General features: G+C 47.1%; 6 protein-coding genes across 7 annotated transcripts in view; 2 read left to right on the top strand and 4 right to left on the bottom strand.

Moving 5' to 3' along the window:
• LOC115309130 (zinc finger protein 383) overlaps positions 1–6322 on the bottom strand; it is a 9245-nt gene extending 2923 nt beyond the window's left edge. The window contains exons 1-2 of the mRNA XM_029967306.4: positions 6218–6322; positions 1823–1926 (exon numbers count right to left, since the gene is read on the bottom strand). Coding sequence (XP_029823166.2) covers positions 1823–1856 — 34 coding nt within the window. The 5' untranslated portion in view covers positions 1857–1926; positions 6218–6322. The remainder of the gene's footprint in view (positions 1–1822; positions 1927–6217) is intronic.
• Positions 6323–10059: 3737 nt separating this feature from the next.
• Positions 10060–19279, bottom strand: LOC8052153 (NHP2-like protein 1). The gene is made up of 5 exons (XM_029967296.3): positions 19135–19279; positions 16220–16337; positions 13106–13209; positions 11112–11145; positions 10060–10284 (listed from the first exon to the last, which is right to left on the bottom strand). The coding sequence occupies exons 1-5, from the start codon at positions 19135–19137 to the stop codon at positions 10160–10162; spliced, it is 384 nt and encodes a 127-aa protein (XP_029823156.1). The 5' UTR covers positions 19138–19279; the 3' UTR covers positions 10060–10159.
• A 2590-nt stretch (positions 19280–21869) lies between these two features.
• LOC8052154 (ATP synthase mitochondrial F1 complex assembly factor 2) lies at positions 21870–35684 on the bottom strand. Of its 2 annotated transcripts, none has more exons than XM_029967347.4 (8): positions 35241–35684; positions 35117–35164; positions 32395–32540; positions 31100–31197; positions 30601–30681; positions 29302–29414; positions 25890–26005; positions 21870–23965 (listed from the first exon to the last, which is right to left on the bottom strand). In XM_029967347.4, exons 1-8 carry the CDS (start codon positions 35329–35331, stop codon positions 23822–23824), a joined length of 837 nt encoding a protein of 278 aa, XP_029823207.2. In that variant the 5' UTR covers positions 35332–35684; the 3' UTR covers positions 21870–23821. The 2 variants fall into 2 exon arrangements, with proteins under 2 accessions (XP_029823207.2, XP_029823208.2); XM_029967348.4 differs by having other exon boundaries at positions 22233–23982; positions 35241–35648.
• A 48-nt stretch (positions 35685–35732) lies between these two features.
• On the top strand, positions 35733–52836 carry LOC8052155 (glucose-induced degradation protein 4 homolog). The gene is made up of 5 exons (XM_002435752.5): positions 35733–36152; positions 39219–39386; positions 41889–41990; positions 42992–43122; positions 52245–52836. Exons 1-5 carry the CDS (start codon positions 35733–35735, stop codon positions 52306–52308), a joined length of 885 nt encoding a protein of 294 aa, XP_002435797.2. The 3' UTR covers positions 52309–52836.
• Positions 52837–56387: 3551 nt separating this feature from the next.
• Positions 56388–63723, bottom strand: LOC8052156 (activating transcription factor of chaperone). The gene is made up of 3 exons (XM_029967345.4): positions 63571–63723; positions 59240–59476; positions 56388–57520 (listed from the first exon to the last, which is right to left on the bottom strand). Exons 2-3 carry the CDS (start codon positions 59328–59330, stop codon positions 56577–56579), a joined length of 1035 nt encoding a protein of 344 aa, XP_029823205.2. The 5' UTR covers positions 59331–59476; positions 63571–63723; the 3' UTR covers positions 56388–56576.
• Positions 63724–67036: 3313 nt separating this feature from the next.
• Positions 67037–67949, top strand: LOC8052399 (protein Mpv17-like). Its single transcript, XM_029967278.2, has one exon. The coding sequence runs from the start codon at positions 67341–67343 to the stop codon at positions 67863–67865; it is 525 nt and encodes a 174-aa protein (XP_029823138.1). The 5' UTR covers positions 67037–67340; the 3' UTR covers positions 67866–67949.
• Positions 67950–69650: the final 1701 nt, after the last annotated feature.

Here is a 69650-nt window from a genome sequence, read left to right as displayed (position 1 = left end):
ACAAATTGTGCAGAAATACAGCCTTTGGAGCAACACGTAGCAGGCTGTTTGTACTGGCACAGTTTGGTGCAAATGGCGCAGCAGTTCCACTAGTGCATGCATTAACCGGCTCAACAAGCGCGATCTTGAACCAGCCATAGCCCTCGTCCAGCGCCAATGAAAGGACCTGCTACGCCAGTCTCACCAGCCGCGCCGTCCATTCCAACACCCAAAATGACGACACAGTCATCGACATGGCAGATGAAGTAGGGGGGGGGGGGGGGGGGGAATTGTGGGCATTTTGGCGTCTTCTCAGCCGAGTTTCCCGACTATGGGACACAAGTGGAGGGCTTTCCCGCGTAGCGGTGAAGTCGAGCTTGTAATGCGCACAACGCGCGCACCACCTCGATAAGGTTGATCAGTGGCGCCGCCCATCGGTGTCTGGAGGTCGCATTCGTAGTCTCCACATATAGAGCGAAACCAATCGCTTCCCGATTCCCTTTGACGTCACGTCTTGATGAACTATCTTTTTTTCAAGATAACAATGAGAACGGCTGGCGACGCAATGCAGGCGCCGAATGCTGGCATTGCGCAGTGAGCTGTCAAAATGTTCAGCGTGGCCACATCATCGAGCCATTGGGTCTAGCAACACCAAGAGTATGGTCGACATGCTTCGTCAGCGCCAATGGCTTCTCTTTGTGGGTTTGTTGCTCATCGTGGACCCACGCTATCGGCAAAATAGTGCAACATGAGCATTTCATTTTATTTTTTTTGCGGTGGTTATTTTGGGGGAAATTTTAAAGTGCTTTGGAAGCCGTGGTGAAATGAGATGACAGAGTGATGCCACTGCCATGCTGACTCACTGAACTCCATCTGCTTCTCTGCAGTCTTCGATAAAGAATACTCTGAAATGACGTCTGTAAGGGGGGACACTACCCAGAAAAAACAATTTCTGCAAAAAAGTTGATTTTGAAATATGTCACATTCACCAACATCTGAGAGTATTCCCAGAAAGTTTCATTAGTTTATACTACATAATAGTTAATCTTTTAAAAATTATATTCGGTCCACCGATGCTTAAGAAAGGGTAAAGGTTGGAGCACTTTGAAAACATTTTCCTCCATTCCACTTTTTGGCATAAATTTCACATTTCGAAAACTATTGTTTTGTTATTACGTAACTTGGATTAATTTTATGAGTTTTTCTGAGGAGAAATTTAAAGGAAAAGATAGCATAGAGCTTGTATTTTTTTATTTTTGTAATTTTTCATGCTCAATGCTTTGAACATTTGCTACTTTTTTTTTTTTTGTACTTCACCCAAGTTAACAAAGCTTGGCAGAAATGTTGTCAACATCAACAGAAACAAGCCCTGTAAATGTCGTTTAAATCAGACAAGTGGTTAAAACATTCACGTTTTTGGGTGGTGTCCCCCCTTAAAGCAGTATTTCTTCGTCCGTTGAACGTGCCCCCCTTTCAAACGCGATCAATTGCACGGTAATTTGGATCAACAATGATTGCGTCATCTTACCGTCACACACAAAAGTAAAGTGGAGTGGATTACAAATAAAAGTGTCATCTGTCAAAGTTACGCGTGTCCTGTTGTCGTTATCGACGAGACGAGATAGAAAATTTTCCAGTCATTTTCTTGAGTCATGCGTCGTTCTGCTCAATTGGCAGCGAGCTTCATGCCTTCTGCTCGTGCCTGAAACCGATGTCGCCATATCCACTATTTTGTTAGAAAGCGCGCACTAACTTTTAGAAAGCCTGGCAGGTGTATTGCACACATGGGCAAAGCACGCCCTTGGTTCTATGTTTATCAAAAGAGGTTGAAATGAGAACTCACCGACACTTGAAGACTGAATCGGTTCCATTCGCATTGATGTCTGCGGTCAGATTCATAAAGAGGCCCATACGATCACGAAGGACGCATGAAACCACTTGAGATGCCTACGATTAAATGCAAAGAGCAATGAGAGTAATTCAGAACAAGGCAGACACAGCCTGCAAGTGCATCAAGCTAATCAGAGAGCTACGAGGATAATACATTCGAGACACAACCAAAATATTTCCGAGATTATGATGACGAACGGATGAGGAAACAACTCCTGTGTGCCTTGTTGTAAAGTAGTAGCTTGCGCCACCTGACCTAAAGTTCGAAGGCCTGTTAAAAACAACCCACTTGTTTTCTCTGTCGCATTGCCAGTACGGTACATATCCGTCACTAATAAGAAAATTACGTGGTGGTTTTAGAGGATCGTTGTAAAACAAGTTGTTACGTCAATGTGCAATGTTTTAAGATAGTGTCTACACATACAAAACGACAACCTTTCTCAAGCTACTAAATGTGCGGATATTCGTCAAATCGACATGAAATACCCCGACTGAAGTGCTTCTCCCTGGCCAAGATAAACCAGCAGAACCCGTGATCCATCTGTCCTTGATAGGTCGCAAGTGATGCTGCTTCAACATTAACTTTGTTCGATTTGCCTACACATCCTGCACCGGAGCAGAAAGGTGTAGGGCAGTGTACTTCCGATACGCGTATTCGAATACGACTGGAAGTAAACCGCCCTACACTTTTCTTTACTGGTGCAGGAGATGCAGGTAAATCGAATGAAGCTATAGCTGAAGGGCACTTCAGCAAGAGCAAGACACCTGCTACATGGGATTTTTCACATGCATCACGCAGAAGTGATAATTACACTACCAACGTAACTAACAGCGCGGGGCCCGACATTTCATTGAGCGCCATTTCATTGATTCGGCAGCCAAGTAGGATAGCGCATAGCAGCTCAGTGCACGTAAACTGATATCTCGCACCACAGAACTCGGGCATTCTGAGCTTTCCACCCTGTCACTGCCCAAGTCAACACGAATGGGCACTGTACCGGCGTGCCGTTGTGTAATCACCTTGTTAAATAAAGCAAGAACACAGGAGGGCAGTGGACCACCCCTGTAGAACTACGGACAAAGGAAAGAAAATTAAGTTATATCGCCTTGTGCGTGGTGGAGTTGACAACATGTGCGGCTGCCATGCGGATGAACAAGGCTCGAACCCCGCTCGACGTGTTTCTTTCTTTGATGATTTGTACTCTACTGGAAAGTTCCAGTCCGATGTCGGCTATCATTGTGTTTTTGTTTGGTTTGGAACATTTGTGAACGTACCATACGTATTAAAGCCGTGGTGACGTGCTGCTTCGGGACAGTGGCTCTTCTGTTTCCAACGCTAGATGCAGGTACTTTTCCCTTTAAGTTTGTAGGCACTAGTTTGCCTCATTAAATGCTTATTTTAAGTTTCACATTCATGTCCCACTTTGATTCGTGACAATACTTAGTTAACAGTCATCTCTGAATAAGGCTAACAAACATGGCCATTGTTCCATGTTTTCCCAACAACCATCGGCCATCGGAAAAATCGGCTTTTTTATGCAGAGTGCAAGGGGTTGCCATGATGTCAGGATGCTGAGCTCTTATTGGATGATTGAAAAAAATAGTGGATACACCTCAAGGCATTTCGCATTCCAGTCTACCCACTATCCTTTCAATCACAGCCAATCAGAGGTCGGAGTCGTTTTGACATCGCCGCAATAATGAATGTGTGAGATACTGTGGCGAATGCTTTTTGAAAATTAAGGAAAATGCAATCTACTTGTAGCCCGTTAGCAAATGAAGTTGCAAGGTCATGGTGGAACTCAACCAACTGCGTGAGTGTCGCAAGAAAATCCCTTTCTAAATCCGTCTTGTGCAGTAGTAAGATAGGAGTTTTTTTCGAGGTGATTAAAAATGTTGCTGTAGATTCTGTTCCATTACTTTGGAGCACGTACAAAGCAGGGAAATGGGTCTGTAGTTTTGGACATGGTCTTTTGGGCCACTTTTATGTATGGGCACTATGTTCACTGTTTTCCACTTGCTAGGAAGCCGTCCACTCGAGAGAGACTTTTTAAAAAGGATTTCTAAGCGGGATGAGGTGATTATAGAGCCTGATGCGAGAACACGATCGGGTATACCGTCCGGACCACTTGCTTTGTTGACCTTTAATACGTTCACCAAATTTAGTATTCTGTCGTAAGAAATTTCAATCTCATCCATTTTTTCAGGAATTTTTCTTGAGATATCAGATGCTCCGTGGAAACTACTGGTGAAAATACTACTTTATTTGAAGTACAGAACCTCTCATTTACTTTGTACTCTACTTCAAGTTATAAATTTTTTTGGTGATCATCGGGGCAATGAAAAACCGCCCCAGGAGGGTGCGCTCCGTTGATCAAGGACGTCTGGGTGCGCACCGGTGCACTTGATCGAAGACGACGGGGCACACCGGTGCAGGTGACACACCCAACGAAGGTGAAGAGGGGGTTTCCGAGCCAAATTAAAAAATATCCAAGCTAACAATTTTTTATTTTTTTCAGTAATTGGTATGTTTTGGTTTTAGAGGGGTACAGAATCGAAACCTGAAATATCTCCGGAACACTTCACAATGGGTGAAATATGACCGACGATATCCGTGAATGATAATCACATGCTCACATTTTCAGCGGATGGCTATATTTTTCTTTCCAACCAACGGATTCTGGTGAGTGCTTAAAATCAGCAATCGAGGCGGCACAATGCATCTTGGGATATTTGCCTGTTACGTCATACTCACAACTCACGGGCCCATAAACAGCCAAGGGTGCCATAATTACAACTGTTGTCACTAGGAGGCACCAGCTTTATCGTCAACATGTTACAATCGTGCCAAGTGGGAGTACCTGAGGTATGGTGTACCAGAACTGAGAGGTGCGGCAAGCGCCGCTCGCTCCCGCACGCCTCATAGCCATATCTGGGAGAGCTTGGCCAATGGACGGAGCAAAGGCCGCCGCCAGCGCCAAATATCCCGCCCCCCTTTCCCGCGGTTAGAGCATACACTAAAAGTGTGACACAGCATAGACCAATCAGCAGACCTCGGCGTCACAACATCGGAGACAACATTTAAAGTGTGAAATAGAAGCGTTCAATCTTAGAGCAGCAATGATCAGTTTGGAGCGCTTGTTAGTTTATTCTACCGTTGAATATGGACGTGACAAAAACCTCACATGCGCCAAGTTTTCAGTCACCAAGGGTTACACCTTTTTACTCCAGCAATGCTAAAACGGCTTAAATTAGTCAAGTCGCATTCTTAAAGCTCGCAACTGTTTCGCAACCTGTGGTTCGCAACAAGATGCTCGCCTATTCAAATGAATGAATGGCCTAACTCTCCCAATACACGGTCCTGGCACGCCTGCATCAGACATGCTGCGCCGTGGCGCTGCTCCTAATGGATGTGTGACGCAAGACATTCCAACAAAGCTCGGCCCCCCAAGGGGGATCGGTGGCCGAGTGGGCTAACGCGTGTCAGCTCGAAGCGTGAAGTGAAAGCCTGCGCTGCAAAACCTCCTGGGTTCGATCTGGAGGAGTTTCATACCGGCACGCGTTTGGTGTAATCGCTACAGCGTGATGCACGTTAAAAACCCCAGGTTAGCAGTTGTACTGCACTGGCTAAATTTCTCATCTACAGCTAAGAGACAGGTCACCCGTCGAGGCTATACAGGTAACCCGTCGAGGCTTGTATAAACCTACAAGCAACTTTTTTTTTTTTTTTTTGTGGTTTTTCAATTATTTGGTTGTATTCGGAAATTATTTAAAAACTTTTTCTTGGGTTTACGGACGAAAGACTTGTGTTTGTGAGCTGCTGCCATAAAGGAGACCACGTCTACACACATAAATAGGCCCTGAAATTTGCCTTCCGTACCTTTTAACACAATATGTATTTTTGACTCTTGCGGACGTTTATCGGTGTTTTTCATTTAAAATCTTAAAGTCTACGCACGCCCTAGCCCGTCGTCAAATTAGGTTTGCTAGATGTTGGTTCATCGTTCTGCTAACATTTTGGGCGCTGCTAAGCTCCTATCACATTTCCGGCATTCGTGTATCGTCTGCAATGGAGCGCGAAATTTCGGAGGATGTTGCATCCGCATCACTGCGTCAGCTCTCACTCGAGTAGAAGAGATGACAGACGTTGCAATTCACTTGTAGGTACCGAACGTAACATGGTTCAAGCTTCAAAGGTGAGCGTTCAACGTTCCCAAACGGGACACGACTTCCTCCGATCTTTGCGGCTCACTTTTGCCTCCTAGGGAGCGTATGCAAGGCTCCCTGAACACGCATTCCCGCTAATCTTTGCGCGCGCCTTTGAGAACAAGATGTGCTGCAGCAGTACCTCTTTGCTGAATGTCGGGAAGCCTTTGAAGGTGATACCGACCTCAACTTCACTCGCTTCGGCCTCCAACAGCAGCCCGAATGCACCTGAAACTGCCTGAACCACCTGAACGTTCCCCCCGTTCCCCCTCGTTGGTATGAGTGATGGAGGAATAAACACTGCTCAGACACTGCTAAAACTGAAACCCCTGAATTGGGCGAGCGCTTGCGCCATCTAGCCAATCGGACGTCTCGTTGATCCCAACATTGATCCGCATTTTTGCAAGAGAGTGCTGCGGACGCCCTCGGCCCGCCACCCCGGTCACAGAATCGGCGTGTAAAAAATAAATATTTAGGTCTGCTCATTTACCGTCACCTGCCTAGTCTACTTTTTACAGCAAAGCTCCCGTGGATTTTTCGTGTGCGTGACCAAAAAACAGTACGCTCGCACGGCTCGCACCGCCCGCTCGTGCACGTCTTCCCCGTATAAAAGATTCGAAGTAAATACCCAAAATAAAGCGTTGACGAACACGCGTGCAAGATGCCATCTGTTTTCGGCATTTGCTTTATAACTGTTACTGCTGCAGACACCGGCACGTGCGGCGCAACACCATTCCCTGCATTCTCCTTGATGCTTGGGTAATTTAGCAATAGGTAATAATAATAATAATATAATAATATTATTATATCTAGCTATATATAATATCTAGCTATTCAGTAGATTAGTTACCGAAACACACCATTTTCAAGATCAGTGGACTCTCAAGTAGGTAATAAAGGTTTCTCAGTGCGACCCAAAGTTACTAGAACCATTCAGTTGAGAAAATGCCATAGAGCCTGCTCGGAAAAAGTGGCGCCGATCCTTATCCCAGTACCGAGCTAATGGCGGTCACAACACTCCCATTTCCCCCATAGGAGCCACTCCGTGAACTGCACGGCTGCACTTACGGTTCTGTCGAGTTACGGAAAGGCCTGTGGCGCCATCTGGCAGGGCCATCTTGCAGTAGCCATATCAAGCAACTTTTGTTTCAACTCGTCGCTAAAGGGTTGCACTGTTATCGTATTTAGCTTGGTCTCGGTGGACTCCAGTGGCCCAGGTTTCAAGGGCGAGTTTCCCAACCGAGTGTTTTAGTAACGTTAGTGCAACCTGCGTCGGCGGCCATGTCTACGCTCGCACCGCCCTCTCTCTGTCGTCGTTCCAAGCGCCTGCAAGCCTTGTCTCCTTTCCTTCCACTCTCCCGAGGTGGCGGTCCCGTCGCGCGTCAAGTTTCCTCCGGCTCCTCGGGGCAGGTCTGTGTCGTGTGCTAAACAGCTTCACTGGTCATCCACCTTTAAAGGGATGCTGAACCGATATTTGAAATCTCATAAATATTGCCCGAGCGGGCTTCACGGGATGGTACTGTACCTAAAAACGATATTCAATCAGACGGATGCGGCCCGAATTATTGTATTTCTTTGGATGAAAAGCGAATCCTCGGCCGGAAGCCGCCGGCGCGAGCGAGTCCTTCTGAGAGCAGGCGTAGCGGAACTGACGTGCGCATTCTCGGCGCCCCCAGCGCCCCTGGTGCCTCCGCGCATTCTCCTCGTTCGTTGGTGCTCGCCTTGATTGTTCGCTCGGCGGCTGTTCTCAAAGCGGCTGGTACTAACAATAACGAACGCCATCCGGCTTAGCGCCTGGCTTGGCTCGGTCCGTCTTTTGAGGCGAATGAGAATGCTCACGTCACGAAGCAAGCTTTCCACAACGCTCACCAGGGGTCGCGTAAAATTGTATTTTTCGTGTTTATTTAATTTTATACGCCTTCTCGCTCAAAACAACGTCATTTATAAGTAAAGGACGTGCTATGTATGCCATTGCGACCAAGAATTTCCACCCAGTCCCGTGATAGCTCTCATTGCAAAAGCGGCCATCGCGGAAAAAAACCAATGAGATTTGAGCAGTCGCTACTCGACCAGACTTTTTTGCGATGCGATCTAGTCGCGGAGCGGCTGATCTAATCAACGGTGTTCGGAGCAAAAGCTTTCGAGAAACGACTAGCCAACGAAGGCGTTGGGTGGACTCGCTCATCGCGCACGCCAGTGTGCCATCCAATTATTTGCAATGTGATCTAGTTGCATCGCGCGACTGCTTACATCGCCGGTGGAAATGCACCTTTATAGAGTAGAATGGCTTTTTTTTATCTCATGGAACGAGGCGACGTCATCAGTTTGAAGCGCGAAAACGGCTCCTGGTTTCCACGATCCCAATAGGAGCGATTCGCCTTCGGTTCCATAGGCTAGCGTGCGTCGACAGGGCTCCCATCGGCCACTACACCATGGCTCAGAGATCCCAAAGCGCGCATGCGCTAGTACGCAGCAGACGACAAAGGGAGTGGAAGAGCAGACAACAAAGGGAGGGGACGAGCAGCTTGCATGCTTTCACATTCACAACTCATAAGAAATGCTTAGGTGTACCTCGAGCTTTCTTTCCCCAAAGCATTATTTCCACTTTCTCCCCCTCCCTGGGCGAGAGGCGGGGAGTGATGTTTTTAGCTTTCTTGCTCGATCCTTCAAAAGTCATCCTGGTGTTATCCCACACTGCCCCTGGTGATAGTTGTGAAATTGCAGAGGGGAAGCAAATTGGCAAAAAAAACATACTTGTGGTTCCCAACTTCTGGGCTAGGTGGCGCAAGCTATCGCCCTCTACGAGTGTAGCTGTTAGCATCCATTCATCCAAATTTTGCACGAGCACAAAGGAAGCTCAGGCTTTCACCTTGTGCAATCTCAAGCCATGGTTCTTCTGTAAAAAAACGAAACCAGCAAACTTGCCAAACTCAACGGTGGACGTGTTCGCAGAAGCTTTGGCTACGTAGCGCAAGCCGTTGCCCGATTTAAAGGGTTCCAGTCGCATCTATCTTCACTATTTCGGGCGTCTGCGAACACGTCCGCCAGTCGGTTGGTCTAATTTTTTACAGAAACAAAACTACGCTTTGAAATTTTCTAATAAATGGACCACTTCAATGCACAGTTGGTGAAAGTTTGATAGGAGTGTCTAGCAACAGACCCTTTCAAAAATCTTACATGCAACATTGGCAGTCGCCATTGTTTGTCTCTCAGTGGGTCTGGGGTTGGAAAGAACCCCCAAGGTTGACCAGAGGATAATTGGCGACTCTCAGTTGCTGGGGGGAAAAAGCGGGGGTGCGATTTCCTTTTTATTTTGTATTTGCCCGATCCCCCATGGACACAAAGCGCGTGATTGGATCGCCAAACACCGACTCGATTCTCGTCTGGAATACAAGCCGAGCAGAGTCAACGCCAACGCGTTCAATACATGCTTGGTGCATGTGAGCAAGCTATGGCAGACGGACACTGGTGCAAATTTTTTAAAAGGTCTATTGCACAGACCTTGGCAGGGCATTATACAATGCACTATTCCACTTTCAATGGGCACTTTTTTGGGGGGAGGTCACCAAACACGCCACTTTTCGTCAGTGACTCCCCAGGTAGCACTCGACTCAACGCTCGAGGTACTACAGTCCATATCATCATTATGAACACCTCCGATCCCTAGAAAAATTGTCCACAATATTAAGCCAAAATCAATAAAAAAAAAAAAAAAAAGCGCGGCCACAAGACTTTTAGAAAGAAAAGCCGAGACCTTTGTCTGCACAGGCCAGACACTTTGGTGCCTGCTTTCTCGTCCAAAAAGATTTTGGCGATGCAGTGTTCCTTTATTAAGGAGCGGGTGTAGGACATTATTACATCACATTGCAGTGAGCAGCATCAGGTTTCTCGCAAAATGAGAAACCTTAAAATTGCGAGGCAACACCCAAACGCTCGTCGGCCGACACTAAAAAAAGAAAAGCGTGGATTCTGTGGGGCGAGACATGTGGCAACACCAGAGAGAGTCCTTTAATAACGAGATGGCAAATAAGAAGGGATGCGATGGGCAAAGACGCGTATGGTACAGGGTGCCCCGGGCGTGCGTTCAGACGAGGAGCTTCTCGATCTCCTGCTGCAGCCCCTGGATCTGGGGTTTGAGTTGGGAGCCCTCGTTGACTGTCACCGAGCAGGCAATGACTGGCCTCGACACACCGCACGCACGGCCCAGGGCTGCAATCAGAGGTTGGGACTGGCTCACTCACGAGAGAATGCGCTGGAACAATCTGTCGAGCAGTCCTCGAACACTCCCGACTTGCATGTGGATGGTCACTAATGTGCTTGCATGCACATTAGGGACCATCCACAATTGGAGACGCTTAAAATCTGTTTTAAGCCTTTCGCGATTGTTTACAACCGACTGTGCTGCTACGTAGCCCATTGTAACCGATCGCAAGAGGCTTGAAGGGCAACTCCAATCCATACTTTCGATTTTGGGATCAGGACTGTTTTTAGCGCACTCAGCGTCCCTGAAATGCATGGTGTAATTTTTTTTCTCGCTATTGTGCGTAGTTTTAAAGATATCAACGCCTCAAAGTTTTGTTTGGTGTGCGGTCAACAAAACCAAAACTAGCCGCTTCAGGCCCCAGCAACACTGGAAATCAGCCGCTACGTGAACGTGACGTCAGGATCGTTCTCGTTCACCGAGTACGCAGGCCGAGCGGCACCTACCTCTGTTGCGCTAGCCGTCTAAAGATAGGAGATAGGGGGTTGGGCACTTCTCCGTGCGGTGCAGGAGTTTCGGTTTCGAGCAGTTGCGTTTTTTGGCTTCATTAAAAATATACGTGACTCTAGCAAAATATTAATTGGGTAGTGTTCCGACACATTAATAAATCGCCTGACAAAAAAGGAAAAAAAAATTTTGGGGGGTGTCAGTGTCCCTTTAAAGAGAGGCATAAACCTTGGAAATACCAATGGATACTTTAAAACGTACGGCACCCTTTAGGAATACAGTCCTTCCTCCTATAATCTTCCGCTATAATGATCAGTAAGGTGCTTACCATGTTTTGATCTCACAAAGACGTATGGCACATTCTGAAAGAAAGCACAAAGGGGACAATAACTTTGCTGTTCGAGGATGTGCGACAAGAATTGCTCAACACAAAGTGACGGCCAATCGTCATCCACTCAGTTGATGACGTACATCCTGCGGGAAATTCCAACCTCGAACTACAAGTACGGCAAACCAAGTTTGTCAAAGCTCAAGGTTGAACAGGCACGAGGCACTGAGCCTAAGCCCAAGGTCCGTCTATATAAACTGCAAATTCTGGAAATCGTTTAACGGCTTGCAACTGTGGTCAACGTATAGCCGAAAATGCAAGTAGAGTCCAGGGTTTCGTTATTCCGAGTTACCTGGAAAACTCCTACATTTATTTATTTACTTATTTCAATCCCCTCAAGGCCCATAGCACTCATTACAGAGGGGTCACGACGACCCCCAAAGAGGGCTTGGATACTTCGCGCTAGGCTAGTGTCAGTGGAGCACTGGGAAAACAGTCCAAAAGAGAGCCCACTCTATACCCTGTTGCAGGTTGAAAAAGGTAGGTCAAGCTTCTCCCGCCAAGCCCTCTACTCTTTCCACTCTAGCGAGTGAACGCCGCAGAGGAGGTGACCTTTCCTAACCTCAGACAGTTGACAAAGGCGACTTGTGGCAGGCATTCAGTCTGGACAACGAATCAATGTTGTACTGTTTTGAGTTACGACGGAGGCCAATCTAGGCATGTAAATTGTGCAGTGAGCTACTGTTCAGGCAAGTAGCAACTGAACAGGAGGCAGCAATGAACCATTAGCTAAATTACCAGGCAGCAAGGAGCATGCGCGAGCGTAGTTACATGCGCTGTATGTGCAGGCATTTGCAGCAGTGTAATGTATAAAGCAAAGTTCTAAAGAAAAAAAAACCTTAAACAAATGGTACAATGAAAGGTTCAAGTGAAATTTCGGAGGTTGTTTCCAAACTACCAGTTAAAATTCCTGTGCCTTGTCCTACATTTTTCGTTCTTCCTCACGTTTTTCCTTTCCTTTTTTTCTTTTGCCTCGTTGTACAGTGCTTTTTATGTCTGTATTTCAGCTGTGAGTCAGCACGTGTTTGCCCAGCGTTGCTTCCTTTTGTTCTGTCCGTTTAGCTCTGCTTTACGTCATGATCAACGAACACCAACTAGCCCAGCTTGCCATACCATTGCTCTTCGTCTATCCAGTGCAAACATTGTAAGGGAACTGCTGTCAACAGCAACAAATATCTTGTCTATTACTCGGCACAAGCTATACTAAGCTACATTGTTGAGGCTAGTGTAACTTCTGCACTGCTCTGACTCTGCCAAAACTAATGGCACGGGCAGATGCAACGGAGAAACAGGACAAAGCAACGCGCTCTCGCAGCACTGCGGGGCTATGGCACCTTGGGAGCTATGCGAGCTTCGACGACATAGCGCAAAATAGCTGACGCCGAGTATGGCGTGTTAGAGCTTATCGTAAGCTGCAATCCACAGTGCTGCATCAGTGTTCAGCTACTACTCGTCTTCAATCAGTTGGAAACTGAGTCTCGGCCAAGTGTCTGTGCGGCACTTGTGCCTGACCCGCGCCCCACGCCCATCTCCGCTAGACGTCAAAAGTTCAGCCCTACGGCTTTGCCGCGTCCGCTCATGTCAAGAGTCACTGGAATATCCGCGCTTCCTAGGAAGCGTAGCAATCAACCAAAGAAGTAGCCTTGCACGTGACATACAAAGCACGGATGTCTCGGCGATTGTTAATGCAAAGTAATAAAATGTAAGAAGTGCATTCGTGTGAATGGGCTTCGAGACATAGTGTCGAGAAGCTTAGGCAACATCGTTCTGCTTAGTCGTCAATGGTACCGACTATCGTTTTCCGCGATTTCAAATAACTTTGGATGACTGGCAACACTGATTTTAAGCAACAGGATGGCCAAAGTGTCGTCAGTCTGAGGTGTAGCCCACGTAGAGGCTCTAGGTGCAAGGGCAAAAGATCCCCGTGGGCGCACCTTGTCCTCGCAAAGTAGCGGCAGGTGCAGCAGGATCTCCAAGGGGGTTGCGTCAGCTGCCATCACAATGATCTCGGCCAGGCCACGGTTCAGGGCCTTGGTGGCTGCAACACGGACGGATGGATAGATAAACGCATATTACTAAACCCTTTAATCGGGGGGCAGCTTGCACCACCTAGCCAGTGTTTTTAGCATCGACAAGCGGTGGGGAAACGAGGCACCGCCCAATGCCGCCTGAAGATGAGGTTGGTGCCTTTCCTCGTATAAAGCAATCACTAATGAACCTACGCGGCACCGTTCAATGTTGTTACATCAACTTGGTTGTGGAACTTTGGTCTAGAGAGGTGGCTTCTTCGCGTGTTGTCTGTGAGCGAACGGATGTACTGTAGTAGGAGGCATTATTGCTGTTGTCGGATACTTTTTTTTGTGCCTTCAAGTGAAAATACTCTCAAAATTTGCGAGGCTGTTATGTGCATTTTAGCGTTTAAAAAAAAAGAAGCTACTTATTCCATTAAAAACACATTCCCTTGGATCACTGTGGGTATCGAGACACGCTTCAAATCTTCGCCCGCTAAAGGTGCAAGACACTCGCAATGCATTTACCGTAGATTCGCCTCAATGCCTACAAAAGAACTTTTACCCATTTAACCGTAGTATAAAATAAAGCGCAGAGCTGATAATATCTGGCTTCGGTACACAACTTACAGCTATGCGGAGCGCAAGTTTGCCCGTGTCCCGCGCAGGGGTTGCGGCGACGTCAGAACGCTGCGCTCTGATTGGTTCTGATCGCAAGGATAGTGGGTAGACCCGGATGCTAGCTGCCTCGGGGGCTACCCACTATCCTTCCGATCGAACCAATCGGAGCTTGGCGTTCCGACGTCACCGCGATCCCTGTGCAAGAAGCAGACCGACTTGCACACCGCATAGTCGCTGGCAGAATGAGAACGGCAGAGAAAGCCTCTCAACTGCCCAGTCTTCACCAGGTACCCCATGCCTTATTTTGTACTTTGGTTGCGCACGCGCGCTCAAGGTCGACGAAGGTCGGAAGCTCGCGCTGGAGGAGGGACGACCGAGGCTCCTCCCAGCCGTCCTCACCTCGTCGGCGACTGAGGCAAACGACGTGCACTACCATTACAAAAATATGGACACGGTTTTTAACGTCCTTCAAGGAACGACGTCCATGGAAAGTTCTACGACTGAAACGATCTACCGTAAAATACAAGGCAAGAGCTCGCTCAAGATTTAGAGATAATCTTGAAATAATGGGGGATGGGTGCTTGTCCAGCCATTGATTTTACATATAAATGTACTGTGCACATTTTCTCAGACCTTACAAATTTGGGAATGGGCGGTTAATGTGGACAGGGCAGATGCGCGGTATTCTACGGCGGTAACATCGGTGCCAACCATGTTGCATCCACGTTGCCGTTCACACTTCTTTAAAGGGGTACGGAAACAAAAATTGAAATATTCAAATTTCGTTCGGAAATGAGTCAAGCATGTCGTATAATAACCGTAAATGATAATCACACGTTTGTATTTTGAACGATTGGCTATATTTTTCGTTCCAAACGGTGCACTCGAGCAAGCGCTCGAAGAGAAGCGAACGGAGAGCGCGATGCGTCATGGGATATCCGGCGCATACAAAAACAGAAAGAAAAGATTTCCCGCGTTCGTGGAGTAGCAAGGCAGACGTGGTTATGAGCTTTGCCCTTGGTGGCGTTGTCAGCGTTGTGGTGGTGTCAATAGTGTCAACGCGTTACAACCGAGCTGTTCGAAGTAGCCGTGGGGTGACGAGCGTGTGACTGGCGCAAGGAGCACGTAGCTTCCACAACACTGTCAGCTCAGGGCTGAACGGGGTGAGGAAAGCAACTTTTGTTCGAGCTTTGAGGGACGGGCTAATCTTCTAGGGGGAGAATGGTTGTTTCCGGTTGCACGAACGAGGGTCCGAGGAAGAGGGGAGTCCTTCCTTACCGTCTTCTTGGACCGTTGGTAAATACGCGATTTGTGAGTTCAGGAGGAAAGCTAAGAAGGAAAACGTTGAAATGCCAAAGAGCGGCGCTGCTCCGAAGGAATCTGCTACGTCACGACTACGTAGCAGATTCCACAACGTTGCTAGACTACCTCCTAAATAGGCTCCGCATGCATCCATCAGGTGCACATTGAAAGTCATTTATTTAGCTTTAAAATTAGTTTTCTTGTGCTTTTCAACGGAAGACTGGTGTTCTTGAGGTTAGAGTGCAAGATGCAACACATTGAAGCTAGAAAATGAGCGCCGAAATTTCATTTCCCTACCCCTTTAAAGGGGCACTGAAGTGGTTTCCGAAACCATCTATGGCCCCAGCTTGATCTACGGGCACTAAGCATTTTAGAAAAACCCGAGATTAGATTAACAAGCTTCCAACTTCCCCAAATTAAAAGGGGATTAAAGATCACGACACACCTGTTTTTCCGTGATTCGGCAAAGAAACCAGTGAGTGTTGTCGGACGTGCGATAGCCAATTGCGAGTGGATTGCACACATTCAAGAAACGGCCCGTCCTTGGTCCGGCCCCTCGCTGCACAAGAAGCAATCGCTCGCGATTGGCCGTCGCACGTCCAATGAAACGCTCTCGTGTCTGTGCCGAATTGTATAAAAATGTTGCGTTGTGACCTTTGATCCTGTTTTAATTCGGGAAATCGGACACGTATCAATCGGGTTTCTTAGAATGTTCAAGGTCCATAGAATGAGTTATGACCATAAATAGACCCACTTTACTGCCCTTTTAAGTGTCTCACAACGGGTGCAACACTATACTTTGTTCAGCCCTGAGCTGAAGGTTCAGTGAGAGCTACACACTCGCCAGACTAAGCAACCGCCTCCCCTTCAACTTTGCCCTCTGCGCCTGAGCATGAGCCAGGAGCGTGATCACGTGGCAAAAGATATACACACGGCTCATCCAACGGGCACATAGCTTCCACAGCAATGTCAGCATAGGGGTGAGCGCAGTATGGCATGTGGCGAAGCCAAGACGCACACACTTGCCGCTCGGGCAGGTTTGAGGTCCACCGACGGCGAAGCAATGCACGAGCCTCATATTCCCGGCGGTACCGAATTGCCCCTTCACGACCTCACCTTCGTTGGCGCCCTTCTTCATCTGCTTGTAGTTGGTGGCCTGCTGGACAACATTCAGGATCTTGGTTGTGAGCTCCGGGTCCGCAAGCGGGTAGGCTTTGGGGTTCACCTCGTCTGCCTGGGGACACAGAAGAACGCCGGTCATTGTGAAGCCCCGACCATGTAAGGAGTTTTTCGCGCATCTCTACAGTGTCCGCGTCTCTCCGCATCCAGATGCATCCAGATGCATCGTTTGAGAACGTCTGCAACAATGCGACGCGCGCGAAGTGTCAATGTCCGTTTTGGCCAGATCTTGTCGTCAACGCTGGAACTGACTTGCTAGGCATCATTTCCAGCTTTCACTGATTGGTCAACGTGCAGCAGACGCAGCAAGGTATATGACTGTTTTGGATCAACAGTTAGTAATCTTTAATGTAAAATTAAAACTGAAGGTTTATAAGCTCTAAATAACCTTCTCGTGTGCAGTGCCAACACGCTGTTGACCCTGCGTAGCGCCCGACTGACGCAGGTGGGCGCACGTCCACATGGGGGCAGTTGCCCTCTTCATCGCCAGTCGCGTGCTGAAGCGGAGACATGGACACCAATTAAGCGCTTGTTTGGGCCTTTAGGGGACTCATTGACTCAACAACCAAGGAGGGGGCACCAGAAGTGTCGCTGGTGCACCGTGCAATTAATTGTTTGAAAGCGTTTTTCTTTTGCAGGGCTTCATTCCATCAATATCTCTCTCTGGAGCAGAAATTCGGAGAGCAAGAAACTGCCACAACCTGAGGAGCAGGCTAGAGTAACTAGAGTAACTAAATGGTAGAGACAATATCACATTCATATCCTTTTTGCCTCCAACCTTACTGGCAGACAAGTGGTTGGACGTGGCAAAGCAGCCCAAAGCGCTCGCAGGGAAGAGGCCTTGTGAAGCATAGATTTGTGGTTGGAATGTATTTGTTACTTTTCAGCTATGCTTGTGGAGCGCCTAGGCCTCAACCCAAGATAGTCACGCTCGACGAAGTACAACTTTTTCGACGAAGCGTAACACGAAAACTCTGTCAGGTAGGACTTGAGGAACCCTCCCAAGTATTTATTGTTGCAAGTTTGTTCATCTGAACAGTTTGTTTAACTGGAGTTTGTTCAAGCTGCATTTCACTGTATATCACTCCGAGCTCCGATTGGCTTTGACTCTCACACAGCGCTCAGCGCTGCGTACGAGTTGTGTTCCTAACGTGCGTGAAAGCTTGAGTGACAGTTTTTTCAGTGCGATGAAACGTCGACCTTCATAAAAAGTATGCGAATAATGCATCATTTTTATTTTTGCTCTATTTTAAAGTAGACTCGTTTGTGCAAACGAGTTAAGCACTTCGCCTGATGTGGAATCGGGGGGTACTTAATAAGCAAATAGCATATTGCTGTAACAAGAGAACTTCAGCATCCTATCCATTGCGATTGATTCTAAGCTCCTTGCACGTGAGTAGTGCGCTTAATCTGAGGTCCTGTTTTTTACACTCCAACATTACCGTTCCTCAGCCCAGTGCGTGATCTGAACAGTACAGCAGGTTCGAATTTCTGGCTTTGTAAAGAAAGCGGGTGCCATACACAAAAGCGCCAAAAATTACAACGGCCAGAAGACCCTCTTTGGAATGGTCAGTAGCCTTACACAACATCAGGAATATCCACCGCCATTTCGAAGTGCCATGTTTAACTGTCGCATTCAGTTTACCGCGTGCAAAGCTTCGCTGTAGTCGACAAATGGTTCACTCCCCGCGTAGCAGAAGGTCCTTTGTGGGCTTTGACAACCATGGTGCCATCTGGTGGCATGCATGAGAAACTTGGACAAAAGTTTGAACACCTCCAGAAACGGCGCTACTACACCCGGGCCTTTTTACACTGTGGTTGGTGTTTTTGCTGTGACCACAATTCGCCATTCTACCCCTGGAAATGAGCAGCGTTTCGTCTACACACCTGACAACTGGACTACACACACCCAATTCCTGTTGCAACAGTCAGCTGGCGACGTGCACAAGCAAAAGCGTCGCTTTGGTCGACCTTCCCCGATCGGCCAAACACTCACTATGACGTCTTTAGTGATATTAAATCTGATTTCATCGATGGAAATAAAAGTACTGTTAGAGCGCCAACTGTTTCGGAGTTAGTTCTAAGAATGCGATGGCCAAGCTTTCACCACGGAACCATACATTGAGATGCCATGAGTAGGAACCACAAGAAGGAGAGTGAAAAATCTCGCATACCTGGAGCATTTTGCCTGCACTGCGAGGGGGGGGAGGGGCACAGCTGGGGTTTAACGACAAACTCGTGGCCACCAAGTCACGTGATCCTGTCACTTTTAAAGGGCCCGCGCAATACAACATGGTGATGGGAGTCACACGATCCCATCTCTCCCTCAAGGGGATGGATAGTTGGCCAAGTTGGCATTAGCGTCATTAATTTCTCCATCATCGATGTCATGAAGGCGTGCCGAGTCGAATCTAATGATAACGCGATGACACTGTGCAGCTCAGTGAGGTGCAACAAAATGTCCAGTTGGGCTCGTTGATTCATGACTGGATAGAAGCGCCGAAGGACAGGGACAAAGTGAAGGAGGTAACGGCAACAAGGAGCGCTGTTGTCGTTACCTCCTTCAGTTTGTCCGGCCTTCGGCGCTTCTATCCAGTGAGGTGCTGACGATGGCGAGCAGAGACGGCGTATAGCAATCCTCCTCAAAGGCGGTAATCATATCTACGCAGGGTAGGACTCCACGCCCAGACGGGGTCCTGGCTGCACGCTCGGGGTAGCTGCGGCGCGCTCTTCACATAATCGTATTTTGAACGTTTCATTGGTAGGCCTACGGCGGTAGCCGCCGGCAAACGGAGGTTTTGCGAAGTCAACTCTCGCGTCTTCAACAAAACAGTAAATTTCATGGAACATACCATTATTGTGTCAGAAGGCGCTTGAAGCTTTGAATAGATTTTGCTGTCGGTAACAAACTTTTCGCTTCACACTGTAAACAACGTGGTTTCAACGTTGCACGTGTATTTCTTTTCACACACAACTCCGCCAACTACGATTTGGATTGGATTGGATCCTTTCGGCTTTCCTTTTGGTATTGGTTGTCAGAATCATGTCGTCGTTTATGCCAAGGTTAGCTAAAAAAGAGGTTTCGGTTCGCGTAGTAGTGGCGGGGTTGGTGGTGGTAAAGCCCCTTCATGTTTCAAAAGTAGCGCAAGGTTCTTCGATGCATGAGGCACGTGCAACTTGCAGCCCTTGGGAAGATCATGGCGGCACAGCGCAGCACTGAGCTAGATTTCAGACGCCATGAATATCCCAGAAGTGGCGCGCGGCACGTGCCTCGAGCATTTCTGCAACAATGAATGGCGCCACTTTGCACTTTTCCCAGGATAAAAGGGCTTTAAGTGGTGGTAGGTGGCGGTTATTCCAAGTTCTACGTCGAATCCAACAAATTTGAATAATACTGTATTATTCAATTAATTACGGGATACTTAAAAGGTTAAAACAGCGCAAGAAAGGACGGACAGGGTAAAGAAGGACACAGACCCTGTCCGTCGTTTTTTTGCGCTGTTTTAACCTTTTAAGTACGTCATACCAACTTGCCCAGGCTTCCACTTCAGTAATTACGGGAATTAAAAAAAAATCACATTCGAGCATGAATAATTTCTACCTATTTTGACACCCACAATTGTCAAACGTTTTCAACTATGTGGCGTCGCTTATTTTAGGACCTGAAAATAGTTTTGATCGTCATTTCCTGTTGCAGGTTAAGAAAAGTCGTACAAAGTCTTTCCACAAAGCCCTCGTCCCGAGTCCCTTCTCTCCAGTTCAGCAGAGCAAATGCTGGAGAGAAGGAGAGACATGGAGGTCCTTCAACGGCATTCACTCTGCTAAAATGGAAAGAGTGAAGGGCTTTACTGAAGGAACCTGTTCTACTTTTCTTAACTTGCAACGAAGTATAGTTCGCCGTGAAAATATAGAAAAATATTTTAATTTACATTATTTCCATAAGACGATGTTCCCTGTCAAAACAGTTTTTGTGTTGCTAACTGGCCTCCTTTCGATGTACCCACATCTTCTACACTAGTTGCACACGGTGCACACCACTGTACTTAATCTACAAATGCAGCCCATCTTAATAAAACAAACAAAAAGAAAACGCAGAATTACATTGTATATTGCACTCTTCTGCACCAGACCATGCTACTTTTCTGCACCAATGTAGGCTGCCGCAGGTGAATCAATATCAAACGAGCCCATCAAGTTTACGAATGCCTTGTATTCACAAAAATCACAGGAATTGACGTGAATGCTTTGAAGCTACCTGAAAAAAATAAAAGCAGGTGTTGCTAAGCGCTGTCCATCAGTAGAGCCCATTTCTATCAAAAAGTGTATAAGGTTCCAATCATATCTGCCAAACTGAGTGGTTGGCCCTTTTATGGTGCAAGACGTTAGCCTATCACACCGTTAATGTATCTTAATCTTACAGATACTCATGATCAGTATATGCAGTAAAAAATGCACTAATACCCGTGCCACAAGGGCAACTTGAATGCCATTTAAAACGAATGACATTTGAACGATCGGCCAATCAGCACACGACACTCCGAGCGTGGGGCGTTTCACGCGCGACAGATCACGTGCCAATTCGTTGATCACACGAATGTCATTCGTTGTAAATGGCATTCGAGTTGCCCATGTGGCATGGGTATAAGTTGGTTGTTGCTAGGTGATATGGTCGCTTATTCCGGCTAGTGAATGAGGTACCAGTGCTGCCTCATTCCCATTGGCTGGTGTCAGGTAACTGAAAAATTTAGAGAATCGCTGTATGTGCACCGTTTTTTTGTGATGCTCTCGAGTCATATAAGAACCTTCTGGTTTAAAAATGGTCCGACTGAAATTATGAACAGGCTCATTCATTTTTTCAAGGGTATCGCTAGAAGTTGGTAGAACAATAATTCTTCAAAAATGTCTGGCACAGATAAGATGTTCATAAAAAATTGGTAGTGAGAAAAACCGTGCATCTGTAGCAGACGACACATGCATGCCGAAAAAGCATGCACAGTTGGTCAGTGCTGATCATGTGAACAGAGGGTTCATGAGCTTCTTGGGCGGCCTCAAGCCCTAGAGAAAGTGTGCGTCGAGAAAAGAAGGAAAAGAGTAATACATACAAACGGCAAGTAAAACAAGGCTTGTTGCTATCCATCCAATTTAGGTGTCTTACCCATTGGGGAAGCTCCCTCCGGTTTCCTTGTCCTCATTTTTTCTTCGTTGACTGAGCTGACGAGACGTAAGCGGCCTTGTTCTTCGAGCCTTCTTTGTCCGTTAGAAACTTGAACCAATAAGATGCAAAGACACCCAAAACTCAAACTTAAAAAAGGTCATAATGTAGAAAACCCGAGACTGTGGTAAAAGCAGGGAAACGGTGTCGGAGAAGAAAGACAGGGGAAAAGGAACGTCTCAAAACATTCTTTTCCCCTGTCTTTCTTCTCCGACACCGTTTCCCTGCTTTTACCACAGTCTCGGGTTTTCTACATTATGATCAACATCCACCAGCTCGCCTGCGCACTCAGTTTTTTCATTCAAAATGGTGTCAGGAGTACAAAACAGGATTTACATCTTTGTGTATGTTTGTTTTCGAGTACTTTCAATATCATAGAATTCGTCATTTAATTGCATGGTATAAAGCATGTGTTTACTATTTGCACACAGTTTTCTATTGCTTGTTTTTTTTTTTAATTTTAGAATAATAAAATATGTTACTTAATCACCATGTATATATGGTGGTTTGTTTTCATAACATAAAAAGGTGTTTGCTAATGGTTAACAGTGTTTTGCTAATGGTGAACAGCGTTTTTCTATTGTTCATTGTTCTTCTAGTAAATTTTTCTAAGGCCAGCCTTGCCCCACAGAAAAGCAATTATTGCTTTTGCAGGTTAGATTTGTGCAAAATTCTTTGCAAAATGAAACACATATTATTATCCTTATTATCTCGTCTGATAGCGGTGTTTTCTTCACAAATGGCAAAGGCTACAGTTCCAGTGAGCCAATCAGCGTGCGGAGGGAAACATGCGATTGTTCTTTATCTCACTAGTTGCATACAGTGCCGTCAAAGCCACAGGCAGAAGAAAGAGGACAGCTGCTTTTGTAGGAATTCTGAGTGACAGACTAATCTCTGACGGACACATCAAAGAAGGCCCAAGTCACTCTACCGACGACAACTTGCTCGCTCTCCAAGCCGCTCCAGCCAGCTGTCACGCCAATGCCATGACGTTCGCTGCTGCTGTTTCGAAGCTCATTCTTTTTTTTTGTTTCCGGCACAAGTTCGCCGATCAAACCTTTATTTTCAGTTTACACCTGTCGAGATTCTTCCATCCGCGACAACGTCCCGTCCGACATCCTATCAAACACACTTCAATCAAAAATATCAGAGGGTAATAGGGTACAGTGGAATCTTGTTAATTCATACCCTCTTAATTCAAACTTGCGAATAATTCAAACTAACATGCAGGTCCCCTCCTATGTGTTTCTAGGAAGGAAACTCCCGGTAATTCAAACTTTGCATTATTCAAACAAAGTTTTGGTACCCCTCGGGTTCAAATTAACGAGATTCCACTGTATCAGGATCGCTACATCATAAGTGGCGCCAAATAGCAAGGTCTCTAGAGTCGCTGTCAGCTTAATAAGTGCAGGATGTGGTAAGTCGTCTCATTATGGTTCTGCAGCCAATGAGACTGCGGTATTCGCCGGTAATAACGTTGACAAACGAATCGCAAAGTGTGGACATCGTAAGGCATGCCCAGCACTCCTTCAACTGCCGTTGGGGACATGCACAATCAGGAAGCGTCACTACGGTCAGCCTTCCATGATTGTCCAAATGCACACTATGACGTAACTACCGATATTAATTCCGCATCCATCACCTGAAAGAAGAACAACGTCGGACCGTCCAATTTGACGGTCTTGGTTCGAGGACACGATTATTCCAAGGCCATGCTTTCTGCACACGCCGTCCAACTTGTCGTTTGCGACCAATAACCCAGATTGCAACGTCGCCGATACGAACCACAAAGGGGACATTCACTCGCAGGCATTTGCTTACGACCGAGTTCTTGCAACCTTTTACGGCGAGAGAACGGACTTGCACGCTTGCGCCATCTACCAGGCAACACTAGAACTGCGTTTCACTACAGTGAAAGTTTTGCAGTACTATTTGATAGATCAAATGTATGTACTATCTACACCTCGTCAAAAGATTTTTAAGTCAAAAAGAAAGAATGATGTACACAAAAAAAAGCATACACATAAATGTTGCGCATTTCACGGCCATCGACGGATGGCACCATTGTCTGTCTCGCCGTAATACTTTCCAAGAAGCGTTCAGGCAATCTGTCGTAAGCAGTCCCAGGTTTCGCGAACTAGCCATAAGTGAGCAGCGCCGAAGCGTCTCGTCGCCAATGACGCCGAACTAAACGTGCGCGCGGGATCGGTGCATGCTCTGCGCCAGATCGGAGTGTTCCACAATAGACGTTGGGGTGAACCTTGAACTTGTTCTTCACTATCCAAAGCGGCTACGGTGAGCACAGTCCGACACGGTCGACGCAGCAGTCAAGCCTTTGCAGCCGTGGCCTTGTGGACGATGCTCGACGACTCCCCCGTCAGCTGGACAAAGAGCAGCGCGGCTGCGACCCGGCTTCTCAGTTGCTCCCGGTCGAGGTCATGGGCCCACTCCACGCTGCCCCAGCGACTCGTCTGCAACACACCACGTTCTGCGTGAGACAACCCGTGTAGCTATGGCATGTTCAATCGAGCGGTCCGCGTTCCTTCTTTTCCCTTCTTTCCCGCAGCTATGCATTGAATTTTATACAATATCAATGCTTCTGCTCCCTTTTTTTTCCTTTCAACATTCACCACTGGAACTGCCTTCATTCTGAAATTGTCAATTCATTCTTCTTTTTTTTTCTTTCAGTAAACATGTTTGACACAAGACTCTATCATTGGGATAAAATTATGAGAAGAGAAAAGTATTCACCAACCAATCCCTAAATGTGAAGGGGCCCTACGTTTCGGGACCAACTCGTTTCCGCAACGTAGGGCCTCTTCAGGTTCAGGGATTGGTTAGTGAATATTTTTCCCTTCTCATATTCTTCTCAGCCATACAAGGTGCATGGTAGATGTTGTTATAAAGCTTTTCTTCTTATTTTTTTAAGTGCATATAGTTTATATTTTTTTGCATAATCTGTATTTAATTTACGTAACCCCTTACAATAACGCTCTCTGGGCGACGTAGAGACCAGAACAATAATGTAAGAAAAATGCAGACAGCCAGCTTCTCTGCCCGAGGTGGGAGATATAGCACCCCGTCACCTCACGAGGGTGCTCGTCTCCCTGGCTTGATACTCGTGGGGCAATTCGCGAGAGCCGAAGTCGGCTCTTGACCTCCGTTTGCTCTTCTAGCCAATGGATAACGCATCGGCGCCCTCTGGAGGTGGCTCACAGAAACCTCCTCGCTCGTCGGTTATAAGAGACGACGCACCAGGGGGTCAACCTAGGGCTCGGGCAAGTGCGAGGTTGCAAAGATACGGTGTTTTCATGGCTGACGCCACGGTCATGACAACTTAGCTCTTTGTGTACCACATTCACAAAGGCCTAGCTGTTTGTGAACCATGTGAAACAGGACAGTTTTACTGCTGTTATAGTTAGCCCATGTGTTATCAATAGACATAGCTGGCCTCGCATTTATTGAATGTTCGACGAACGGGAGCGAAACCTCGCTCATTGATTGTTCCTAGCATTTATGCATTTCTTTTTGTTTTGTTTTGAACATATAGTCTATGGACAGGCATGGTCCAGTACGCTTGTTCGCCAACCACATGAGAGTCGGCATTCCCAAACAGGTTAGCCAATGAGGCTCGGAGAGTTTCCCAAATGCACGACCTGTGCTGTGATAAGTCATTTTGCAAAACTCACAAAACAACACGGCAAAGCGTGGAATCAATAGACCAATCTCACCAGCCAGTTTGACAATGCCACCGCTGCCGCAATGCCTCGAGGCAACTTTAGTCTTTTTGCACGTGCGACAAACTCGCTGGAGCTCTGCGCTTGAAAAGCACAAGACGGCAGGAGCCCTCCCTTGCACTGCTGTTTGTCTCCAGTGAACTAAAGTTATGGCGGCGTTACGCATGCGCCGAACGCTTGGTGAGATCGGTCTATTGTGGGCACGCCCTGCATCCTCCTCCTTGCCCCATGACAGCGAAGGGAAAAAAATGAGCACAGTTGCTTCACTGTCTTCACTTACGTGCCCGTGTTACCTCCATCGTCTGCTGCAGCAGCTTCTGTGCAACCCATTCCTGACATTCCTTTCGGCATTGCGGACAGCAAATACATGCCTTGCAAAAGGTTTCTTGGAACATGTAGAACACTCTGCGTTTTGTATGGATGCTACTAGCTATACCCTTTGTAACGGGTTGTAGCTTGCGTCACCTAGCCTAAGTCTAAAAAAAGTTCTGTTTGTTAGAACAGGCAGACCAGATGTCTACTCGGACTTCGAGCTAGAGTGCAATGATTCGGGCTACGGACGGCATTAGAATTGCAAAATTCCCCGTAGATGGTGCTGCCTGTCAAAGCAAACTTCACCACTGAGTTGCTATATCGGCTGGGCGACCACAGGACCCACCTGGAACTCAGTCTCGAGCCTCGACAGAGACACGGCCTGGTCCACGTCGACGACGCGACTCACGGCCGCCATGCACAGCACGGCAGACTTGAGGCTCTCCGTCGCGTACAGGAGCCCTGCGGAAGTACGGTGGGGCAGTCAGCCGGTTGGGAGATGGCCTTAAGTTACGGCACCCCGATTTCAACTTGTGACGTAACACTTTGTCACGCCGCTGCTCGCCGTAACTCTGGCGGTGTCACGGCAGTAAAATTGGATGTGGCAGTGTTCCGCTGTAGGCCGCCCTCTGGCCCAACAGTTCATGGTGGACAGTCACAGGGTGGGGTGCCATGATGGCGACTGTAGCATTTCTCATACGTTTCAACGGTGCCTCTACGACCAACTGCCTGGAGCGCGGCTTCCGACACCATGATATGCCGGTTACTCTGACGTCATTTGTTGCCACTATGGGACTACTATTGATGCATGGGCAGTAAGAATGCTAAATACACCGGTCGAAGACTTATTCTGTGCACCGCACCCGAACCTAGGTTCTCACTGAAATGCCAAGCAGAGGTAAGTAGAAATGCGTGCCAGATGTCACGGTGCCCTTGGAAAGATGACACAAAATAAGACACTCCAACCTTGACCGATACCGCCCCATGAATTCTGATAGGCAAAACATTTGCACACCCATAAAACCCTGAGAAAAGAAGAAGAAAAAAGATAAAGTGACAACACAATGACAAAGGGAAGGGCGAGAGAAGGAAGAAAATGTTTTCATGCCAGATTTTCAAGGGAAGGGATGTCAGGCTGTCTGCTTCTTGTAAACTCTAAGTTTAGCTGATAATTTATTTAGCTTTGAAATGTTTATATGACTACTTTGAACCCATAGTTGATGTGATAACAAAATTCAAAAGGGCTCTGTCCTGGCGATGTGCTGGCAATTTTCGATAGAACAAGAAGTCATTGTGGTGTCCTTTTTTTCCTTCTCTTTGTTTTTTTCCCTTGTCTCGGTGTCTTATAAGTATGACCATTCACCAGCCAGCCTGCACTATTCACCCCTCTTTCTGACAAAGTTTGCTTTTTTTTGCGCTATACACCAACTCAACTCTCTGACGTCACGCCGCTGCGGTGGCTCTGCTGTCGGCACTGGGCATGCGCAGCTGATTCACCTAGGCCAAATCTGGTTTCTGCGCGCGCGCAGTGCCCTCGCCTGGTGGGCAAACGCGGGCTTGTTTGTAAACAATGTGTTGGTCAATAGTGGCAAAAGCAGTAGTAGCACAATCTATTACACGTTGCTCTACAGTGATGTTGCACGGTTTCAGTCTAGCTTTCGCAAAACTTGATGATAAAGTTGTATGAATTGCATTGTTGGCACTGTCAACAACGCCATCCCCAGGATTTCATCGAGCTTTGCGATTCCCGTGGTGACATACAGTGAACACAGCTTATCTGTAACTCCAGCCCGCTGCCCTCCCTCCCGCGGACGAACTGAGAACTAGAGGAGCAGGGACGGCAGCGGCAGCGGCGGTAGTGCAGAGACGGTAGCAGGGACTGTCGGCCTTGATGCGTGAAGCCGTTATAATGAAAAAAGTGAGCGCGTTAAAATAGAAATTTTTGTGCTCCCCCTTGCAACAGCGCTGCACGAAGGACTGGGATCTCTAATCTAGAGACTTTTCCTGTATTGCATACACTGCGGATTTCTGGTCTTGTGCATGGCCACCAGCTCAATCTGTGCTCAACGTGACAGCAAACACTCCCACTAGTAATATAAAGCTTTAGCATACGGTCTATGAAGTCTATTCTTTGCCACAAGTAGGAGAAAACTCATCGCGCAATGGTATGTCGAGCAATACACATCGGGAAGGGGTTCGCGTTTTAAGGCCATTACAAGGAACATTACCATTTATTCCAAACACTTTAAAAAGACAGAATACCCATACTTGCTTTCAGGTAATTACAAAGCAAATAAAGAAATGCCCAAAGCATTTTAAGCGCGTCTGTGTTAGCCAGCCGTTCGTGACGAGAACTTAGAGCGGGCAGTTATTGCGAGAGGTGCCGCAATGTTGCAAATAACACGGTACGAAAAATCTATGGTATATTCAAATATTTATTTTCGATAAAGCAATAAATAAAACCCTTAAACACGCCGATTATGGTAACACCGTAAAATACCGGGCAAGCGCCCACCCAAAATATAGAGATAATCGCAAAAAAATGGGGGATGGGCGCTTGTCCGATCATCAATTTTACATATAAATGTACTGTGCACATTTTTTCATATCTTAGAAATTTGGATATGGGCGCTTAATGTGGAATGGGCGGATGCGCGGTATTCTACGGTAGGCAGTTTTAGCAGAGTGTTACCGCAAGCTACCGTGAACACGGCAACGCTCCTGGCGTGCGCTGAAAATGTTGCTTCAAAGGCACAGCGCGAGCTTCCAGTTGTAATGCTGCACTGCACATTAGCCTGCAGTAACAAACTTCCTATTAATAACCATTAGCAGTTTGATCACGTGTTGCAATGCACTAAAACCGAGACGGTGAGCAGCGAGTTGCGAGACTGTGACACAAAGAAGCCAATACTGTGAACGCTGTTCTTCCGAAGCTTGACGGTCACCGTGCGCGGCTCACTTTTTAGAGCACTAATGGCCAGGCAAAGCACAAACACAATATCTTCATCACCCTCAAAAATATTCTGCCACAAACAGTGACGTGGCCCCCACCTAAAACGCGTTCACCCACCACAAAGCTTCAGAAGGTGAGGTTTCTGCAACTTTTAAATATCAGCATGCTTGTTTTGGTAACGTGCATCACCATCTCCGTCACCTGTAGTATGATCCCTCAACCGCTTCGCATTTGTAGACAAATCATTTTTAGCGCGCTGACCAGTGTCAACGGGCGGGCGCACGGGAAATCCTGGAGAATCTATCCCTGTCTTTTCCGCCATCTAGGAACTACCACCCCGCCACCTTTAGGGTGTTGGAATTGCGAATATAGTGAGCGCTGCGTAAACGCTCATTTGGAGCTCGTGACAATTAATGCCTCTACACGCATTTCGGTAGTCGCTCAAGCCCGATCACTTCGACGATGGGAACAATGTGTGGAACTTAGTGCGTGTCCTGTGCTTCGCCAACCTGATTGCATGAGTATGACAGACACTGGTGGCATATAATCGGCTCCAGATCACACGGTCGCTCGTTTTGGGTGCGAGTTGAGGAAGTAAACCTTGCTCGTTTTTCTCATATTCTTTTCTGTGACTGCCATTATGTAAAGACACAAAACTGATGCTTGTCTCACAGGTTGCAACAGTCAAGGAATAATTCTTCGGTAGTAGTTACTGAAAGTACAAAACTTGTTGCATGGCCTCTTAACGAACAGCCTTCCCTCATTCCCAAATCGAGAGGCAGGGAAGACAGCCCCATGCACTGACCGGTGAGTCCCCAGAGGGAGTAGGAGAGCAGGTGCCTGAGGAAGGCGCTGGACGTCTCCTCCGGGAGACTCGACGAGGCCAGGTCGCTCCACGTGTCCAGCTTCACGCCGTGCCTGCGGGGAAAGAGAAAGAGGTCATTGGGGCGTTCCCACTTTCACAACAAACTGGGCTTTGAGCGTGACACTGGCGACCCTAGACAGTTCTAAAGCGGGGATATTAAACTCGTTCCGTCATGGGGCCAGATGTCCTAATCCAACTCCAAAATGGTTGTGGGCCAGCAGGAAGGATGAAAATTTTTTGAGGCGAAGAAAAACAACATTGGGGCTTCACACTGCCAGAAATGTTGTAAAGAAGGGACCTCGGGCTATCTGCTTCTTAGAAACTCACAGTTTTGCCAGGGATTATCTTCAGCTTTGAATAGTTTATACGACTACCTTGGACTCCCACCTGGTGTGATAACAATATTTTAAAGGGCGCTGCTCCAAGGATACGGCGGCAATTTTCGATAAAATGAGAGTGTACAGTCTGCTTCTCTGACACTCAACTTTCCCCTAAAAAAAAAAAAAAAAATCTTTATACACCAGTTTTTATATTTTTGTGGAATTTTGATAAAAGATATTCATATAAGACTCACACTCCCGTGGTATTTGTTTGCTGCTTATGCATCGTTTGATTTTCAGACATGCAGATGTTAAAGCTGGAAGACCCAGCTTACTATTGTGAGAAGATGCTCCTAAGTGAAGCTCGCACTTGTGCTTAGTAGCAGGATTCTCAACAGGTGATTAACGCGAGAAACAGTGACGGAGGTAAAACAGTGCTCGAAAATTAAGAGATTGACGACACGAGGCACTCACGGGATTTACGGTGCATGCGCGCTCGAGACATGGCCGACCGGAGCTTGCAGTCGCGAAATGCTTGCAGGCCATGTCCTAGGTGTTCCTAGGGGGTCAAAGCGTGTTTGGGACCCTGTTCTAGGGTTCCTAGATACGCTACGCCCGAGAGTAGCAACCTTCCATTCCCCGAGTGTCTCGTTGGTGCCGCCGTGTTGTTTCCTGGTGCAGAGTGGGTGCAACCGGGCAATAGCTACGATGAAAAAAATTTGACTTTCCTGGCTTTAGATAAAGCGTCGGGAAGCTCGGGTGATGTCGTTTCGCTTTCTCACCGACAGTTTTCATATTTCTGGAGAATGGAAGGCGTTTTCCGCAATTTCGAATAAAAATTCAGGTAGCTGGCATCAATAAGTCTAAGCGACAAGATGACTGCTACAGGCAAATCTCAAAACCAGTCAAAGTTGCCTACCTCTCTTCAAACCACCGGAGCAGGGGATCCCAGCTACTTGCCTGGAGCGCCGCCAATTCTTCCGGCTCTTGCATGCGGTAGCTGAAACATATTGGGGTCAACGCTCCAGACAGATTGTCCGTGACAACGTTGCTACAGTGGCCGGAACACGTCTCCGACCGGTGCGTTTACTGCGTCTCCGCTTGCGGTACCTCGATCTCTGTCCCAAGACGTCAGAGCAGCATCGGGCCGTTGCCTGCCGTGTTTCCAGCAGCGAGGGAGAAGACGCCCGTTTTTTGCCATAGTTCGCTTTCTGGTCGGACAGTGTATCGAAGCTACGGCAGTATCTGAAGTTGGGACGCTGTGACAACAGCGACGCTAACATTCCCTCCTCCTTTTTTCCCCGAATTTTACGACTGACCGCCGGAATAGGGGCATCTGACAACGTCGATGCAGAAGCGGCGTGGGTCGCCAAACGCGCCGGTCGAAGATCCCTTCCGGCCACCGAAGTCTCGCTTACCACAGCGTGTCCGACTCGAGGAATTCCAGAATCTCGGCCGCCACGCTCTCCTCGGTCTTGTGGGACGGGTTGTCCAGCACGGTGTTGCACAGGGTCGTCTGCACAAAACGCCCTTCGTAAGTGACGCCATGCGCGCGTGGCGCAGTAAGTCGTTTATTTTGCCACGCGCGGGGTACCTTGCCATGCCAGCTCTACTTGGTTAGCGGAGCTGGGAAAGCAGGTAACAGTATTTTTTCTTTTTCTGGGTCAGGTGCTTTGGGTCAAACATCTTAGTGAATGCCCAGATGCATACTCTATTCGAGGGTTCTTGAAGCCCAAGCCCACAGGCCGAATTTGCAAAGGCAGATTTGGCCCGCTGCTCCCTAGGCAAAAATAAGTGCACCAAGGCGCAAACGACGATTTTAGAAAAAACTTACAGAAAGCTGCATTCAAATGTGGGTTCTCTTAATATATTATTTAATGTTTATTGTCATCATTAGCATTACTACTCCTCCGCTTTATGTATGTGTAACTATGTTAAAATTCTTTTGTGCTCTCATGTGCACAGTGTTCAGTGTTCCGTGTCATTACTGTTGCATATGGCTATCATCAGATATACCATTCTCATTAGTTTTCTGCCTCAGGTGAGTGTGCCAAGGTTCCCATGTGCTTTGATATCTGCTTAGTCAGTTGTGCCCACTCAGAAATTGAAGCAGTACTGACAAGCAGGCCCACAACCAGTAATGTTTCTGGCATCAATTAAAAATCTCAGGTCCAGTATATGCAAGCTGGCACCCTCAAAGGCAGACTTATGACCTGTCATCTAAGCACCCACAAAGTTAATAAAATTTTATGTTTTTTAGATTTGTACCTCGAATAGGGTTGTAACCAGCACACTCTGTAAATTAATCTGGCAAAACTGTGCAACAGTCGTGACGCCACCTAGCCTCGCCAGATAAGTTCACGCAAGCTCGTAAACTACACACAACATCTTCTAATGTGTGGCACTTGTCAGTGAACCAACTTGTTTGGAATAACGTCGCTCATAAATTTCCAAGCAAGTTCACTACCGTGACCTCGTTCCCAGAAGCAATGCCCAGCAAGTGGACATATGTCGCATTAACTGGGAGGTCCCTAGGCTAAAAGCGAGGGCAAGAACACAAAGCACGCCAAATGACAGGGACAAGTGGAATAAATGAAGCGAATGAGCACAGACGTTTTAATGCGCACAAAAAGACAAAGAAGGTCAGGCTACATTTGCCCAACTAGCCCCACGGTTCATTTTGGCAAAGGAGAGGGGGTAGGGCATGCCTCACCAGGTGCATCTCGTGCTGGTTGATCTCCTTGAGCTGCGCGTCCCATTCCGTGGCCACGGCCACGGCGAGAGCCTCGTTGGGAACTGTGAAATGGTTTCCGAGAGGGGTCTTCAGCTTCCTTTGGTCTAGGCAGACCTCAAACTTTCCTGCATGGTAGGAACACGCCGTTCAGCGGGATTCAGCAGTTCCAAAAATGCTGAGCAAGAACCTTCCCCAATGTCTTCTGCGAGCGGCCGCCTAGCCAGTTCTTGGCCCTAGAAATGATAAAGACGAGCTAGTTTTCGGAAGCCCAGCCTCTGACCGGCGCACATTGCCTTCCGCCGTACCTTAGGTGCATGTGCATGCTTGATGCTCATGAGACATCAAAGCGTCATTGGTGGTACCAAGCTCACGCTGGGGACGGAACAACTCGAAGGCCTCCCCGCCGTTCTTACCCTGTCGGTGACCATGACCGCTCAATGTTCCACCGGCAAGAAGTCGGGCCACGGTTGCAATGACTCGGTTTTACTGTAGTCCCAAACGCATGCTCTTCCATTTATCTTGAGGTCAAAGAAGGCTAGAATTATTAAAAGCTAAACATGTTGGTAAGGTTAATTTAAAAGCAAAGCTTCAGCATGGCTGCTGCCAAGGCCACACATAAAAGTCAGTGTTCAAACTAAAACACAACACCACAGGAAGAAAGGAATGTGCAGGAGTCACGAAGTAAGACCTCGAGATTCGAAACCCACGCTTGCCAAAAAAGTTCTAAAACCGTCGCATGACCCCTTTAAACTGTGTTTCCTTTGTTTCAGACAAAACTGTTCAACCACTTTCGCCGTAACCGTTTGACGTTTTCAGGGTACTTTTAACTGAGCAAAATTTTATAATTTATCAGCACCTCCCCTTTTGTGTAAAAATTGCTGAGCTTCAAAATTAAACACCTGATTTTTTGTTTGAAACGCTCCAAAATTAATGAACTCGCTCAATGCTGGAGATTCCGACATTCCAATTTTTGAGCAGTTTGTGTCTGGCAAAGCAAGATTTGACGAAGAGGAGCAATGGATTTAGCTGCTTTGTAGAGCTGGTAGTAGAGATGTACTGTAAAATAATTTGTTGTTGTTGTCTAGTGCCAGTATCGAACCACGGTTCAATACTGGCACTAGAGAGTCCAGCAACTTCCTTTAAAAGGGTTTATGCACAAATTAAAAAATTAACAAAAGCAAAAGAAAGCAGCTCAGACAATGTCTTTAAATAGTGAAAAAACTTGTAGGCATGATTTTAGGAAAAGGAACTCCTGGAATGACGGCCACCGACCCAGAAAAAGTGGTACAGACAGCAAGCCCACCGAAAAGCGTCTCTGAATGTGGAGAAGGGAGTAGTGTATGAACTTACTCTGTGTTTTCACAAAAACCCGGATCATTTTCATAATCTTATTCCAAAGACGAGACAAACAAAAATATGCAGACGAATGAGCTGTACTGACTGGGATTGCCTCTCGGTGCCTTCGTAACAATTATTCCATTTACTTGAATATTTTTACAAACCCTATAATATATGAATGGAAAATAAATAGCCACGAGAACTCTTTGTGCACCAACCATTTGTTAAGGCTCGGTTGTCGTAGCGACACTCAGCAGTGCCTGGTTGTTCCAACATGCCACTTTTTTACACAGCATCGGAATGTCGACGCTATATTTCACTGAAATACTCGGACAAAGGAGAAGTACAAAGATATATAGGGTGACTGAAATAACTAGGCTCGATCTAAAATGGCTGCAAAAATCAACACCTGCACGTAGCATTGTAAATTTTCATCAAAGGCGTATTTCACAGGTCGGTTTTTCCATGTAAAATTACAAAGCGTACCTCCCTTTCTGTAAAAAACTGGGCCAAAAATCTTGCCAGGAACAACGGCGGGCGTTGACGAAGGCAACTGAGTCGCGTGGCAGGGTGCGTTTGGCGCACGTATTGATAAATGGTGCTATATCCTTATCGAGACTAGAGTTCCTGCATAGGCCCCTGTGGGAGCGAGAGATGCGCGTCTATTTTCCATGTGCCGCTGCGCCGCTATTTGCCGAGATCCGATCATGTGAGGAGCAGGATCAAATGCCGTGCAGGAAAGTAGACATTACACGTGCCCCGGCGTACGTTCCCTTGCTTTTGAGTGCGCCGTGTGCCTCGAACACGCGGCGCCGCTATTCGCCCAATTCAGTCTTGTGAGGAGCAAGCTCAATATGGTGTGCAGGAAAGACGGCGCTACGGGGATGAACTCGCAACTTTGGCTCCCGTAGGGAGCCTAGACAGAAACTCTAATCGAGACTGCACACGACGATCGTGGTGTACTAAAATGAACATAATCTTTCTAAAATGCAACAAAAGTTAAATAAAAAAAAAAAAAAAAGGTGGTTGCGTAACGATGGCGCTTTTGCTGCCAACGGATTTCATCTGCGTGTTGTCTGCTTTGATTCGCTGGTCGGCTACACCTTCCGACGCTCAACTCGGTCTTCTGCGTCGCCGTCCGCCGCTGACCCTGGAAAGTATTTTGGCCCCAATTTTTACAGAAAGGAAGCTACGTTTTGTAATTTTACAAGATAACACCGACGAGTGAAATACATACACCTCTGACGAAACGAAAAGTGTAGATTGCTTCGTGCAGGCGCCGATTTTTACGACCCATTTTATATTGAGCCTGGTTATTTTAGTCGCCCTATATATTCATATCGGACGAGAATTGAGCGTATACCTTCCGACTTGACGATTCCCACGTTTTTGAAGAAGCGCTTTCGCTTGGCTGCAAAGACAAGATGCGAGGCAACCGACGGTCAGGAGGTTGTAAGCTTGGGGCCTTTGGTGCCCTGCGAGGTTACCTGGGTAGAAGCGCCTGGACACCACGCAGGAGAGCGATGTGCGAGAGGCACAGAGTGCACGTCCCGTGAGCACAGTGAACCCCAGCATCATGTCCCGTTTGCGCGCACAGATCGGTCCTAGGAGTTTGGGCACTGTAAGTTCGAAGCGGACTACGTTTGCGCTTATGCACACTTCGGACGGTGCATTGTGGACAGAACCACAATCCACGAACGGGGCGAAGGTGACGAAGGATCAGAAAAACGGAGCAATTTCGTGACCGGTCGCGTTTGGATTGGTTCGGATTTAGATTAAAAAGTAAAGTGGATTCTGGATTTATGGAATATGGTTAACAAACAAAACTGTCGAAAATCTACAGCCTCTTAACCAGCTTAGGCGTTGGGTGTACGTCGTGCTTGTTTCCATTATTTGTTTATTCATCTATTAATCAAGAACGTGCCCAAATTTTCGCTGCTCTCCGCCAGGATTGCCCCGAACAGCAGTATTACACAATCATGACGTCACCAGTCAAAACTCGGGGAGACCAAAATAGACGCCGAACGCACACCAGTCGTAGACGCCTTTGTTCACCCCGAGTGCTTCAGCACTGCAGCCACTGCAGCCTCCTCAACCTCAGCGTCTCAGCAACGTCAGGAGGCGAGCGCGGCAGGCGGCGTTCGCTTCCGGCGCAACATGGCGGATTGCTAACGCGCGATCGCACGTCGGTGCGGCATCCTACCCTTTTTTTTTTTCTCGAAGTTTTCAAGCTGAACGCCAGAGCCATGCCCGTGAGGACGTCGACGGACCTGGTGCCACCGCCGCCGGCGAATGCCCAGCAGCCCGGAGTCACGCGATCGCTGTTGTACAACGGGTCCCGCTTCCACGGCCACCAGAAGAGCAAGGGCAACTGCTACGACGTCGAGGTGGTGCTTCAGGTGAGCGATCCCCGGCCACGCTGAACGACGCGCACGCGGTGACAGCGCGGTGCCGGTCCCCGTCGAGCGGTCGGGCACAGGAGGACATTAGGCAAGCGGCCTTGCACAAGATCGTCCCCTGCGCAGCGCGCTCTCTTTTCGGCGTTCACGTGCCTCCGCTTGTTTGTTTTTTTGCTCGGCGGCTGAAATACGCACAAACGCCGTTGGCAACGGTGCCCGCTCCTCTGCCGAGCCGCGGTCGCAGCCTGCGACGACAGCGCAAGGACATCCGCGCTCTTGGTCGGGCCGCGTTCTTCGCTGGCGCGCCACTGGCCCGGGCAACTCGCAGACAGCTTGCGCTGGGCCAGGTAGGCGATGGAACGCAGCGGACAGACGCCTGGCTATCGAGAAGCGTTCACGATGCATTCTGACATGCATCAGTTTCGTGAAACCAGGGTTGTACTCAGGAGGCTAGTACACACGATGAGCTTGACATACTGCTTCCAGTCAGCAGAGCTTCTACACAGTCTAATTATTATTAAGAGTGTCACTCGACATACGGGCAGCAAAATGACGTCTGCCTTATTAAGACGGCTTCAGGCCAGGTCAGTTACTGGGAGCTGGCTAGGCAATCAATGAATGTGGCAGAAAAGGCCAAACCACAAAAAGAATGCGAGTATCGGAACCCAACCAGGTAACATTAGTTGCTGCGGCAATTTGTGTGCCACTAAAAGATGCGAGTTGGTTGTTTGGGATGTTTACATGCCACGCTTGCACCTACTTCGCCTGGATACAAGGCCTTTGCACTGTTCCTTCTCCACAGTACTAAACGTAACTTTGTGCGTCTGAACATCGCTGGCCGTTGGCCACGCCGGCGTTAGCTAGAATATGATAAGTCTGGGAGAAGGAGTGAATCGGCGGCTGTGCCAACCATTATTTAACCCTTAGTGTGGCATCATGAGGGAAAGTAAGAAGGCCTTACCAGTATCTAGGTGGTAGTGCCCCGACTTACATGCACCCAGATATTCGATAATTGCACGGCTCGTGCTTTGGCTTTGGCCCGAATCGGCGGCAAATCTGACTCTGCCAACGACCCGCTTCGCCTCCAAAGTTGCGCAAAATCTTTTCCGGCAGGCCAGTGGTAGCATCTGCGCTTCTCCTATGTGTTATTGACAGAATTTATAGAGGAGGCTGAGGGTATACATGCACACTCCACCCCTCCTCCTCTCAGGGTTAGAGCCCTGGACAAACCCCGGGTGAAAGATCGCTCAAAAAGAGGATGCCCAGCATCTTTGCTCAAGGGCGCCAATTTTGTCCTGTCCCCATTCAGACAACGTAGGACGTTGCACAAAAACCGGGGTTAAAAGGTCAAGGTTAGAGGAAAACCGGGTCAAAAGATACACGAAGGGGTTGTTGCACAAGTTGGAAGCCGACACTGTGCAACCAGGTGGCAGCTGTCTTGAAGGTCGTCCGGCACACCTCTTACAAGGTGTTGACCTATATGTTTTTCACTTTGGTTTAAGGAGAAAGGCTCAGCTCCCAAGTAAAACGAGGTTTATACCGGTTCAAAAAATAATAAAAATCAAATTTGAATCTTTGAATTGTTACAAATTAAGGGTGCAGCTGAAAACTGCTCATACGTTGTGAGGAACAAAAACAACCGGCCTGCTTTTGGGCTACGCTGGTTGGCACTTCAGGATGTAGGAATTACAATTTGGCAGCTGACCTATGTTTTCTCGTCACAGAGGAAGGTTTTCATGCTCTAAATGAAGTGTGTGCGAAAGCTCTCGAGTGCTCCTCGGTTTTTCGCTCATTCAGCTGTGTTCCCAAGGAATCCGGAAATAGGCAGCACCGTCTTCTCGACACCAAGGGTATTCGTGAATAGAAGGAACGGTTCATGTTGGTTTAGCAAATTACGATTTCAGAACGCAAAGAAAGCAGGACAGTAACAAAGCAGGGTACGCGTCAGATTTGTGATGTGTTCACTCCATTTTCTTTGTGCTCCGAACTCGTAGTGGTAAGGGAAGGAATTGAGCCACTTCCAGCATGTTTGGAGCATACTAGCCAGCCCGAGCACACGTCAGAACAGCCCCATGCAATTCCTCGCGCCGCACTGTGCAGTGTGGGATTGAGGTCCCGTAGGATTTTCCTATAGGGCATATTGCTGGTCCTATCCGCCGATTCAAGTTTCCAACTTAACTTGGTGGGTGAATTTGATATGTATAAGTACGCACCAGTTCACATTTTTTCGGTCGTTCTGAATGCTGAGTCGCTTTCGGACGGATGCAAGTAGTTACCCGGTTTGGTGGCCCTAGAAGCGATGCCGCATTGAAAAAAACAATAATGTTTGGGTTCGATTTCAGATGGTTACGTGGGGTGTCTACCACCCTGGAAAACTGAGAATTGTCAGGAAATTTGGCAAGTCCGGAAAAGTCGGGGTAATTCCCAGCGCAATCAAAATTGGTTGGGAAAATTGAGCTTTCCTTTCTCCAAGCAACTGGTGTGGCACAGCGTGCCAACGCAAACCTTCGCCTAGAAGCGAGGGTCTTGGTAGAACCGAAATCGCCTCCTCTCGAAACACTTGCGCCAAAACAAACTTCTAAGTTTATGCTCACACCAATATACAGTGGAATCTCTTTAATTCAAACCCTCTTAATTCAAACTCGCAGATAATTCAAACTAACATACCGATCCTGTTTCTATGGAGGAAGCTCCAGGTAATTCAAACTTTGCTTTATTCAAACAAAGTTTTGGTCCCCTCAAATCCAAAATAACGAGATTCCACTGTATTTGCTAGGAGGTTAATTTACTTGGGAAAAAATATCGAAGAATAGACTGGCAGGGTAATAGGATCTGGTGCTTCGCTGCCGCCCTGTTGGCTGTCGATATATCATTGTGTACTCATAAAATGTGCATTTCAGACACGCCCTGTTTCCTTAGGGGTTGGTCGGGAAATTTAGATCAAATAGTTGAAGAATATCTGGAAAAGTCAGGGAATTTGGAGATAGACTTTTGGCGCTCACCCTGTTAAAGGACCCTTCTTTATTTTTGGTTCCAATTTGGTCTGACTTCCCGATCTCTTCCCAGCACGTGGATGAGGCCAACTCGTACCTGTGCGGCTACCTGAAGATCAAGGGGCTGACGGAGGAGTACCCCACCCTGACCACCTTCTTTGACGGGGAGATCATCAGTGGCAAGTACCCGTTCCTCACGCGCAAGTGGGACGCCGACGAAGAGGTGGACAAGAAGCACTGGGTGAGGCCCCTTCGCAGCTTTCAATGGGGCTCCGAATTTCACTTCCTGCATGAAGTGCATAAGGGGCATTGTAATAAACCAGAGCCCTTTGTACTCGTTTGAACCTAAGAAAACTTTAGCGAGGTCAAAGTCCCGATTCGTTGCGCGGAGGTTCGGGCAGCGGAAAGTCTCGGCGTCGAGACGAATCGAAATGGAAAAACATAACGCTCAGCAGCCGTGAAATGGGCGTGGAATTGCGCGTCGTGTGTGCACAGTTGCAGATGAATTCAGTGAAGGTCCTTTTATCATCTTAAAGGGGCCCTGCAATCATATTTAAGCATCTACCTTTTTTGCGGTTTCCACGTCTCTTGGGGTTGGGGCAAGCCAGCGGGCACGGAGAGAGTCACTATATATCGGTGTTTCATATTTTAACCGGACGACGCGGAAACCTCCACCGACAAGGGCAACCCGCGGTACCGAAAGCGCACAAAATGTGACGTCTTTGGTCCTGGGCTTACTACTGGTCAGAGGCACTAAAAGCTTCTTTTTAATCGAAATACAGAATATAAGTGGCGCTAACCGTTTCAATTATTTATAAAAGTAGTTTTTGTTCAGTATTTTAGATCAGAAAAGAAACAAATGCAGTTTATAAAGTACGGAAAGCAGAAATTACACGTCGACACACTCGTCACCAAGCGGTAAAAAAGGCGGCGCATACTACGAAGAAGTAGTGGGATAAGGCGTCGATAGCGCCAACACGGAAAGGTCCCGGATGTACGCGGCGGCGCTGCGGTTACTTACGGCCTTGAGGATCTGACCGGTTCCAAGCATTCCGAAGGCCTTCGGCGCAGGTTTGACTTGCTGTTTGGCCGTTTCGCGGCATGGCATTGCAAAGTGGCTCCCGTTCTGACCTGATCTGTACCCCGTGTTTGCTGTTTGTGGCCAATGAAGTGTCATGCTGAATTAGTGTTTAATTGCGCAGCAAATGCAATGCGAGCCGCCCTGGCTGCCCGCTTCATACAGCTGATACAGCCTATCCAGAACATGCTTTAGTGGCGCTCTCTCGAGCCGTCGACACTGAGTGCAGCAGCCGTGATCGCTCACTGAGCTCACTACCCCTCCTTTAGTTCACGGCCACTCAAGCAACCAAGGGCGTCATGAAGGAGGTTATTTTTTGCTTGTTTTTGTAATATTAATTTGCCTATAACTGTTAAAATAAAGCAAAATTCGAGAAAAAAAGTTTCACTAAGTTACTAAATTTAGTGCGCTCAGGTTCAGTGCAAATTAAAAACCAGTAAAAAAGTCATTGTAGGGCCCCTTTAAGCATGGTGTTTATGTGGCCAAAAATGATTAGTTACGATAACTCCTGCTCCTGCAGGAGTTATCGTAACTAATCATCAGGAGTTATCGTAACTAATTGCTCCTGCGTCGCTCAAACGGTGTCCGGTAGAGTATTTCGACGGTAATGAAGGGTATCACTTACCCTCATTACCTGCGTCCATTGTTGATTGCACTCTCTTTTATTCAAGTGTTAGCAACCGTGTTTTCCCCATTGTTTCTGCTGTTATAGAGTTTCTTCACCACGCCCCTTTGTAGTGCCCCCGAGGGTAAACTAAATAAATGAATACGACCATGTTTCCTTGGCTAACCTGGAAACCTCCCTCCATCCCCCCCCCCCCCCCCCCCCCCCCCCCCCCCCGCATATTATCCGTAGGGTGAGTTGTCCATATTAATGAGACAAAGATGCACGTAGTACCCAGTTCATACCCAATAATGTTATCCATGTAGTGGAATATCCATATTAACATGGCCATCTGGAGGGGAGACGAGGGTCTTTAACTTTTTTTTTTTATTTTTCATTTATCGTGCTGATGTTTTGTATACTGATGTATTTTTTATGGTGATTTCAAATATGCAATTAGTTTTCAGATAGCTTTACTTGGTCCTGAGTTATCGATAAATTTGTAATCTTAATTAGGTCTTCCTTAGAGTTAAATTCTTTGGAATACATCAGAAATTTTTTTAGAATTGCATATTCCAAGACATGCTTTGTGTGGTGTTGCCATTTTTGTTGCCTTATATGTCGTACAATTATTTTAATTACTTAGTCTCAAAAAGATATAGCCTCCCGTTTTGTGCAACCTGTTTGCAAATGTTTTTTTTACCAATGTAATATAATTAAACCAGGCTAAAAATAGCATCTCTGCACAAGGCATGTATGGATGAATGCAGTTCTATAAAATTTTCTGATATATTTGAAGAATTTTACGCTAGCGACCTTTAAGGCGGATCTAATTAAAATTGCAAATTTATTGATAACTGAGGATCTAGTATAGCGATCTGAAAACGGATTGCATCTTTTAAATCACCACTGAGAAATACATCAGTACACAAAACTTCAATACAATTAATGAAAAAAAAATTAAATTTAAACACCAGTTTTTTTTTAATGTGGCACAACTGTACTGCAAGAGGCGACGGGATCCATGCACGGCATGACTCTGTCCATGCTTGTTCTGGCAGAGCAAGTTCCTGTCCTTCTACCAGTACGCCAAGACGTTCAATGCAGACACCTTCAACTACATGGAGCTGCGGACGACGGACTACGTCTTCATGCGTTGGAAGGTGAGTGGTGCCACTCTCTGGCAGCCTTTGCGGTTGCAGGGCCCTGTCCTTGCGTGCACACCGTCCCGTTTGGAAACTGCTTTACTCCTAAGTACGCCGCTGCAATGTTCACACTTTTCGAAGTGTTGATTACGGTGGGGCAGCCCCGTAAAGTGCACATCCTACGGTGTGCCGGTGCACTGTGGAAAAGCAACACCTGTGGAGCGCTTCTCTTTGCGTCTTGCTTCTCAGCAGTGTACCAATGGTCCTTAAGAAGTGCACCCAACGAAGTTAACACGCCACAATCGATACTTTGAAAAGAAGGAATACCGGAGTGCACCTCGAAACGAACATGGAATAGCGTATTATTTTAAAAAACTATTCGAACGTTTGCGCAATTCTAGTAACTCGTAATTGCAGTTCGTCGCATTTTTCGAGAAAAGGTCGGTTCACACGCTTGTGTTTTGCTCACGACCGAGTTCTTGCGATCTCTTACAACGAGCAGACACGCGGCGCCACCTACCGGGTGGATGTGGAGCACTTGGCGGTCCCGTACATTTCCCATCTTTTCCGCGCATCATTCTTTCTTTCTCAACTCGAAGAGCTTTCGACGGCGTTATAGACGGCCATTCCTCTCGGACGATACGGACGTTTGGTCTCGCAAACTGTTGTTTTTTTCTTTTATTTTCGGAAACGAAGGGAAAGTTGGAAGTCGGGAGATAGGAGAGTCTCCGTCGACAGGACTAGTCTTTAAAGAGGGGGGGGGGGGGACAAAAATAATTATAATGCGTACAGTATACAAAAGCTAGTTGTTTTAGACAGTTCGGTCCTCGTCGGATAGCAGACGACGACATTCCCATCGAACTGTCCCAAAAGTTACAAAAGTTACGCGGTCTGGGGCCACCTTGTAGACGGCACCGGCGTGCTCTGTCGTTGTAAGAAATCGCATCTCGAAAACTCGGGGTCACAAGCGGACGCAAGTGTGCGAATAGGCCTCGAGACCCCGGCGGTTCCCGTTGCAGGAGCACTTCCTGGTGCCGGACCACACGATCAAGGACATCAATGGGGCGTCCTTTGCGGGCTTCTACTACATCTGCTTCCAGAAGTCGACGGCCACCATCGAGGGATACTACTACCACCGCAGCTCGGAATGGTGAGTGGCTCCGGTTACTTGCACCCAGGCCTGCCGTCTTTTTATTCTTCTATTTTAATGTATTTCGCAATATTACGGTGCTTGTAATGCATCTTCCACTGGTGTGCTTGGCCATAGCGGGAATATTAAAATATTAAAATGCAAAAAAACTAAACAAAGAAAACACACACACACATTGGGTCGGAAGTGGGGGGCGGCAACGATTTCCGGACTTCGGTCAAAGATTTGTAGAAGTTGCCCTCTGACAGTTTTGAAGTAAAGAATAGGAAACCGATTTTGCCTGCATGCCTTAGTTGTGTAAAAAAAAAGAATAAATATTGGCATTTCTTGCCCCCCTCAACTCACTCCCAGTCCCACTCCCACTCCTAGTGACTCCAGTCTCACTCCCACTCCTAGTGACGTAATTTGGGGTGCCATGTAGGTTCCCGTATGCTCTCTCGGAGGACGCTTCCTCCCCCCTGTCTGCTAACATTAGCGGGCGCTATGCTGCAGCTTAGAGCCGAGCGCAAGCTTCTCGCCGTAGTTCCTTTGGCTGCCACTTGCGGCTGCAGGTAGGGGAAAAAGCTCGACTTCTATTTTGTGATTATGGAGCGGAATCACAACATTTTTTAATGAAGAAGATGTTTTCTCTATTTTTCGGGACACGATAAACATCGTAAAAATGACGAGATGCAAATTCTTTTAATCTTAAAATCATTGCACCCCCCCCCCTTTAATGTCCTTGGTGTAACGTTCCGAACGCAAAAAGAGGTTGCATTAATAACGGGTTTTGTTTCGGATTCTGGCAAGCTAATTCTAAAACAGAAAGTGATTACTTATATTTGATGCTAACACTCCAGCAGTACACATTCCCCCCTGCAATTCGTTACGAAGAGGTCCATTTGACTCGAGGTCCACCTAAAGGCGGCACTACCGTTGCGCTGTCGCTGATGTGAGGACAGAAGCATGGCCGCCCCGTAGACTTTCCACGTTCACGTCCCAGACGGCATAGATTTTTGCGTTTATTTTGTGGCATATAGTATTGGTGGGAAAACAATTTTAGCGGAAAATGGTGCGGTGCTGTTCGGTGCCGCACCATTTTGAGAATTAAAAGTAACTGTTGGGCTAGTTGGCTACACATTGTATAAAAATTCAAAAGCGCAAACACCAATGAAAAGAAGAGGGGACAGGACAGAGTGCTTACTCCAACTGGAAGTTTAATGCAATCCCCGAGGAAGACATAAAAGAAGAATTAGGCATCTGTAGGTAAAAAAGAAGAAGAAAAATTATTGTTATAGTTTATAGATGCATTAAAAAAATTTAAACTAAATCTGACCCCTTGACACTAGCGAAAAAAGAATGTGATAAAAATTGAGAAGTATAAACAAAATCAATGGGTCAAAGATCAGGTTAGAAAACATTAAAGCGACCCGCGTTAAGAAAAAAGGTAGAGGTATCTCATCTCTTTCTCGGACAGCGCTATTGATGGTGCGCTTATGCAAGCTCCCCCGAGAGACCATATGGTTTTCGCTTCATAGAGTTCTCGGGATCTTTTTTTTATGGTAATGCTTGAGGATCTTAGTCTGTTGGAATATGGGTATTCAGTGGCAGTCCCGGACATGTATGGCGAGATGTCCCGATGGTGATGATTTCAGAGAAAGGTGATGCTCTCGACGAAAGTCCGACGTAGACTTTCCCACATGTGAATGGAATTTCGTACACTACATTGATGTTGCAGTTGACGTACTTGTGCGTATGCTTGACGGTGCAGTTGTTATTTTCATTTTGCAAATTAATCTTAGGACACAATTTTTTTAGTTTGGAGCTGATAGTACCACTGGTACTTCATACTTTGAGGCTATCCGTTTGAAGTTGTGGGATATGTCGTGGAAGTAGGGTATCACTGCCGACCACGTTTTCTTCTCGCAATTCAAAATTCAATATTGTTTGATGTAGCAGAATGTCTGACAAGTCCCAAGGGAAGAGGAAAACGAAATTGCGAGAAGAAAACGCGAGAAGAAGAAAACGAAAACGAGTCAGATTGAGTTTAAATTTTTTTAATGCATCTATAAACTATAACAATAATTTTTCTTCTTCTTTTTTACCTTCACATGCCTAATTCTTCTTCTATGTCTTCCTCGGGGAATGCATTACACTTCCAGTTGGAGTAAGCGCTCTGTCCTGTCCCCTCCTCTTTTCCTTGGTGTTTGCGCTTTTGAATTTTTATACTATTTTGAGAATCGCCAGTGTGTATGCATTGTCTGCTCTAGGCAAGCGTTGGGAAGCATAGATCACTGCTACGAATGCCTCTTTCCGGGTGAACTGCACTATTTATGTTAAATACTTGTTTCTTTTAAAAGGGATGTTTCGGTTCACTAGCATAAAAATGCAACAAAACAAGGGATTAGAAGTTGGATACTTACATAATACTGGTACCGTGAGTTGCAAAATCGCAAGTCCTACACATCTTTTTTTTTTTTTTTTCGCACAATTTTTAGTTTTTGCAGCAATATAAATATTGTGCTAGGAGAGAACTTAGTGCTGTATGGGAAATTACCATGCTATTACTAGCTTCTACGAGTAAGAAAGTTCCACCACAGCCAATGTTTTCCTCTAATGTGCCATAGTGTGCTGAAGTTTTTCGGAGTCAGAACAATTCCACTTACGTTGTGGGAGGTGAGAGTGTCTGTTCTAGTTATGATCTGCAAATTGTTCGTTGGTAGGACACACTGTTCTAATATATCTGCCACGAGTGGAATAAATGAGTTTAATCGAGCGACGCAGCAGCATTCGTGTTATTAGGCACGCTTGTCGGTAGTGTGAATTTACCCACTTTAATTTTCTAGAGAGAGGGCCATGGATGTAAAGAGGCTAATATTATAAATTTCTGCCTAAATCTTCTACTGAAACATAGTTTGCTCTGCGACTCCAACAAACAACCAGCACCGCGACAAGGGCAGCATCGGCCGTAGCGACACTCTTTTACTGATGAGGACAGGCGACTCTCACCAGACTTTGTGATAATTCTTCGCCCGAACCTTATGCATATCAGGACTGGGCAGTTCATCGATTAACCTTCAGATTATTCGAGTTACGCTTTATTTCTAATACAGTTTTTTTTGCCATTTAATCGGACTCTTGCGCTAAAAAAAGTCGGGACAAAAAGAAAAAAGTAAAAAATCTCTGCTTTGATATTTCTGACATATTTTGTTTCTTTTACAACACAGGCTTCCATGGTAAACCTCTCCAGCATGCTTGTGATTGTCATTGAGGTTGATTATACTGTTTAAATAAATAACTTAAAAATGACTCCACTTTTTGAAAGACTTCCCATGTTCATATTTGTAGGCGTCACAACGTGAAGTTGAAATGGGACTGCAGTATGTCATTTATGACATAGTTATATATAGGGATGCCGCGAACTTTTTTCGAATCGAAGTTTTGATGATCGAATCAAGCGGTTCGAAAGGTTCGAAAGACTTCGAATTTTCGAACTTTCCATATCGAGAAATTCGACGGAAGTCGACTTTTCGAACTTTTTAAACTAGGAAGTTCGACACTTTTTGAAATTTCGAACTTATTACGCTGCAAAATTCGATGCTTGTCGAACTTTCGAACTTGATTGACTAAAAAATTTGGTGATTTTCGAACTTTCGAATTTCTTGCACAAAAAGTTTGAAGCTTTTCGAACTTCCGAACTTCCTACGCTAAGAATTTCGAAAATTGTCGAACTCTCGATGCCTGAAAAGTCAAAAGTTCGACAAACTTCAAACTTTTAGAGTAAAAGTTCAAAGTTCGTCGAACTTTGAAAGACTGGCGGTCGGTTTCATTTGAATTCAAGCAGTGAGGTACATTCGTAATATTTTTTTTTGCAATTTTATGTGGGGTGCCGCATTCCTTGCGAAAGATAATGCCGTTTATTTCACTCATCTGGCATGCTTGGTTTTAGAAAAATAGATTCCCGAAGGATCAAGGAAGGACAACGGGTTTTTGACAATTGTCGTTTGTGCCATATTTGAAGCGCGCTATAGCCGAAGCTATTTATGGTAGAGATGTTAAACTTTTTAAGAATGATCTATGTATAGCCTAGGTGAGTGTCGTCTTAAGATATGATTATTGTTGTTCAAGACGAGTTTCAAAAACATATCCAAACATGTACCTACAGACAATTATGCCCTAAACTTGGTATTGTTTTTCACCTACATTGTTTGGGGTATCGCATTTAAATTAACACCAGAGACAATACATATCATTACCATCTGCAGAATAAAAAATAATGTATTTATTGCTCTTTTCACGTTGGGAGGAATAAATTAACTCATGGGAGAAGATTTCTAAAATTGTTCAAGTTCAGCACGGCAGAAAAATTTTTTTTTTCTCATTTTACGTTCTTGGGACGTGCTTCTTTTGGCCTGTACACATTTTGGTAGGAGAAACTTGTTTCATAGTTCTGGGCCTCTGAATATGCAAGAATACAACACTTCCGGCGGGTTCTTGATAGTTTTTTTTTCTCTCCAGCTTTTTATTTTTGCATTTATTGTTATGTTTATTTATTGATTATTTTTTACCAATAGCACAGTTATTTAGGTCGAAAAGACATAGCTTTGAACTTTCGAGCCACCGAGCATGTGACGAGTAGTGCCTCCTGACAACGAGTTTCTAAAGGCCTGTTCACAAATGTAGCAGAGCACTACAAGCATATAGTTTTGTAAGGTACGTTGTTGGGCTAGTTGGTTCACCTTAGTAAAACATATAAAATAGCGCAACAGAAACAAGGACAAGAAGTAAACAGGACAGGCGCTAACTTTCAACTAATGATTGATCGGGTGAAAAATTAATCAACTTTTACGTGGTGCTGCTTTGCCTGTCGTGTGTATATATGTGTTCGATTTTCCAGAATAAAACTAGTTGAAAGTTAGCGCCTGTCCTGTTTACTTCTTGTCCTTGTTTCTGTTGCGATATTTTATATGTTTTACTATATGTTTCACTACAAGCATAGCGCTGACGTTGTGCTAAGCACGTGCCGACGGGAGCGTTCACCAGCTTTGTATCGCACCGTCAAAACTGTTGCTCATGGCGCACGATAAGCACCTGACGGCGCCTGAGCAGCGTTACATCAGCGCTTCGCTTATGTAACGCTGCTGATGTAACTATTTTCCTACCTCCCCCTTAGCTTTAATCCTCCACTCAAATGCGAATTGTGAAATCACGTCGTCGTGACATTCTTCGGCTCTGGTGCGATGACTCTTAGCTTCCACCGTGCTTTTTATGTAGAAAATTGTCATTTCCCAATGACAATAAGTTCCATCAGGGCACTCATTGGCCACGAACGCGAATCCGAATATTTGTCGATAAATTGATTGTTGACGAGCGCATACGTCCGAGTGATGCAGTTCTCGTGTCCAATGCGTGAGCTGGGCTCGGCTGACGTCAGGTTGGCACCGCTGACGCGCTTTGGGAACCGCGGATGTATCATAGTGAAAAGGCGGAGAGCTTTCGAAGGAAAGAAGGTACAAAATACTCCGCTATATTTTCAGATGTTAGTACTGAAAAGCTGGCTTTTGACTTTTTACCGTCTTTCTTTTAACCAACTAAACGATATGCGATTAGTAAAGTCCCAATTTAAAATAATTTATCTCAGCCCAAAATTCGTTTCATGGCCCCTTTAACAATGACCATCTACGCGATCTTTTATGCGGTGAAGAGCGACAGTAGCTATACATATGCGTAAATAATTTCAGATTCAAATAAGCTCGACCATGCCCTCTTTCCCGTGGGGGGGGGGGGGGAGAGAGAGAGAGAGAGAGAGAGGAAGAAAGACTGGAGCTCCATCCCCCCCCCCCCCCCCCCGTTTTTCCTCTTCCGGCGCCACTGGTATGGTAGAACGCTCCTCGACCTCAAGTTGCGTCAGCTTCTGTGCTTTTTGCTCGGCGTTTCTTCCGCCCCAGAAAATAAACTTCCAAGCAATTACAAACAAAAAAATTGTCAAGGTGCAGGCGAGCTGGTGTATGTTGATCATGATGCAAAATCCCGAGACTGGGAATGAAATTCGCAAGAAATAGTGTAAGAAGAAAGAAAAAAGGGGACAGGACAACGTCTCAAACCCAGCTGAGTTGAGTTTGAGACGTTGTCCTGAGCTGAGTTTTCAGCTGAGTTGAGTTTGAGACGTTGTCCTGTCCCCTTTTTTCTGTCTTCTTACACTTTTTCTTTCAAATTTCATTCCCATCTCAGGATTTTGCATCATGTACAAACTAAACTTACTATATACCAGCGTCACTCGGGCGGCATTCGATCGGATAAATACCAGCGTGCAAGGGGGTAGGGGGGCAGTTTGCCAAATCACTTCAAGGTTTTTCTGAACCTCAACCACCTGCCTGCCCCTGGCCGTTTCGAACTGGACGAATATCGTTAAACAGTGCATTCGTAGGATCACTACTTCGTAATGCACGTTAATGACCACCCCAGGCTGGCGGTCACAATTACTGATCTATTGTTACACGTCACTGCATTGGCAAATATTCCAGCCCATCCCGGGCACTTGTCGTCTCATTTAATTGCCTGACCAACTTCGCGCAGGCTAAATAACACACCCAAACTTTTCTAAACCTCATTTTGTGAAAACCAGTGAGGCATGAAAACTTTATTTGAAACTGAAACTGTAGCAGAACATGAAAACCGGACTTCGAACTTTGCGCACTTGTACTTCACACCAACCAAAAACATTCATTTTTTTTTTTTTTTTTTTAATTTAGCTTTAAAAGAGAATCAAAACCTTCAATCTTTTCAAACTTTATGTAGAAAGAAATTCGAAATCTTAGAATTTATCGAACGAAACGTTCGAATTTTTTAAATTTTAGATCCAAAGAAATTCGAAACATTCGAATCTCTCGAATTTCAAATTAGGGAAGTTTGAAATCTTCGAATTTATCGAACCTCAAGTAAACAAATAATCGAACGCAAACTTTTAGAAACCGTGAAAGCTTCAAACTTTTCGACTTCGAAACCCCACAATTTTGGAAAGTTGCGAATTTTTCGAATTCGAACCTCCCTACGGTCGAAAATATCGAAACTTTTCGAAATCGAACATCAGTTTGGTTCGAAAATATCTAAACCTTTCGAATTCGAACCTAGGGTGGTTCGCGGCATCCCTGGTTATATAGTAAAAAAATGGGATTTTATTGTCTTTCATGTAATACGACTCGAGAAAAGTTAACTAACAGATTTATCGATTGATCAGTCTATTAAAGGTGGCGATCAGTCGGGTTAATTTTTTAATCAACATTCATTGTTCTATGAAGGCTATGGATTGTGCGAGATAACAAAAATATATAGGACCAGCAGTTCTACAAACCTTAGCACTAAGGTTATGGAAGTATCCCGACTTAATATTTATAGCTTTGCTGACTTTTTATGCATGTGAAGCGATACAACACAACCTTTAATAAGAACAAAGAACAATGAGGAGAGTTCAACTCAGCCGGAAACAGGCTTGCGTCATCGAGGTCCATGCTTCTGACTGTGCGCCCATAGCAGACAACGCACGGCAGCATCGCTGCCTTCGCACGTTTCCCATTTCATCCCCACAGTAGCAACACAATTGCGAGCGACACGCCTCAGTTTGGTGATGGCATTTTGTAAACCATACGATTTCAGCAGGTGTACAAGGATAGTGAATAGAACCAGCTGAACATATGTAGGGAAAGGCAAAGAAACCGAGAAAAATAGGCAGAAAGCACTCGCATCTAAAGAACATGAAAAGAAGCACAGCCGTGCCATGGTCGTGGGGACGAAAGGCGACCATGGCATCTATAGCAAAACCTCATCATGTCACTGTAGCCTCAGTCCAGCTCCTCTGTTGCGTTGGACATGGTATCTGGTATCGAGGCTGCAAGATAAAGGCAAAATCATGACAGTTTGCTGCACGGCAGCCTTTTTGTCTGGTTTAACGGCGCAAGTCAACTCCAGAAAATCAAGCAACGAGTTGAACGGTGTCTGAAATTTCAGACAACGTTCTAGCTAGGATGTGTTCAATTGTTTTGTTGCACTTTCACTTATGTATCTCGCATCTTTTATGCGGGCTATTCCTCACAATATTACAGTAAGCTCGAATTCCGAGCTGGAAAGATGGTTTTCGTGTGGGGCTCGTCAGAATATGAGGCACTGAAGAGAATCGGCCATCTGCATTAAGTCCTTATTTCACAGTGTGTACAGATCAGCTCTGAACTTGCTTTATTTTCTTTCTGAGCACGGAAAACAAATTTGTTGATACACATAGACGATGCGAGAAAGCTGCCAAAAAAAAGATGCTGCTTGTGTTAGAAAAAACCGGGAAGGCCAAAAGAATGTGGCGCCCAACTCGAGAAGTCTCCGATTTGCTGCGGCACCTCGCAAGTGCAGTGTCAAGAGTTTACCCGGGAAGCTGAACTCGACGCCCAGTTCAACTTGCCGAAAAGTCAAACTCGACTGCGCACTTGGAAAGTCGGACTTGCTGGGAAGTTTAATCCAGGGAGGTAAAGATGGGAGCACAATGTGGCGAATGTTAAACACCGACATCGGTGCTCTTGAGAGAAAGAAGGGGAGAGAGAGTGACAGAAAAGCAGAGGGAAAAGAACAGACGACAGGTTAGGCGTGTTCCTTTTGCCACGAGGAGCAAAGTTGTTTGAATGCTCGTCAACTTTATTTATTTTTATGCGATGCACGACGCCGGTGCTTTCGTGCAAAATAAAGCTAGAAAAACACTCGTTACGAACTTTGCAAGGGATATTTTCCCAGTTTCTTTGCTTATATCATAGCGTCGTTGGCGATATGGTCTTATCGGGACCACGGACATCCGTGTCTATGCCCCACCATCCTGAAGCGGCCGAAATGCGTGGGACCTTTCCTTCTGGATCGAAGGTCTCCAAACATTTTGGCTAAGAGGCCGGATGTGTGATCTCTTGCAGTCTCGAGGGTTCAGGGGAAAAAAGAGTAATTAGTAAAATCAAAGCAAAACTATGTGGATAACCCTAAATTAGCATTTAAACATGGAAATTAACGTTAGAGTAAGTATTAAACAACCGGGCCGGTGTTAAGAGACTCCCGCTCTAGATCATAATATTAACTCTGCGGTTTAATCGAACCTCAACGCTTCCCTTTTCTTGCAGGTACCAGTCTCTGACGCTGACGCACGTGCCCGAGCACAGCATCCAGATCTACGAGTTCCGGTGAAAGGGAGCCCAAGCAGACGCAACGTCGCAGACGACGGGCCCCGCGCCCGAGGTTGCCCGACGACGCAGAGCGAGTCCTGCCAAAGAAACGCAAGCGCCCCCGAACCCTCGCCCGCGGACACCGGCCCAGCCTCCGAGGAGTGCGTGCCATTCGCTGCCGGAGAAAAAAAAGAAAAGGACGGTGCGCGAACACTGTGCGTCAAGACGCACCGCAGCCGGCCATATTCTAGTCTTAATCGCCGTTGCCCGCGGCCCCGGACGGAGTCGGGGCGTTCCTCGTGTGGCGACGGTTGTCGGAAAAGAGGCCCCATGGCAAACGCCCGGCAGGGGACTACGCTCCGGGATTGTGTGGGCGGGTTCCGTACGTCAGCTGCGACGCAGGGACGGAGCGGGGCTTTCTTGTACAGTAATTTATATGCGCAAGACTGGGTCGCGTCGACCGGCACGCGGACGGACGCCGGCCAAGGACTGCCCGTCCAAGAAACGGCGAGGATTGGCTTTCGTGCCCCAATAAACTAGATTTGGGAAATCTGAGTCAGGTGTCCTGGCAGGGGTTTACGAGGACTTTCAGTGTCTGGAACACACTCAGGTCACCCTTCAACCCCACAGTTTGCTCGGCCACAAGTTGGGACGCCACGACGACAGTGACGGCGGTATGTACTAGTCACTAGATCCTGGGGAAGTAGCGCCCTGCCTGCTAGCCAGACACAAACAAATACTAACATACAGACGACCAAACCTTGTAAGTTGATTCGCAGATCAGTCTCGGTTGCCGTGGCAATCGCCATTTCGGTCCATTCAAATCTTCGAAAGGGTCGTTCTAAACCAGTTGCACCAAGATCTCTGCGAAGCATCATCATAGTGAAAGCGTTCCTTACCAATATACTAAGCATCTTTGGCACTGTGTGTTATCATGCTTATCTCCACAGATTTGTCGTTTTTGCATATTTAAAGACAGAAAAATATGTTTTCAATGTCACCGACGCGGCACGTGGTGGCGGTGCGAATACGTGGGCTCGTTTAGCCAATGTGTGGATAACGAAATCTCTGTATTCGAGAAATATCTTTATAAAGCAACTCGTCACCGGGAATTTGGATTGTCTCGCCAAGAGATGAAGGAGAAACTGCTCTTTCATAAACCAGCGACTTTCGCGGTATGTTGCCTCCACCATGTCGTGTTGCAGACGCTTAACGAAGCATCGTCGTCTACCTATGAGATAACACGACATGTTGTGTTATTGCGAAGCCCGCTCGTTCCAGGGGGGCCATAAGCTCCGCCCATCGGCCAAATTCTCTCGGTATAAACGGCTCTGCGTGTGCCTTGCATCAGGTGCCGGCTGCCAGGTGGTGCTAGTGCATCCTCGAATTCCAAGGACAGCTCTGCCCTTAGACACAGGTTCTTGTTCGACAACACCCTATGGCAGAAGAGTAGCGTCGACCAGTGCTGTGCCTTCAATGCTCTATCCTGAATTAGCTTTTTTTTTTCTCTCGCATGCTTCAGACATAGTATTTCAAGCCGGTGTGCACGAGCAGTGCAACTTAATGGTACCTTGCAAGCAATTTCGATGTCCTGTGTTGACACACGCATCTTAAAGGGGCCCTGCAAGCACTTTTTTACTGGTTTTTAATTTGCACCAAACCTGAGCGCACTGACCGTAGTAACGTAATGTAACTTTTCTTTTCTCGAAATTCGCTTTATTTTAAAAGTTATAGGCAAATTAAAATTACAAAAGCAAGCAAAAAATAACCTCCCTCATGACGTCCTTGTTTGCTTGAGTGGCCGTGAACTAGAGGAGGGATAGTCAGCTCAGCGAGCGCTCACGGCTGCCGCATGCGTGTCGACGGCGCGAGAGGGCGCCACTAAAGCGTGTTCTGCAGAGTTCTGGATAGGCTGTATACAGCAGGCAGCCAGAGTGGCTCTCACTGCATTTGCTGTGCGATTAAACACTAATTCGGCATAACACTTCATTGGCCACAAACGACAGCAAACACGGGGTAACGACCTGTTCAGAATGGGAGCCACTTCGCGCTGCCATACCGCGAAATGGCCAAAACGCAAGACAAAGCTACTCGCTGAAGGCCTTCGGAACGCTCGGAGCCGGTCGGATCCTCCACTCCGTAAACGACCGCAGCGCCGCCGCGTACATCCGGGATCTTTCCGTGTCGGCGCCTGATGCCACTACTCATTCCTAGTATGCGCCGCCTTTTCCATCGCTTGGTGGCGGGTATGTCGACGGGTCATTTCTTGCTTCCGTACTTTATAAACTGCATTTGTTTCTTTCCTGATCTAAAATACTGAACAAAAACTACTTTTATAAAATATTGAAACGGTTCGCGCCACTTGTTTTGTATTTCGACTAAAAAGAAGCTTCTAGCAGCTCTGACCAGTAGTAAGCCCAGGACCAAAGACGTCACATTTCGCGCGCTTTCGGTACCGCAGGTCGCCCTCGTCGGCGGAGGAGGTTTCCGCGTCGTCCGGTTAAAATATGACGCACTGATATTTAGTTACTCTCTCCGTGCCCGCTGGCTTGCCCGAACCTCGAGAGACGTGGAAACCGCAAAAAAGTTAGACGCTTAAATATGATTGCAGGGCCCCTTTAAGGCCCGTTCACACTTGCGACAGTCGCTGGAGTGACCAGCGGCTGGCGACTGGTTTTTGGCCGCGGAGTGACCAAGACAGGTTGGTAGCAACCGATTTTAGGCAGTCGCTCCTTGACCGATTTCTCAAGTCGCAAAACCGAGTCGCTGGACGGCGGAAGCAATCAGAGTCTCGTCGGAAGTGGTGTTTGCGTTTGTTTACATCTGGCACTGCTACCCGCAGGAAATAGCGACGCGCGCACGGCGGCGGTCACTGGCATGGAGTTCTCCGCGGAAGCTCTTATTAATGCTGTCAGACTATTTGTTTCTTTACAATAAGTGGCGCCCCGACCACAAGGATCGGGGCAAAAAGCTGCAGGCCTAAAACGAGATCGGCGACATTTTCGGCATGGCAGGTACCAAAAATATCCCGGTTGAGGGAGCGTGCATATAGCCGTTGTTTTACGTTCCGAAGCACCATTACGTTTTCTTGTTTTTTTCCTGCCGGCACCTCTGATCAGAAAAACCTTTCAGCCGGCTCGCGTTCAATCAGGTGTGAACAGTGGTGGTCGCCAGTCACTTGTCGCTCCAGCGACTGTCCCAAGTCGCAAGTGTGAACGGGCCTTTACTGTGCAACACCACACGAAAGCAGATAGCGGCAACTCTACTTTCGCGTCCCCAAATGGGACAGCGTTCTCTCAAGGTCAACTTCTCCTTCCCACTACCACACAAAGGTTATATGTAGGGCAATGCCTTTTGAATAAATCTGAAAAAATCCTAAGAACACTCGCCGGTACGTTTTTCGTCAATTCGGATTTATTCTAGAAACTGATATCAAGATCAAAACGACAATATAAAGCAAAAAATACATTGGGTTTTACAAATAAACTTAGAAGAGCACAGAGTCAGTGGTCCTCATATGCCACTTCTTTGGTATCTCAAACAACTGACAAAAATGGTTTGCCTTTTAGTATGTCGATGTTCCTTCGGTACAACAGATCATGGTACCCAATTTTTTTTTTTTTTTTTTTTTCAGTTTAAAAGCACAATTAAATAAACCCAGAATTAGAAAAATGCAATCTTAAAAAAAAAAAAAATTCTAAATTTTCATTGAAAAATTTAGAAAAAAGCTCCCCAGATTCACGAGAAATACACTCTGAAAATGCAGAATTATATGGCAAGGAAAAAACCTAGCCAAACTGCCATAACATATGCACCAAATGCCCACCCCAAAATTTGGAGAGCAAAAATGCAGTAGGGCCACACGGCAGGACGAGCTTCACAGATTTGCACAGAGGTGCATGGAGAAGTGGCCGACGAGGAGGAGCACCTCTATTAGCAACAATTGGTAACAGATTAAAAGCCCAGTCGACGGTCAGCCTCCAGCTCTGCTTTTACAACGCTCGATCGCACGTGCAGCCAAAGCATAACAAAAGGAAAGTGGCACGTGCTGCGGGACGGCTGCACGCTCGGTACGTGTAAAGAAACACACGAGGGAGCAAAACGGTTGTAACCTTTCGTTTTTATTCCATTATGTAAATGAGAGCGCACAAGAATAACCCAGGAGGGATAACAGATGATAAATGTAGACGGTAGATAATAAGTATAGCAGCACACCCGGCGACCGCCGCACCAATGTCCCATCCTCACTCAAGGGCGAAAGGCCTCGCGGGTGCGGACGTGGCGGGGGGCCTACGGGAGAAGGCCCTTGGCGCGGAACAGCTCTCGCATGAGGCCCTTGAGGTACGAGACCTCGTTCCCCACGCGCGCCGCTTCCGCCTTGAGGTTGTCGTTGATCCGACTCAACTCCTGGAACTCCTCCTCCACCACGTCGCACTCCTGCTTCTTCTTTCGACGGTACCGCGTGGCGGCGTCTTTGTTCTGCAGGCGCTTGCGCTCCCGACGGCTTCCCGCGTCCGCGGCCTTCCGCTTCCGCCGCTGCTGCTGCGACTTCTTTGCGCGGCCCCGCTTGGGGCCGGGCCGCCGTGCCTTCGGACGCTCCTCTTCGGACTCGGACTCTTCGGGGACAAAATCGCGGTCCGTTGGATCATCCTGGCACTCCATCTGGAGGTCCATGGAGGTCGAGGGCGCCGCGACGACTTCCTCAATGATTTCCGGAAAAGACTCTGCGACGCCGGTCGACTCCATCTCGTCGGCATTTTGCGACGAAGCCAGGCAAGAGCACTCCGGACTCTGGAGCGTCGGAGAGTAGGGCGGCGACGGGGAGTTGTACTCCGCGGCCGCATGTTTGGATGCATCTTCTGGCGGGAAGTCGTTGGAAGGGTCCGCGTCTCCCGGGAGGCCGTCCAAAGATTCGGCGTCCGGCGAACGGACAGAGGTCTCGATGGAGGACGCTGGACTCAGGTTGAGGAAGATGTCGACGTTGGGGACGATGGCCACTGGCGTGCCGGGGGAGTCTGGTGGGGAGATGTATTCGGGCGAGGGAAAGTAGGCCGTCTCGGCGGACTGCCACGGGTCCTCAGACTTGGGAGGTCCGCTGGAGACGCGAGGCAGGTGGCGGTCGGCGAAGGGCGGGTGGCCGGCTTCCGTCATCGCTGCCGGAGGCAGGTCATCCGGGAAGTCCAGGTCCGCCCACGCGGACAAGTCCACCTTCTCGTCCAGCCAGTCAAGATGCCCTGCGAGACAATGCCAGGAGATGCAATAGGTGGTGCCACTAGGGTCCGATTCAGCTCGCAACAAGAGTGGTCTAATTTGGCCACAACTGAGTAAGCCGACCCAGCCAATCCAACATTGTAAAGGTAAGGCATGACTATGGGCTTAGTGTGTCTGTGCACCCCAGAGCAGTATATGTAGAGAGTATGGCCATTCATCGGGAAGTATAGGAGGGAAAGGAGGAGGCACCATTCGCCAAAAGCGGCTGGGCGTGTTCCAGGGCGTCTTCACAAATTCAAATGTGGCCAACCAGAAGTTGGAAATATTACCCTGGCGGTGGTCGCGAGAAACAAACTTAACAAGTACGTCAGAGTAACTCTCGGTGCATGAAAATATGGTTGAAGTGATGTTTCAGTCACGGTCATCCTAAATCATGGTAGAAGAGCGCAACTAACGGAACGATCGACATAATCCGTATGCCCGGTGCCGAGGGCCGGGAATCTGCCGACCGAGCGGTCACACTCTGTCCAGCAACACATTCGTTTCTTACATTTTTCCGCATGATCATTATCAAAACATCATGTGCACCCTATTTTCAACCATGAAGAGCTACTACATTTAACTCTTACCTGATTATTAAAAACATATACCTATGATGAAAACTGTTTCTCGCTGCCACTGCTAGGAGATTCTTTTTGGCTTCTGGTTAACCAAGAGAGCATGTCATGCCCTTTCCTCATCTGGTGCATGCCCTGGCTCAGCACGCGTCTCCCATTGACCAAGCTCTCTCTACACACAGCTCTGGTGCACCTCTCCCAGAGGCTGCACGGCACTGAGCAGGCTTAGATGGCTCGTGGAGTCCCTTAGCAGTACACCATAAGGTGAAACCGCGTAGAACAGACGACCCGTCTGCTAATCTGAATGAATCACGGGGGTTTGTATGCTTCAAGTTGTCATTCGCAGATGGAAATAAAACTGAAAAATTAATTCGTCTGCTGCCAATAGAACTGAAAAGAGGTCTGCCATAAACTGAATGCAATGGCAAAGAATATCAGATGCAAGCTAAAACAATGACCGTCATTTTTACAGTGCAGCTGTTAAGGGCTAGTTTCCGCAGGATCGTGTCCGTCAGCAAACAAATGAAAACATAAAACTCTGGACAGCTACCGCCATCTATGAGTGACGGCGGCAAACTTTCCAGCCTTTCCACTCTGGCTTGCCGACTTGTGGCCAGCCATTACTTCACTCCCACCATAGTACAGCATTGCTGGCCTTCCTTCCTCACCAGAGTGGAAAGGCTCAAAGTATTTTCTGTCTCTTTTACTGTTTTGCTTTTTTTATCCACCCCAGAGTCAGGGTCCACCATCATGTTGAGCACACAACAGCTCACCTGAATTAACACAAATTTGTTGTGATAGTCTGTTGTTTTACGTTGAAAGCAATCAACAACCCAGACTTCTCTCGCAAATTTTGAATTGTTTTGCTAATGTACCCAAGCTGGAATGGTGAATAAAAAAACGAGCACCCGAGACGAGCCCTCAAAAGCAGACACCTTTTCCGCTATCAGTGTGCAAGTGAGAATCTCGTCAAAACATTGCTCAATCGTGGATTCGCCAAGGGGCCAAATTCTCGTGGGAGAACGGCGCTTGTGTGCCAGAAAGCCGCGGGGCCCAATTGGCAGCTGGGGAAGCTCGCATCTTTGCCGGGGACGCAACTGACCCACGCGGGTACGAGCGACCCACCTTCATCGTCGAGCGTTGGCAGCTCGACTTCGGGGCTCAGCTTGGAGCAGCAGAGCTCCAGCACCGAGTCCAAGTCCCAGTCGACTTCCATGTCGTCTGTGGCTCACGGCGCTTGCTGGTTTGGATTTGGTCTGTCTCGGGGATGTGGAAACCGACGACGCTTGGTACGGGCAGTAGACAACCTTCGTTCGTCTTGCCAAAGTAGGGGCGAGCAGCGAGGCATAACAGCCCGGGAACCTGCACGGCGCCGCAACATCGGTTACAAGTGCCACTTGGCCTTCCCCAGAAACGTGTCACCGCCATTCTGTGTGGGCACCAAGTAACCGCCTGCCGATAGCATCGCCCTTCTACCCTTAAACATAAAAAAAAAAAAAGTGTCAACATCTGCAGATTAGACGCAATTTTAATAAACTGCACTAACATGGACCGCTCGCCTAGTTCGGTAAACATATCAAGAACAAATTGTGCTACAAATACAGACAAGCTGAAGTGCGTTATAGTCGGCGACATGTTGAAAGGCAGAATGCTCTGCCTTTGATAACACTTTGCAGCACATGCAACCGAAGCAACGAGCTTGTGCTGGAGGCAGAGCTTCTACTCCGTTCTTAACCTCTCCCCAACTATAATCAGCAATGTTTTTCGCATGCAGTAAAATCTGTTCCCAGTTGGCGCTTGTCCTGTTCCATTCTGCTTGTCCTTGTCGTGGCATTATTTTTTCTCATTAATAAACTGTTGTCCAAACTTTTTGCTCTCAACATTCTCGGTGAAAAGGGACCATTTTCAGTATAACCTTTCTTAATACTCCAACACAAAAGCTTGCAAACGAAGCGACTTTCGTACACAACAATCTACTCGTATAGATATTTCTGGTGTAATGGGGGCAGTGGCTGAACATACAGCAGGTTTGGCACCGAAAACCATATTTTCCGCATCTTTCCTCAACCTTTCCTGCCAATCGTACGCAATGGTCAGAATGCATACATTGTACAGGTGACCTGGGAGACTATTGGCAGGCATGCCACGCTCACCCTCAGTGTGATCCATGTGTAACCGTGCCAAAAGACAACCTAGTCGGGCACACTGCGACAAGCTGACCGAAAACCTCAAACCGTTTGTACTAGCGCTAGCAAAAGTTGATGCTCATTGAACCAACAAAACGTGAATAATGATAAGCTCATGATTGGAACAAGCAGTGTTCATTGTTAAAATTACTGGCCCAAAACAAATGCAAATTAACATTTTTTTACGCCTGATCACAATCGGTAGATAGGAGGGTTGCTGATAATAGAGGCAGCACTTGCTAATGATCTCAAATTTTCGGCGAAGGTATATTTTAGGAATACCTTTGCTCCACAAAAATACAAAGCAAACTCCTGGTATTTAAAAAAAAAAGGCAGTGAAAAAAATATTGTTGGCAGCCTTTTGCCTGCAGAAAGGGGCTACTAGAATGACAGTGCACAATACTCATGCCCCAAGAGCAGTTGTTCTCAAACTTTCGGCTGTCACTGACTTGCGAGACACTCAGACGCCAATTGGGGACCTTCAATGCATTATGCAACAAAGATTTTGTGGAATGGCATAAAAAAAAAACTTCTCAAAAGCATTTTTTTTTTTGGGGGGGGGCACAGGTACTTACAAACGCTCTTGAGGACCTTAGTTTGAGAACTACTGCCCAAGAGCATGCATTCTCGTAGCTTTCTATCACGAGGAACGCCCATCCCTCAATCGGGGGACGAGGAATACTTCCTGGTCTTGTCATTGATACAGTAAGATGGGCCCTCTAAACAACAATCCACATACTAGGGAGTGATTGGCTAATAGTCATGCTTCAGTGGGCAGCTTAATTTTCTTAAACTGCTTAAACAGGAGAAACGCTTTACATAGGAACAGAGACGGTCTAGTAAATTTGAGATTACTCTGAAGCTACTTTGAGGTTATTCCGAGGCTATTCTGCAGAACCCCCGACGGTACTCTGGGAAGTCCAGTTTGGGAACCCATGCCCTAGCAAATGGAAAAGGAACAGAGCTGTAAACCTAAAGGTGCTGCTTCAGAAACACCTGCACCTCCGTGGAGCACACAAGGATACCAATTTGCCGTGTCTAACGGCTTTTGGTTCCGGGTGGTTGTTCGGCTCAACTTCACGATTCTATGCATCTCTGCCGACCTGCAGAAGGTCACCGAGTTGTGTTCAAAGCCACAAAGATTAACACTGCCAAGGATAAAACCTCCATCCAACATCATTTTCATTTTTTCTTTTTATATTTTTATTCCCATATAGATTGGGGTGACACAATTTCCTAGGGCTTAAATTGCCGAAATTTCCAGACCAGGAAAAATAGATTGTTGGGCGAGTTGGTACTGGGTATTCACAAAGATGGTAGTGTTGGAGACGAGGACAAAGTAGGAGACTGGACAACACAGAGCACTGTGTTGGAGACGATCGAGAGAATCTGAAGTTAATCTGGGCAGGTACGTAGCCGGTGGGGGGGGGGGGGGGGGGGGGGGGGGGGCCATGGAACCCAAGCCCCTCCCACCGCCCCCTCCCCAAAAAAAAATCTTTCATTTTGCTGGGGCCTCCTCTCCCCCCTCCCCCTCATACAGCATTTTGTCATGGGCAGGACACCTCCACCTCACCTCACCTCCCCCCCCCCCCCCCCCCCCCCCAAGCAAAATCCTGGCTATGTGCCTGAATCTGGGGTTACTAAACACCTGCACCCCCATAGAGCACACAATTTCTGGTTGTTCCCTACTTTGTCCTTGTCTCAAGTGCAACCATGTTTTTCGGTAAAAGTAGTTTATGTAAGGACCGCGATAAGCATTCACTGGCGTGCCAGAACTGTCTTTAAGCTAGTTTTTCCGCAAGTTTTCAGAGTATTATCTTGGAGAGCACTTGACGTGCAGATTCCCTGGACAATGGCAGATTGCGAACGTTTCCGGTGAGTACAGACGTCGAGGGAGGCAGATTGGCAGATTGTCGATATCTCGCCGAGCGATTGAGTACCGGCTCGTATGAGCAAAGCTCAATGGCTCTATCCAAAAACAGTTGCAACTATTATTTTATTATTTTGCGTTGTTGGCAACTGTGTTTCTCGTGGCTTTACACGGGTAGTTTTAATTTTAGCAAGTGTTAACTGATGAGAGATGGCAATTATAGAAAGAACAGTAGTTTCTTTACACAGAGCCAACATGCTCGTCATGCTGTTAAACTGTTTCCGTATCGGGTAGCACACTGTATACCTAAAAGTATGCAGTGTATTACCGGGGGGGGAAAAAAAGCCTCCCTGCCACCGTCTGCTTCTGATACGGTGGTTCCTATACTCTCACCCCTAAGCTCAGAAGGCAGTGGAAGCTACATGACATTTGAACCATTGAACCGGAAGAACTGCATCACATCATCCGTTCCGCACCACCAGGGAAGAAGAGAAGGGAAAGCTGCCTTAGTGAATTTTTAATCGAGGGTTGATCCTCTAGAGGGAGAATAGCGACGTCTGGGTAAATCTAGGACACACAAAGAAGTCCCGGTGAGAAGATAATTTCTCCTTCCCCTCCCGAGCATGCGCTGCGAGCAGTCACCTCAAATATGGCATCCAGGAACAACCACGTCTTAACCTGCAACTCTGCAGTTTACTGTTTGCTTTATGATGCTGCTGACTTTATGATGCTGCCATCCTACGAATTCACCACATCGTACCATCCTAGTGTTATGAGTCACCGAGGCTGTGCTGAGCCGGAATAAACATGATTACTCTTGAAACACATTACATTAGCAATGTTTTAAGATCTTAAACAAAATCGTGACTTGGCTACTTTTTAGTTTGGCAACACCTGTTTTCTGGAATCGGGAAGCTATGCCGGAAGAAAGGCTGCGAAGTGAGGGCGCTCTGGTTACTTCCGCAAACAACGATGCGCAGGCGCGAACTCGCTTGGATGGATGACTCAGAGTAGTGACGAACCCCACATTTTACCGGTTAAGTACAGTAAAAAAAAATAATAATAATAATAATAATATAAATAAAACAAAAGGCAATAATTATCGCAAACAGCTCCTCTTGCCCCGAATTCTGCAATGCCCCATAACCTCCACATTAATTGCCATCTACCGCCGCGAAAGTTACGCAGTTCAATGAACAGCTGGAGACGCGATGTTCAATTAACAGCCCGACACGGCCTCAACGCGCTGTCTCCAGTCAAGTTTCCCCCTCGATCCAGCTGAAATGGCTGAAACTGCACAGTGACGTCAACATGGCGGACAGCGCTGCACGTTTCCTGCCTCCCAGGCGGCTGTTTCTCGGTTTCGGCGGGCATCGGGAGTAACAGGCGTTTCTACTTACTCCATTTTCGTTGGTTAAAGGTGCAAGCACCTTGCGGTGCGAGCGGGAAACGACAACTAGTCCGTCATACTGGTGGCTTCCAGCGCGCAGAAATTTGTCGATCTTGCTGATATGGAAACATGGAGACGAATGATGATGTAGTCCGTCCACGCCAGCCTGGAATGTGGCGGAGAGGCTGTATTAATACGCCATTGCACGTTTCGTAGTTGGAGTGGAAACCCCGCGACCCAAAGCGAGGACACAGTTTGGTCGTTTTGATAACTCGTTTAAAAATAAGGTTCAGGCTAGTGTAACCAAATTTTAATCGTATTTTTTTTAGTTCGTTTTAGCACGTGGCGGTATTTTATTTTAAGGCGGAATCACAACAGTCGAAGGGTAGTGCTTCGGCTTTTCGCCGAAAATTGACTCGCATTGCATCATCCAAAACAGGGCGATCTGGCGATCTCATGAGAACGCCGACGTAACTACCTACAGCTTCTGTAAACGCGGCGGCGCAAGTGAAGGGAACATTACCGTCCGACATTGCCTTGTCGGCGCCTACGGCCAAACCGCGTTGTGGGCTTCGGTTAGACCCCTCTTTGTCGTAAGGTTTGTCGGAATCGGACGTTCCTCAGCAGATTTCACACGCACAAATAGTAAAAAAAAAAAAAAAAGAAAAAAAAAGCGGAATATTTTTAAGGGCACTGAACTGGGCCTCTTCGTGACCTTACTGGATACTTGGAAGCAAACTTCAGGGTCACTATGTGTGAACGGGCTCAAACCGCAAGCATGACTACTGCGAGACTCCGGGCCCGCGCTTCTCAAATGCTAACGAATTGTAGTAGTTCGTAGAAGAAAAAGTTCAAGGTAAATCTTCAAACACAGCTTTACTTTGTGGTGAGTTCGGAGTTTTAGAAAGAAATGTATAAATCTGGGCAATGCTTTGCCCGCGGCCGTGACGTCGCAGATCTCTCAGCAGATGCGTACGCCTTTCCAGTCGATTTGACCCCCCTACCTGACCCTTAAATTCGACCCTGCTGCCACATCCCGCTTCCTTAATTAGTTAATTTCCCTAAAAATGTGAAGAATTTGCGCCAATGGCCAAATTTCTTGTTAGGGCAGACTTGTGAAAAATCTTCGAAGCGTGCTGTTATCACTTCGAATAATTAACGCGCACCAATCGAACAGTATCCAATATGAGTTTCGCTATTTTGGTGTGTTCGGACGGGATAGTAAGATTCGTTGAGTGTGCTTCTTTGTGAGCTCCGCTGCACTGTGGAGAAACGACACCCACGGAGTTGACAGCGCAACTTCGGGGTTTCAAGCCTGATCGCAGCGCAAGCGCGTAATATAATTAATAAATAATAATAAAAAAACGCTTGGAGAGCGAATGAAGCACGTGCACGTGTCAGGCATAAAAAAAATATTTATGAAAGTGATTTTGAATAGAACTGTGCTAGTATTTCAAAAATGCGTCTGACCCGATAAGTTGCTCGTGTGTCGATGGCAGTTAATTTTTTTTTTATTTTTTTTTGCTTTCACAATGTCATATAGCTGATATATAATTTCTAAGTAAGTTTGATTTGATAGCTGGGCTGCAACACGGGTTTAATACGTCAATTCCTCGTCTTGTTACACCTCTGTATTGACCTCCACCTGTTCGAAGGCACTGCAAATTTAAAATAAAACTAAATTAATTTATACCTTAACGAGCTGAACTTAATTTTTTTAATGTGCTTATTTATTGCCCGTATGCTGATTGTGCGTATTCCTAGAACTTTCTAGTAACATGCCATAGACGTGCACGATTAAATTTTAAAGCTTTGTTTTAATTGTATAAAGAATTGTAAAGTTCTATTGCGACCTTCTAAACCTCAAAGAACACCATCACAATTCGGTTATTATTATTTACAACCGAATACAATCAAGTTCCAATACGAAATGATATTAACATGCAATAGACGTGCACGGTTAAATTTTAAAGCTTTGCTTTTTTTAATTGTATAAAGAATTGTAAAATTTTCCTGCAACCTTCTAAACTTCAACGAACACCATCACAATTCGGTAGTTATTATATTTACTACCGAATACAATCAAGTTCTAAAACGAAATGATATTCCATATCTAAATTGTACTACCTTAAGTGTTCATGTTACGTGCTTCATGAGCTCAGCGTATGTTCTAAAAGCAGATGCTGCAATGAGCATTTAATTAAACAAAAGGAATGGCTTTTGTTTGAGTACATGCAAAGATTAAGAAAGTATAAATTGACAATTAAATGCTGCCCTAAAACGAGCAGTGGCTGCTTCAAGAAGTGTACTGCAAAATAACTCTGATTAATCCCATGGGATTCAATAACGATGATGTAGTGCACGTGATCTGCGCAGCAAGGCTGCGTAGGTCCTGTGAATGACTGAGGATGAATGATGTTTTACTAGCCACCGCGCTCTCCTGCGCCACCCGTTCGATGTCGTCCACAAATCCACGTCAGTTAGGATGACGTAGGCGCTCGTGACGGCGGATGGGAACAACAAGAGATGCAAAAGACCACCAATGACGTCATCAAAATTCATAAAAAAGGTAGCAGATAACCGATGACTTCATCAAATAAAAAAAAAAAAGTCACGTGAGTAGGGACGTTATAAATCAGGTAATTGCGTACCTGCAGACGTCATCATCCCAAATTATTCATACCAGAATGCGCGTATTTGCTCTTTGTCAGGGTATCTTACGCGCGGCATGGTTTTACGCTCATCGGACGTGAATATCGGGCTGCGAAGAAGCGCCTCGTGGAAGTATCTAAATGTTTCCTATTCTCATAAGAGTTTTGAATAACAGCTAGCCCGTCGGTCCCACAACCATTCGTTGAGGCTACGAGAAAAGTTCAGGTTGACCTAGCCTGTCATAATATATATATATATATTATGTCAGATTTGGTTGTGCGTTCTTTAAAATAAGTGTGGAAAGCCAAAGGCTCTCCTCTTGGCGCGTATGTTTTGCGGTCCTGCGGTGGTTGGCTCTGACCGGTTTCGATTTCGGTTCCGGTTTTGAAATTGTTCTAAAAACAAAAGTGGTAGGAAAAAAAACTTCTAAAAATAAAAAGCATAACTGACGTAGAGCAGTATGTTTAGCACATTTCACTGCAAAATACCTATTTTTCACGAACGCGATGAACAGAGCCTGACGAGCAGAGCCTGCTGACGAACGTAGGTTTGGTCAACATCGACTAAAAATGGGCTCGGCTACAGAGGCTACAGTAGTGGCTACTAGAGTGGCTACAGTGCAATGCTACTGTGGCTACAGTGGCTATTACTGCGGTGGCTACCGTTGGTGGCTGCCGTGGCTGCAGTGACCTGTGGTTCGGCCGCTCCGAGCGCATGTTCAGGTTTTGGCCGTTTCGGGTTTCGGAAAAAAAAAGTTAGGGCACGGTCACGTGGTCGGCATGGTCGCTGTGGGTGCTGTGTGGAGGTAGTGGAGGTGTTGGTTGGCCACAGGTGTTGGCTGTGGCAGCTGTGTGGCCGGTGTCGCTGTGTCAGCTGTGTGCCCCGTGCCGAGTCTTGTCTCCGCGGTCGCCGTGGGGAGTGGAGCACTTTTTATAGTCCTGCGGTGGCTTTGATCTGGAGCCGTCAGGACACTGGAGTGTGAAGTCTGTGAAGTGTAACACTTTTCAGTCTCCCCAAGGTTCGACCTGTTTGACTACCCTGCGTGTGGTAGCGCACGTGGTACGGTTCCCCACACGTGGACCAAAGCCACACGGCGCTCAGGTTGTCGACTCGCCCACTCCAGCGACGATGCTGCTGTCCCTGTACAGCCGGATGATGCGGGCACACCCGGCCAAGACCCAGATCCTGACCACGGGAAGCCTGATGCTCGCCGGCGACGTCATCGCCCAGAAAGCCATCGAGAAGAGAGAGTCCCTCGACGTCGTCCGGGCAGCTCGCTTCTTCGTGCTGGGCGTCGGCTTCGTCGGACCCACCATCCGCACCTGGTTTGTGGTCCTGGAGCGCGTCTTCGGCGCGCGCGGAGGCGTCCTCAAGAAGGTGCTCGTCGATCAGCTCCTCTTCAGCCCGGTGTTTTTGGCCGGCTTCCTGACGTGCCTGGGCTTCCTCCAGCGGCGGCCCTGGTCGGACACCAAGCAGATGCTGCGAAAAGACTACGTGCCCATCCTGACCACGGGGTACATGCTGTGGCCGGCCGCGCAGTTGGTCAACTTCCACCTGGTGCCTCTGCCCTACCGGCTGCCATTCACCAGCGGAGTCGGCCTCGTCTGGAACACTTACCTCGCGTGGAAGGCCAACAAAACGCCATCCACGTGACCGCACCTTCACACGACCGGGCACGCGAATGCCGGCGTGAGCACGACGCACGGTGGGCGGACTGCGCTAGGCCTGTAGAGGGAATCAGCTTTCTTGGAGCCATGAACGCTCGTATTCAAGAGGCAAGGCTTCTGTGTAGTCAGAAACTACCAGTATGGTGCCTGGAGCGCGTCTTCGACTGGTGTGTTTAGCGTCCTATCCCGCCCATACATCAAAAGTGGTCCCGATGTGGCAACAAATGACGCGAGTGTCATGCTGTTGCCTGTCGCGATCCTGGCGGTTGGCCGTAGAAATGCTGGCAAAAAGCACGAGCGAACGCGAGTGTCGCTGTCGTCACGGCGTCCCGTTAGGCGTCCCAACTTCCGGCTGCACTAGCTTCCGTGAACTGTCACAGTGGAAAGCGACCTGCAGCAGAACAGGCATCTTCTACATACACCATAACTGTTGGGACGCCACCAGGGTCGCGACCGGCGACAGCATGACACTTCATGACGTCATCAGGCGGAAATCGAGGGACCACTTTTTTGGCCGCGGTAAACACACCAGTCAAAGACGCGATCCAGGCACCATACTACCAGGACCATGGAAGCCTCCAGCAAAAGCAATCCAGAGCGCAAGTTCGTCTGCTTCTTTTGCAGGGTTGTGGTGACGTCAGAACGCAGAGCTCCGATGATAGCGGGTAGACCTCAAAGCAAGCTACCTTGAGGTCTTCCCACTATCCTTTAATCAGAGCCAATAAGCAGACAAATTTGTGGTGGTGGAAAACCTCTTTATTGGTCCTGCGAAAACCCCTACCCCTCCGTCACCCCTTCACCAACACACCTACGCACAGTCTGCCGGTGAAGCAAGCTCCGGGTTCGCTGGACGAAACCCCTTTGTCCCTCCAAGTCCACACACATCACACCATCCTTGAAGTCCTCCGGCCAGTCCTGGGTCCCCGATGCCTCATGCCCCCGTTGTTCACAGTCCCACACAATATGCTGCAGCGTTGCCCGTCCTTACATACCCTGCACAAGTCACTCTCAAAATTCCCTTCTGCATAGATGGTATATGCATGCGACTTCGGTCGTGTCCTAAAAGCAAGACTTCTGTGCAGTCAGGAAATTCTAACGCCGTGGGAACACAACCAGGATATGTTTGCCTCCAGCAAAACCAATACATGGCTTGCATGTGACATCAGCCGTGTCACAGAGGCAAGAAGTCTGTACGGCGAGGAAGGACCAGGGTGTAAGATAGACAGGTGGTGAAACGAGAGCCAAATGAGCGACCGCATTGTGTCCCCCTTGGTTTTCTCTTTTTCTGTGGCGCCACCGCGAACTCTCACTCCAAGTGGGCGAACGCTGGCGACCGGTTAAACTGATGGAGAAGGTTTCTCGTGGATTTTCAATGGAGGACTGTCGTGCTCTCAGTTTATTTTGCGCACTCTCCCATAAAGTTCCGTGCAAATTCGATTCCAATTTTTTTCTTCTTGCCGCAGCGCCATCTGTCGCAAATCGGGGGTACCCGCAAGCAGACAAGTACACAATCCGGTCACGGCGCTGTGGTAGGTTTCTATGGGCCGTTTCCCCACCTGTCTATCTTACACCCTGACCAGGACCATAGAAGCCTTCAGCGGAGGCAGTACACGGCTTGCACGTGATGTCATCACACCACGCTGGTGGCCATTTCCAGCTTGTTGGCAGACACAAATTTGGTGGTGCGAAATGTGCACTGCGGGAGGTATGTGTTCAGCAGCCGTCGTGCTAACCGCAGCAGTCTAGCTGTTGCGATGTTGATGCTGGCCAT

This window comes from Ixodes scapularis, unplaced genomic scaffold (genome assembly GCF_016920785.2).
Source record: "Ixodes scapularis isolate PalLabHiFi unplaced genomic scaffold, ASM1692078v2 PGA_scaffold6__148_contigs__length_123643588, whole genome shotgun sequence".
NCBI classification, from domain to species: domain Eukaryota; kingdom Metazoa; phylum Arthropoda; class Arachnida; order Ixodida; family Ixodidae; genus Ixodes; species Ixodes scapularis.
Note: the sequence above shows the minus strand (reverse complement) of the source record. Positions and strands in the feature narration are given on the sequence as shown.

Bases quoted from the DNA above. Each gene is read 5' to 3' on its own strand.
- LOC8052155 (XM_002435752.5), top strand. From the start codon at position 35,733: ATGACGTCACCAGTCAAAACTCGGGGAGACCAAAATAGACGCCGAACG. The intron at 36,153-39,218 runs GTGAGCGATCCC...ATCTCTTCCCAG, and splicing joins ACGTCGAGGTGGTGCTTCAG to CACGTGGATGAGGCCAACTC. The intron at 41,991-42,991 runs GTGAGTGGTGCC...TTCCCGTTGCAG, and splicing joins ACGTCTTCATGCGTTGGAAG to GAGCACTTCCTGGTGCCGGA.
- LOC8052154 (XM_029967347.4), bottom strand. From the start codon at position 35,331: ATGATGCTGGGGTTCACTGTGCTCACGGGACGTGCACTCTGTGCCTCT. The intron at 35,165-35,240 runs GTAACCTCGCAG...TTGTCTTTGCAG, and splicing joins GTCCAGGCGCTTCTACCCAG to CCAAGCGAAAGCGCTTCTTC. The intron at 23,966-25,889 runs GTGGGTCCTGTG...GGTGTGTTGCAG, and splicing joins GGCTCGAGACTGAGTTCCAG to ACGAGTCGCTGGGGCAGCGT.
- LOC8052399 (XM_029967278.2), top strand. From the start codon at position 67,341: ATGCTGCTGTCCCTGTACAGCCGGATGATGCGGGCACACCCGGCCAAG.
- LOC8052156 (XM_029967345.4), bottom strand. From the start codon at position 59,330: ATGGAAGTCGACTGGGACTTGGACTCGGTGCTGGAGCTCTGCTGCTCC. The intron at 57,521-59,239 runs GTGGGTCGCTCG...ATTGTCTCGCAG, and splicing joins GCCAACGCTCGACGATGAAG to GGCATCTTGACTGGCTGGAC.
- LOC8052153 (XM_029967296.3), bottom strand. The intron at 11,146-13,105 runs GTGCGCCCACGG...GCTTTCTTTCAG, and splicing joins CGCTACTTTGCGAGGACAAG to AATGTGCCATACGTCTTTGT. The intron at 10,285-11,111 runs GTAAGCACCTTA...CTCTGATTGCAG, and splicing joins CTTTGTGAGATCAAAACATG to CCCTGGGCCGTGCGTGCGGT.